Source organism: Mus musculus, chromosome 6 (assembly GCF_000001635.26).
Source record: "Mus musculus strain C57BL/6J chromosome 6, GRCm38.p6 C57BL/6J".
Lineage (NCBI taxonomy): Eukaryota > Metazoa > Chordata > Mammalia > Rodentia > Muridae > Mus > Mus musculus.
Genome location: NC_000072.6, coordinates 54665723 through 54737328, shown reverse-complemented (window position 1 = coordinate 54737328; position 71606 = coordinate 54665723). Strand labels below are relative to the sequence as shown.

Below are 71606 nucleotides of genomic sequence, written 5' to 3'. Positions count from 1 at the left end.
GTCTTTAGTGCCCATGATGGTTTGTTAATGGAACCCAGGAGAAGCAGTAGTCCAGGGGACAAAGGTGACAAAGGCTGCCTTATTCCCAGGCCAGCCTAGCAGCTCTTCTTTCTCCTACTGGGAAAAGAGCCATAGACAGGTTTCTAGGAACTGCACTGGCAACCTGAGGGCCACCTGGAAGGCAGCACTAATCGGGTTGGGCAGCCCTTAATAGGAGGAAGACCCACCCCACCCCCATCCTGCTCCCTGCTTCTTTCATCTTCTTCTAAGAAACTGGTTCCTAAGAGTGGAATAATATAATTCCCATTAATGAGTCCTTATCAGTAGTTCAGTAGTTAGGGAATGGTAGGAGATAGACTGTGGCCATACTAATGATTCTATTAATGAGTCTATTCTGCCTCTTTCCCATCTGTTGCCTACATTCAAAAAAGATATTTCTGTTATTATTAAAGGATACACACACACACATACATACACACACACACACACACACACACATCCTTACCCTCACAAGTGAGCAAACAGGATTTGTTTTATTGACAGTAATGCTCAAATACTTACAATCTTGATATAGTTCTATCTAATATATATACATTTTGAATATATTTTCATCCATTTATAGAAATGAAAATAAATGTTCAAAAATCCCCAAATTATAATCTTTCACATTTTCACATGTATATTTTTCTTCTAAGAATTCAAAACTTACCTTTAAAGGTCAATATATGCTATAATCCATGTTTGTGGAATGTTCGAGTGAAAATTATACAAATGAAATTATTTTAGAAAAAAAAAAACTCTAGCATTTCATGTCCATCTAATTGCTAAGTCAAGAAACGTGGCATCGTTATGTTAAGAGTTGCAGGAAAATGTTTTGAGTTAGCATTGCAGAAGTTTCCCAGTTGTCACTTGCATCTATGTAAATTCCGTGTCAATCTGTGACCACCCCAGACCCAACACCAGGAACTGAAACGCGAAGGAGAAGTGAAGCCTCCTCCTCCTCCTCCACGGGACCGACACTGTTGTTTGAGGATCTGCATCTCTGCTACTTAAGAAAGATATGACAAAGCTTGTCACTTCCTGTTTTCTGAGTTCTTTTGCTGTTCAGATCTTCCTTCCACCCCGAGAACCGTGCCTGCCTAAGTGAGCAGTGGCTGAAGTCCCAAGCCCCCCTGGTGTCTCCAGGCCATCCCTTTTGTCTCTAGGTATTACAGGACTTTCCCTGGGGAGATGTGCAAAAATCTCTTTTCTGCAGATACAGCACCAACGAAGCAAACAAACAATTCTATCCAGGGCCAGCTAGATGAATCAGTGAGTTTACTGAGGTAACCTACAGGGACATGGAGAGCTAAGCAGCTGGACCAAAAACCCTCCCTAAGCATGGGAGCCAGTTCAATAGAGCTACATTATGGGAGTCTCATCTCAGTTAACCTTCTATCTCCTACATAATTTAACAGCCCACCCAACAAGGTCCTTAGCAGCTGGAGCAGGATCATGTGCAGCTGGAGGCTGGAAAGCAAGAATGGCTAAAATCTCAGTGAGGGTCTGATGATGCCCCCTTCTCGGAGGGGATGTTATGGAACCAATCTTATAAGGGTTTCATGTGCATGACAGCAATGGCCATGCCAGTCCAGGAGACAGAGTTCTATCACATTAGGACATACAGCATGTCCATATATAGAAATCTAGAGCTCAAAGACATAAGGGGTGCTGGTCACAATAGTAGCTGCCTAGTATCTTGGGCCAGATCCTGAGAAATGGAAGGACCGTGTTCTTTAACATATTCTGTAAGTGGCAGATAGTGCCGATATTTGGTTTTGCACATGACATGGTCTCCATTGCAATTGCTCAACTCTGCTGTAGTGCAGCAACCAAAGGCACTTCCCAAGTCAGTCAGTGCATGCTCTGTGGTGCAATAGAACTGCATTTACCTGTGCAGCTGGATCTGATCCAATTAGCTCTTGGTTGCTATAACTAACAATGGCTCTGGGTAGAGCCTCTCCTTCCCATGCAGACAGTAGCTGGGGCTGCAATCCTTCTAGAGCAAGGTATCTGAAAATGAATGAAACCATTGCGTTCACTGGAGCAACTTTATCCAGTGTTCTGTGGCTGTGATGGGCCCACTGCTCTTCATGACTATGTAAGGATGGGCAACCCTTACTGAATCTCCTCATTCATAGTCCGGCCAGCTTGCTCTGCCACATCCTATAGATGATCGTTGAGAAGCAAAGGACATGGTGATGATGACAACCATCCTTTGCAGATCGCATCACTGTTTTCCATTCAACCCCCAAGAGAATCTGTGAACTGGGCGTCATCGAGCCATTTGTACACTCAGGAATGGGGAGGACAAAGGGTGTAGTAGCTTGCCGAAGAGTTCCCGATTGGTAGCTGGTGGAACCACAGCGCAGAACCAGGTCTTTGGATTCCAGTGAAGGACTGATTTAACTTCAGCCATGTTCATGTCTGAGTTCAACGTTAAGTAATGTAAAACCAGTGCTTTTTAATGTTGGGCACCTGCCCATCTGTACCATCATTTTACATCACTTAAACATACCATAGGCAGCAGACATTCTCTCATCACATGCATGGCTCATTTAAGTTATTACCGAACAAGCACCATTTATTCTAATCTCTCAGGTTGTGCCAAAAGAACAAAACACATGGCATCTTTATTAGTTTCTCCTTACCTGAGCTTTTACACCAGTCTGTGGATGGGGGAGCTCACTGCACAGATATGGCTTCTCTCAGCTGCACAGGCTAAGTCCCCTCTGAGAGAACCTTCCAGAAGCTCTTCTGTACATGTTGGGGTTCAGTGATCACTTTTGATGCTGGGTAATTTTTTGTTTTGTTGGTTTGCCAAATGGCAGAAATTTTGCAAATTTCAAATCCAAGTTCAATTCTTTTCATTTAATAAAATTTACAGTCAATCAAATAGCTCTTGAAACCAGACTGTGTGGCTTCTACAGCTAGTTATTTCATATTCTGCTTGTTCATATGCAAAAGAAGTAAGAGTAGTGTCCATTGTGTATTCAAAATTAGACTCCCTCTGATGTACTCAATCCTACCAGCTCTGGACATTTGATTCTATCACCATGTTGGCTCCCTTGCACACAGACTTAGCTGTTTTAATATCATAAAACTATGAAGTCTAACATAGCAGCCACAGACCACACATGGATGGTTCTTTAAAATTAAATTAATTAACTTTGAATGTCACTTCCTATAGCCAAACTAGAAGTCCTCAATAGTTACACACAGTACCTAGCTTTACTGTGGCAGGCTCTGTTAGTGCTCTGTGTTCCACTGGACGGCACTGCATAATGCATTGGGAAACTGATTCTGACAAGCGTCATAATCTGGTACAAATCCACGAGAGCATTGCTATTTTAAACCACGCTTACTAACAAGAAGCCTATGACCAATACAGTCAACAACGACCAAGAACGTCTTCTGATTGCATGCTATGTGTAGTGTGTGTTATCCCACTGCACTTTTTCTTTAGATTTATTTTTAAGTGTGTGTTGCAGGGCATATTTGCACACCACGTGCATGCAGTACCTAAGGAAGCCAGGAGAAGTTCATTTCCCTGGGATTAGAGTTACAGAAGGTTGTGAGCTGCCCTGTGGGTACTGGGAATCGAACCCAGGTACTCTGGAAGAGTAGCCAGTTCTCTTAACCAATCTCTCTAGCTCCTCATCATGATTTTAATAAGCTCCTGTGAGGCTGGAGGTGTAGCTTTCGGTGACAGAGTGCTTATCATTGCGTGTAAGATCCTGAATTCAACCCGCAGCACCAAAAAAATAGCAACATCAATCATAAGTCCGTATTATTATCAAGACTTCTTCCATAGATCTGGAGGCCAAACCTCACCTAGTACATAGGAGATTTGAAATTTGAAATCAAGGCTTTCTGGGGCCAGATCCAAAGCTATCAAACAATCAGGTACTCCAATTCCCCTCCACTACCACCTCCCATTCTAAAGTGGGCCAGAACAGGCAACCTGGGACAAGGACAAGGCTGTTGTCACAGTGTAGGAGGATCCCTGCCAAGAGGAAGGGCAGAGCTGGACCCGAGGGGCAGCATGGGCTCTGTTGGTGGGGTAATTCAGCCCAGTCTAATTTGTGTCTTCCCTAACAAATGGCTGAGACTTCATAAATAGCATGCTTTTCTGTGGGGAATACCTGAGCGAGAGGAATTGAGGCTGGCCGTGTGAGATTGGTGAGTAAAATTTGGCCTTCACGAAAGAACTGACTGTGTGCAATTATTGTTGTATTATGTACCCCTTTCTTCCTTTTTTTTTTTTTTTTTTGAAAGCACTCTTTCATTCCACACATTCTATGTGCCAGCAATCATGACAGTCTGGGTTTCAAAAATGTTTTCTGAGCCAACTCTGGGGGAAGGGTAGCTGTTACCACTCTCTCAAAGCAAACAGTCCGTGTGTCTTCCCAAATGCTGGGCTTTGGAAGTGTAAAGTTAGCTCGGATCTCAGTGTAAATGTACCTGTGAAAGCATAGCAGGAGTGAGCATCCCGGGGAGAGGGCGTCTAGCTTCCCCTTCATGCGTGCTGCAATCTGTGGGTTTCCCAGCAGTCACAGGTTTGTTGCTAAGGTCTTTCCATTTATCTTCCCTTCTCCCTTTGCCTTTCTTTCACGAGAGTCACAGCTCCTTGAAATAGCTTGCCGGAATCAGTGCGCCTCACTTGAAACAAGTTTGAATGAGAGTTTGGGGCTTGGTAGTTGCTCAGCAGTCCAGCTTCTGCCCAGTATGTGCAAGGCTATCTATCCAGTCAGCCCTCAGCACCACAAAAACCAAAGCAGACATCAGAGATTGAGAGATTTCCCTAAAACGAGTTTTCACAATAAACATGCCGAGTTTAAGATCCAGGGTAAAGAGTTCCTTAGAATCAGGAACAGCTCTACAGTCGTCAGGACCTGATTCTGTTTCCTCCGACCTCTGAAAGCCAAAGTCCTGCACATCGGAGCAGAGAACGCAGGGTCTGCTTACCTCCTGGGACAGGTTTTCTTGAACCTGAATGTGATTCAGCCTGGTCATTAGATCATCCATTACACATTCACCTGGCCTCCCAGGCACGCTGGGTAATTAACAATAATGAGTAAGAATACTGGATTAGACCGATTAAAACACCTCCATCAGTTAGTCGCATGTCTGCAAGTTACCAATGATCAAATCCAACCAAAATCCTATCCAGTGTCAAGGAAAAAACAAACAAACAAACAAACAACCCAGACAACCAAACGACCCCACCAAACACCATCTGTTGACAGGCTTTTGCTATCATGGTGTCAGAATCTGGTTGGACCGGATGAGTCAGAATGAAAATGCATCAGGTCAACAGACAGAGTGAATAACACAGGATTATAAGACTAAGATTTGGAGCCAAAGGTCTTGGCACAGAAAATAAGCCTGGCTGGAGTTGGAACTCAAGAGCTTTTGACTTTGGCAGACCATTACTTGATGTAATAGAGTTTAGTATACTGTGAGCTTTGAGGGGGCATAGACAGTGTCTGCTTTTACTCCGCTTACATCTCTGACATCAAATAGCTAACAGTAGGCAGTTAGCATGTATTTTGTAAGGTAATAAGCAAATACATGAGTGATGTTTGCCTACTTGAACTTTTCTGCCCTTTGTGCCAGGATGCAGTCTCTGGGTGAACTTCCTTCAGGGCAACTGGAGACACCATGAAGACTGTGTGCTGTTTGGGCGACTCCCTGCTTTGGCTCTCCTATCCCCAGCAATCCTCAGCTGTCTCCTTTATGCTCAGAGCCAGTTCATTTCATAAACTTATTTGTATTGTCTTGGTGATTGAAAAGTGTGTACCTGTCTCATGTGCTCTCTTCTTATCGGTTTAACAGCATGACTAAGAATGGGGACATTGAAATATATATTCATATAAAAGGTACTTAAATGGGGTTTACCATGTAATGGGAAAGACAATAACCTAACTGGACATCATATACTACCAGAAAAGATCCCCAACACAAGAAATGAGTTACCTCTTTTTCAGTTATTCAACAAAGGGGTACCACAGCACCTCCCAAACATTACAGATTATCGCCAATGCTATCGCTGACCCTTCAGAACTTGATGGTAAGGCCCCTTTGCCATAGATACCACATGCTTATGCTATAAAACATGGAGAAATCAAGATTCAACTGGAAGTTGTACTTCCACTGAGTAGCATTCATAGAGCTGGATAGAACTATATGTTGCCAGAGTGCATCACCGAAATAGAGAGGCATCTTCTTACATTAGATAGTAATTATCATAGAGCTCCCCCAACTAGATAATGTGCAGAAAGTGAGAGACTTTGAACCACTCCACATCCTTTGGGAAGTGTGCTAGGCTAGGTACCCTTTATCATACAGATGTGATTAGTAAGTCCTTAGACGGTATTAGTTTATAACTTTTTGATGAAAATGTAAACAAGTTGTATGTCTTGTCCAAGGCCACATAACTCTGAGGCTGAGGCTGAGATTTGTGCTCCTGTCCTGGGAATGGCTGCTGGCCATCCTGAGTAGCTGATGCACAGAAGTCACTCCTGGAATGCTTGACAAACTCTGCAAGGATGTCTGATCATCATCTGAGACCAGCAAGTATCAGGCAGACAGATGTCTCGTGTTCTACGGCTAGCACCAACATGGTCATGAGTAATTAAAAAACCCTCCCATAGGACGGTAGGAACCAGAGGGGTTGAGAACATCATAGAAACACAACCCTCAGAGTCAACTAAGCAGACCTCATGGGCCCCACAGAGATGGAAGCGACAAACATGGACTCCGTATGGGTCTGAGGTAGGTCCTCTGCATATACCTTATGATTGTGTGGTCTGGGGTCCTTGTGCGACACCCAGCAGTGGGAGTGGGGGTGTCTCTGACTCTTCTGCCTGTGACTGGGACCCTTTTCCTCCTACTGGGTCCTCTCATTTAGCCTTGATATGAGGATTTGTGCTTAGTCCTACTGTGTCTTGATAGGCCATGTTTGGCTGGCATCCCTGGGAGGCCTGCTCTCTTTTTGGAGGGGAACAGAGGAGAAGTGGATCTGGGAAAGGGGGCTAGCAGGAGACAGATGGACACACGACCACTGGGAGGAGTAGAGGGATGGGAAACTGCCGTCAGGATGTAATATGAGAGAGAAGATTAAAAGTTAAGCTAAAAAAACAATAGAGCTGGACGGTAGTGGCGCACGCCTTTGATCCCAGCATTTGGTAGGCAGAGGCAGGTGGATTTCTGAGTTCAAGGCCAGTCTGGTCTACAGAGTGAGTTCCAGGACAGCCAGAGCTATACAGAGAAACCCTGTCTCAAAAAAAAAAAAAAAAAAAAAAAAAAAAAAAAAAAAAAAATCCCTCCCTACCCTAAATCTGGAGTCCACAGGGACTTTCCCTTGCTTGCTCAATCAAGATGGGGCAGTCTCAATATGCTGAATGTGTAGGGATAAAGAGCTGAGAGTTCAAGAAGTTGAGCACACCCCTGTAACGGTGCCAACTTTGTAACCAGATTTATGCTATGGTCTCAGGCAAATCAAATTTAACCCTTCAAGATGCAGCCAAATGCCCAGCTAAATGGTCAGACTTGTCACTTATCAGACAAGGTGGACTTTGAAACTGAGTTAGGTAGCACTGTGAGATCTTTCACCTCCTGGGAAAATTACACCAGATAACTATTGCAGTCATTAGCCACAGTAGTACTGATTCACTTATTAACCCATTTAACAATTGCCTGTTAAGTGCTTACTACCTGCCAGGCCTTGTATGGGGTCTGGAGGAGGTGAAGCTGGACACCACAGACATAGCCAGCCGTCACAGAGCTCTCCATATACTGGGGGTGGTGAGGTGTAGGTGTTTACTATGGGCATGGTGCTAAGAGCTCCCCTGGAAATAAATCACTTAATTTTTGCAACTGTCTTGCAAAGTACAGAAGTCATTTCCACATTACAGAGGAGGAAAGAGTTCAGGAAGTGGCGGCTTCGGGCCAAAGTAAAGGCCACTACCAAAATGTATCTCTCTGACTTTGATGCTATGCTCTTAGTTCTTATAGATGCTTGGCGTCTATGTGACTGTATATCTGTGTGGATGCCTGTCAGGGCTTGGAGGGGGGATCTGCTCTCTAATGAGTGTTCCATAAATATCTTATTAGCTCTCGAGTCAAGTACAGAATGTACCAGATGAAGATTTAACTAAACAGAAGTGACCGTCTGAGGAATGAGACGGTGGGCAACCTGGGATGCAGGCATTAGAGCCTGAGACTTCCTGCGAGCTGATTAGGAGCCCCCGGGCAGGTAGCCATCCCCGTCAGAAGCAGTCAAGAGTAGAGGAATAGTAGCCACGACTAACAGGAGATTATTATTTTCTAGTCATCACTGAAGGGGAACTTTCTTTAGTCTGGTCTTGGTTTGTATCCATCCAAGCAACTAGGAAGGTGACTCACAGAGAATGCTGGTGGGGTGGATGCTGGCTGTTTCCTGGTCCTCAGATACACCTCCTTCCCTGAGTGGCAGTTAGCGGGACTGTGTCCGGCGTCTTAGTTAGAGGGTTGGGTTCAAAGGTGCCATCAGCTACCTTTATAAATAGTGCCGCCACATTCTTCAGTCTCACTTCCACTACTGGGTTTTGGATAGCTCTGTTTTGGAAACTATGCTGATTTTTTTGTCTTGCTATCTTTTCTTGATTTTCTTTTTTTCCCCTAAAGAAAGATTACTAAACATCCCTGAATAAAAACATTTTTTACTAAATGTTTTACTAAATGTTATGTGAGGCAAACAATCCTATTGTTACCATTTGGGGTAGGCCAGAGCAGGACACAATTAGTAAGGGTCCAAGCACTAAGCCTGGCTTCCTGTGGTGGGCTTCCTGTGGTGGGCTAATTCCAATAGCCTGAGGCACCTCCTCCAGGTATTCAAGTCTTTGCAGAGCTTTCCCTTGAATGTGGTGAGTATGGCCATATGCTTCCACCCCACCATTGCAGTAAAGGAGGTGGAGTCACTCCTGGATTTGTTACAAGAGCTTCTAGCCTCTATTTCACCTGTGGGTTCTCAGCTGCAGGCTCTGCTCATAAGCACTGGGGAAGCTGGAAGAAAACACACAGCTTGGAGCATAATGGAACTCCATACAACCCAAGTGTGATGGTTTGTATATTCTTGGGCCAGGGAGTGGCACCATTTGGAGGTGTGGCCTTCTTTGAATAGGTGTATCACTGTGGGTGTGGGCTTAATACTCTCACCCTAGGTGCCTGGAAGTCAGTCTTCTACTGGCAGCCCTTGGATGAAGATGTAGAACTCGCAGCTCTGCCTGTGCCATGCCTGCCTGGATACTGCCATGCTCCCACCTTGATGATAATGGACTGAACCTCTGAACCTGTAAGCCAGCCCCAAGTAAATGTTGTTTTTATAAGACTTGCCTTGGTCATGGTATCTGTTCACAGCAGTAAAACCCTAACTAAGACACCAAGAGCCCATAAGAGACAGAGTTCCTCCTCAACAGCCACTGAGTAATTTGGAAACTGCTCCTTGCCCAGCTGACCCTCACTTCAGACGCTGGCTTGACTGATCCCCTGAGGAAGCTTCAAGAAAAACCTGATGCAGAGGATCCAGACACCCCCAGGTTCCTGACATGAGGTCACAAGTGTGTGCTGTAGGTTGTTGAATTCATGGTGATTTGCCACACACCACATAGGATATAAGGTGCGGCTCTTCTGACGTCCTTTGCTTTCTTAATCTCTGGAGAAACCAGAGGTGATAATGAGAGCAATACCACCTACAGCAACATAAATGCGATGTTGACATCTCTAACAGAGGAAGGGGCCTGGGCTCTGCAGATGCAGAAGTAGAAAGAGCTTAAGTCAGGGTCGGTGATTACTCAAGCTGGAGTGCTTCTCTGCAGCATGGAACATAGACCCGAGTGAGCCTACTAAAGGAAGGGGAGTGAGGAGCTCTAAAGACCATTATCAGACCTCTGCGGTCAGGTGCTGGATTAGACCTGACCCCTGAATGTGAGGAGCCACGAGAACAGAGAACAGACTCTGGTCCCACAGAGAAAAGAAGCAAAGACTCCTTCTGCATGACCCTCCAGCTAGCAGAGGCAGAAACTGCATCCCAATGATAATCCAGGTGGTACTGATGATAGACAAAAAAAACCCAAGACTAGTAACCCCAGCCACAGGACAAGCTTGGAGCTTTTGCATCGCTGTGGTGAGGCATTCTGACGAGTTAGTCCTGGAAAAGAGATCCACTGTGTCTTAGAGTGGCCATTATTCAAGACTGAGCTACTCTGGGACCTGACAACAAGCCACCACAGGTCAGCTGCCTTCCCCAGTCTCTGAGGGGAAGGTGGCGGTCACTGATTGGTAACGGGCTTGGCAGGGACACATCACAAAACTCAGGTAGTAGGAGGCTTCGGCTGTGCTGTGCATGGCTGTTGGTCCCTGGTACACTTTGGCAAGGAGCAGGATATTGATGGAGTACGAAAGCCCTAGCCCAGAGGTCAAGAGGCATCTTCCTCTGCCCTGCACTTTCCTACTTGGAGAACAGAGAACTCTAAACTGAGGACAAGTGTGTTTTCCCTATGGTCTCTTCCCTCCAGGCATTTACTATCCAGCAGGATCAGAAAGCACTGAGAAAGTCCTGCAGTAACACATCACGGTGCTCCACCTACCTCCTCCACGCCCAACACAGTTGCAGGGACATCCTTTAGTCTGGACCTTAGCTGATCTAAGCTATACACTCTGGGGAGGGAGAGAGAACCTGTCCAGCCCTCAGGCTGAAAAGATCAAACAGTCCAATTAGCTTCAGGTACATAAGAACCAAAGTCCCCAAAGAGATGACACCGCTGCTGGCCAAGTAACCCTTGACCGCTCTGAGCTCGGCACTAGTTTGAACAAAACAAAACAAAACAGGAGTCTCACTTTAACCCAACTTCAAGGGATTCCCAGCTTCCAACTGGCAGACTCCAAAATGGCGGGATCAGAAGGCAGTCACCCCAACACTTTGCTCTCACTGTCTCTCTTTCTTTTGTCCTTGTGGGCTGTGTGTTTTGTGTGCATGTTCGTAAGCGCACCACATGTGTGCTTGGTGCCTGTGGAGGGCAGAAGAGGGAGTCAGATCTCCTGTAATTGGAGTTACAGAAGGTCCTGTGGGTGTGGGAAAGGGAATGCAGAGCCTCTGTAGAGCAACAAGAGCTCTTAATCACTGAGCCAGATTTCCAGTCCCCTTAATAAATTTTTAACCTCTCAGCTTACTTTAAACATTATTTTTTACCACTTTCTTTTCTATCGTCATTCATGGTATCCTGAATATATTGACTTTAATTTATCTAAAGTTGATTTCTATATCTGGCTTGGTTTTTTGTTGTTGTTGCTGTTGTTACTTCAGTTTCTTCCCCCTTCTCCATGTGGAGTGAAGAATAAGGTCTCCAAATAACAGCAGAAGAGACATCCATCCAAACACTGCACAGTGTACACTCTTCACATCAGCCCATGGAACCTTCTCTAAGACGGAACATGTTTTAGCATATTCCACAAGTCTTAACAATTACAAGAGAATACTATAACTTTAATTTTTTTCAAGCCTTATTTTTAATGATGGTTTTTAACTGCTTTAACCTTCCCTGTAGCCCACCTCTCACAAGAGGTAGTGGAAAAGAAAGGCTACAGAGGTGGGGGAAGTGGACCTGTTCAGAAAGGTTCTTTGGAGCAACTCTAGTCTGTGTTGTCTGGAATTAGCAGTTCAGTTCATAGGTTAGCAGGCCGTGTGGTAGCTGGATCCACTTGCAAACACCTCAAGCATACACCAGCTGTCCAGTTCCGTACAGCTGGGATAGCACACACAGAGCAGCAGTGGCGGTACTACCTAGCAGAGAGAGCCAGGCCCCAGCCTCAGCTCGAGTCAGCAGGAGGCACCCAGAGGGACTCCAGGAGAAGTTCTTGACTGTGCCTCTCTCATGGAAGCAAAGATCACCAAAACTGTGAAACCAAAGCGTTGCACAGCTAGCTCTAAAAGCAAGCATAGCTCAGCCCCCATCACTGTCTGTTGAGTGCTATGTATATACTGCAAACATCACATGTCCTCCACGGGTCTCACCTCATCCCGTGTGTCTGTCTCAGCTGACATCACTCTGCCAATCAGCCTGAGTCTGAGGAATCGTCAAGAAACTGCAGCACACCACCAGAAGTTTTTGGTGCAATTTCTCTCTGTGGACTCCTGACAAATGCAGCTCAACTGTGCGATGTAAGCTGAACCAATACATGTGTGTCATTAGCAAAGAATCCTCCATCACATGTCCTTTCACATGCTTGCTTTAGCAGAACATCCTCTCTCCTGTGTCTGCTTCAGCAAAATGTTCCTTCATGAGTCTGCCTTGGTCTTTCACGTGTGTCCACCTCAGCTAAATGTTCCTTCACATGTTTGCCCCAACAAAACACCATCTAAAGAAAGCCTTTCCAAAGAAGCCTTAAGTTTCCACTTCAGAATACAGCACATTTTGTCTTATCAGATCACAGTGTGATCAAACTAGAGCTGAATAGCAGAAACAAGAGAAACAATACAAATATATAAAAATTGAAAACTGAATTTAAAATGATATTATTATTATTATTATTACCCTGGAGGTTCTCTAGAACTCCCTCTATAGACCAACTTGTCCTTGAACTCAGAGATGTGCCTGCCTCTGCCTCTTGAGTGCTGGAATTCAAGATGTGTACCACCACTACCTGGCTTACTATTTTATTTATTATTACTCTGTGTGTGTGTGTGTGTGTGTGTGTGTGTGTGTGTGTGTGTGTGTGCAAATGCCATGGGATAGATGCAGAAGTCAAGGAACAACTTTTCGGAGTTGCTTCTCTCCTTCTACCTTTACAAGGATTCCTGGGATTGAAGTTAGGTCATCCGGCTTGCACAGCAAGCACCTTTGTTCTCTGAGCCACCTTGCCCAGACCCATCCCCCGAGCTGCCAAGTGCATTTTTGGGCGGCCATTGTATAGTTGAATAAACCCAGAAAGGGGTTTTGAAGTCTTTGGAACCAAAGAAATCATCAGTGTGAGTGTTATAGCTCTGAGGGGGAAGGCTTCCCCTGTGGAAGTGTCACAGCTCTGAGGGGGAAGGCTTCCCCTGTGGAAGTGTCACAGCTCTGAGGGGGAAGGCTTCCCCTGTGGAAGTGTCACAGCTCTGAGGGGGAAGGCTTCCCCTGTGGAAGTGTCACAGCTCTGAGGGGGAAGGCTTCCCCTGTGGAAGTGTCACAGCTCTGGAGGTGTGGGGAGCTTCCCCAGTGGAGGTGTCACGGCTCTGAGGGGAACGGCTTCCCCTGTACAAGTGTTATAGCTTTGAGGGAAAGATTTCCCTTATGAAGTGTTACAGCTCTGAAGGGAGAGTTATCCTGGCAGTCGGGATCCAAGGAATACCACAAAGTCACACTGCACAACCAACCAAGAGGGTGGCTGCATTTGTTCAGGTAAGGAGCAGGGGGAACCTGAGCAGAAGGCAGGCTTAAATAGGGTGTCTTGGAGGAAGAGTTTTCCAGGCTGGGGATATCCAAGATGGAAATTGGTGGGATTTTGAGCTCAGGGATTGGTGAAGTTTTGAGCTCAGGGATTGGTGGGGTTTTGAGCTCAGGGATTGGTGGGGGTTTGAGCTCAGGGATTGGTAAGGTTTGGGGCTCAGAGATTGATGGGGTTTCGGGCTCTGGGATTGGTGAGTTTTGGTGGACTTGGGTCTAACACGTTATCAGAGCCTTTGGGATGCAGGATGGTCAGTTCCAGAGGAAAGCTTATGGCTATAGCTGCTGCCCTAAGAGTCAGAGTAATCTAAGTAAATGTTAGTGATTCCCATCACATCCTTGGGAAAACAAGGGCAAGTCAAGCTGAAAGCATTGGACTCAATGGTCAAGACCGGGACATAGGTGAGTAAAACAGACACTAAGAGAACAGAACGAGGGTTCCAACTCCCTGTTCTGACCTCTATAGGCACTGCACACAGGGCATGCACATACATGCAGGCAAAGCACCATACATTCTTTTAAAAGTTAGTCGTAAAAAAGTTCAGCTGCACCCAGCAGCATATTTGACGGAAAAGCAGGGAGCAAGGCCGAGAATAAGATGAGGGAGCTTTAACGAGATATCAGTAGATGGGGCAATCAGCTTGAATCTCAAACTTGTTTAGGGTTAGTTCATACAGACACCCAGCCGCTGAAAGAGCACTGGAACCTAGGCCTTGGGTGTCCACTATACTTATCTCTGCGCTTCACCCACTTTTATGAGGCATCTTTGTCCTGAAGTCCAGCCTTGTCTTCTACTGGGATTCTCCAACCCCCACCACGTGTTCAGGCTTCAGACTCCCAAGCCCTATTCAGCACCTGTGGGCTGTAAGTTTGTGTGAGACATCAGGTGGGCACTGGAAATGTCGCATGCCCTGTCTGCACTGGACTTCTTTCTGACTCTGCTCGAGCTGCAGCCTCCCCATGCCCAGTGTCATGCTGACAGCCTCTTAGGACCTGAGAAGATAGATGACCATATAGAAATGAAATGCAAACCCACAGATTTATGAATCTGGGGTAGAGAGTGAAATGTGAACCCTCTGCCTCTTGCTATTCTCCTGCTCCATAGTGGGCACCGTTGGATGTGCACTCTGCTGGATTTCTACTCTATCCTGCCTAAGGAAAACAAAAATGTGTGCTGTTCTGATACCGCCCTGCAAGGACTGTGTCCTGCTCATTCTCTCCGGCTGGCCATGGATAGCAGCATTGCAGCTGCATTAGAACCTGGAGGTCTCTCTGCACCCACTGACCCCCTACTTGCCAACCATCTTACTATGCACAAACAGACAGCTTCTCTCCCGTCTGTACTTCCCTTTCCTTTGTTTATTGCAGCCTTCTTACATGCACATACATCACGCTGGGCATGTTCCTCCCTACGCTCTGACTCCCCCCCTTTTCTTGCCCCACTGTTTTCCTCCCTCATTCTTTTCTTTTTTTGCCCGTTGTATTTTAGTTCTTTTCTTCCTTTACTTTAGGGCCCTATAAGCAAAACAGCAACAACCACTCATATCATATCATATCATATCATATCATATCATATCATATCATATGTGCAGCTATTTCATTAGGATGTCTTCTGTGAAATGGGATGGTGAGGTCAAAGGGCTTGAACTTAGGATCTGACAGAGACTCACAAACAGCCCTTCAGTGTAGCCGAACCATTCCTACCAGTTCTATGTGACAGGACCTCTGTGCTACCACTTGACAGCCTCAATCTCAAATTTGAAAGAATAAGATATTGATGTTTCCTGGTGGCCAGAGAGCCTGAACACATTTTCACATATTGGAAATTTGTATTTTCTGTGCAATGGTTGCCTCTCCGGATCTTTTTTTTTTTTTTTTCTATTGGGTTAGCATTGTGTAATAGTTTTCTCCTGGATTGAAACATTCCATCCTTCAGGGACACTCCTTAAGTAGGAAGGTAAACATTTCAAGATAGCTTCAGGAAGTCCCTGAAGCTGACCAGATGCAGTGGGCCTCTCCTTGCCAGAGCAATCAAAGCTCAGAGCTCACCTCAGATGGAAGGAAGCTGAACTGTAAGGGACACACTCAGCCAAACGGAGCTACAAAGAAGACTCTGAAGCCAGACCAGCTGCTTGGAAGCAGCAGAAGCCAGCTGGCCTGACTGGAAGAGGTTTCGATCAACTAAGTCACCTGGAAAGGACGCACTCCAACCTATGCGAGCTGGGTAGGTTCCAAGCTTTGTGAGATGTAGTGGTGCTGCGATGGAACCTTGGTGACACAGCTATCTTTGAATCATTTCTGCTCTTATAACTAATCCCTCATCCATATTCCTGGACATAACCCCAACAGAACTCACTGGTTCATCAGGTTGGACTTTGTGGCATCTGTACTTTGTTCAGTCCCGGGTTCCCTGCCTGGGGTGAGCAGATGTGTTTGTTGTGTCTCCCCAGGAAAAGTTTTGTCACACAGCAGTTAGTTATTGTAAATTACTTGTGAGAAATCTGAGGCCTAGGGACATTGAGTGGCTTGGTACCCTACAACTCACTACAGGACTTTATCCTTGGTTCTGTGCATCTTCAGAGTGTACACCCACCTGGTTGATGAGCTGCTCTGCCATCTCATGCATGGTTAGGGTTGATTAATGGACAGAAACCTACAGGCTGTGGAATGAAACCAGGTTCACAACCCTAACAGAGGCACAGTCCTGCTGCTTTGCCTGAACTATCCAGCTGTATGATGTCGCTCCCCGGAGTGCTCCTGGCCAGGGCCTAGCAGTCTAGGGTTGGCTAGACATGTGGGAAAGAAGGACCAGCCCATTAGGCCACATGATCAATATGGCCACTATTGCAGCCATGTGCTGGCCCTTACTCCCCATTCTTCCACCTTTAGCAATCGCATTGGCCCTAAATGTATAGAAGTCAGAGCTAAGTATGTTCTAGCTTGTGACCATTTCCCACAGAGACAACTACAGCCTTTGTTGTTCATTTTCCCTAATTCAAACGCAGACCGCTCTCAGGAAGCAACACTCAAAAGGGACACGCTGGTGTCGGCTGCTCTCAGCTCATTTGACACTGTGCCAAGGCCACTTCCATTGTTTGTGACAGACAGTGCCCTCTCTGCCAGAGACTCCAATCTTACCCTTTGGCATCTGTTAGGAACTCAACAGAGTGAGTTCTCTTCATCATAGACCAGTATCCATGGCTGCACTCTCAGCCAAGTCGAAGATCTTGTTGACTGACGAGAAAATGAATTTGATTCTCTTTATCACTCTAGGCTCAAAACCCATCTTGGACATTTGTTCCAGGCATGTCTTTATAGAGGTCGACTCTGACTGCAGGCTGGTGTCTAGAAACAGAGTGAGGTCCTGGTTAGAACCTGCTCCTGCGTGCAGTGGGGGAAATGGTCTGAGCTCCTTGACATCTTTTCTCCAATCCAAACCCCTGTTCCCATCTTGGAAGTAGCTTGGAAAGGCCATTCAGTCCTCTGTAGTGTCTGTGTGGTTAAGTGTACAGTTGGAGGTGACCATGCCTGGGAAGTCAGTCACCGGGACAGAGCAGGCCTGCAAGTTAGCAAGGGGAGGTGTCTGTGAGCTGCAAAGGGAGGGAGGAGGCTAGATGCTGCAAAGGACTAATCATTAGGATTAAGTAAACACAGAGAAGGCAAACAGCATTGAGGAGCACATGGTCCTGCAGAGAGAGGATTCCAAGGCCAGTGGTGCCAACAGAGCTGGGGGTGGCCCCGTGAGCTCTTCCGGAATCCATCCAAAACACCCCTTGATACTCGTGAAGTCGTGGGACCTGATGGCAGATGGCACGGCTCTCTCGGGGACTCTGGGAAAAGGGAGTATTTGGAAAGAGGGCTGAGGACTCCTGGTTCCTGTGAATCTGAGGACAGGTGACTGAGGCTGGACATGATCATAGAGACACAGGCAACTTTGTTTAAGTGGCTGTACCTCCCTGCCCCTCACTACTGCCTGGAAGGCACAAAGGCCGCCGGCCTCAAGGGAAGCTTCTAAGTTCTCTCAGAGTGTACACGAGTTGGCAGCCTGGCGCTTCGCTGTTGCAAGCTGCTCCAGACAGCAGGTGGCTTTGTGCCTGCTTGGCTTCTCCTGGGGAGGCGGGGGCGGGGGGGGTGGGGGGGGGGAGCAGGAGCAGGGCCACAGCAGGCGCTCTTGCCCACCAGCCAGGAGGAGTGGAAGGATACACAGCTTTTGGATGCTCCTGCCTGCTTAGCTTCTGTCCTGGATGATCACACAGAGGCTGGGGTTGTTTGACTTCTAGTGCTTGCTTCTTGTGAAATGAGCAGGAGCAAAGCAGGCTCCACATATCCCCGGGGAGAGAGAAAGCATTGAAATGCATTCATTCACTCATTCATTAATTCATCCCACAAAGGTTTCTTTTTTTTTTTTTTTTTTTTTTTTAAATTTTTTTTTTTAAAGATTTATTTATTGATTATATGTAAGTACACTGTAGCTGTCTTCAGACACTCCAGAAGAGGGAGTCAGATCTCCTTACAGATGGTTGTGAGCCACCATGTGGTTGCTGGGATTTGAACTCCGGACCTTCGGAAGAGCAGTCGGGTGCTCTTACCTGCTGAGCCATCTCACCAGCCCCCCACAAAGGTTTCTTAAAAGCCAGTACTGTGCTAAGCCCTGCGATAACAGGATAGTAGGACAAAATGCTTGCTTCCTGCAGCGCATGCTCCGGCGGGGCAGATAGACCACACGCAGATGAGAGCTGAATGCCTTGTGACTCACTTGGATGTTGCAGTGCGCTTCTGAATGCTGCTCCAGTTGGTTTGTGCAGTGATCCTACTGACACTGTGTGAAGCTCAGGGAGCCGTCTGATCTAATCATAGGCTCTCTGTCCCTTGCGATACTTTCGTTTCCTGTTGCCAACGAAATGTGGTCTTATTGTTCCCCCTATCTCAGAAAAGCAGAATCCTGTGATCAGAGGCCAGGCTTTAGAGTTAGGCAAACCTGGCTTCTGTCAGTTCTACCATGGTGTAGGCTAGCTTAGAGGGGTGCCTTTTACACCTCAAACCTGAAAGTGTCAGTGAAGACAATTATGGTATCTTTATAAGGATTTTCTCTTTGTGAAACAAGAAATGTTAGAGTTAGGAGGGCATTTTAGCCAGACCTGGACCCAGTGGTCTCTTGATGAACTTGGCTCCTTGCTGATGTAGTGAGTAGCCTTGTGAATCTAGAGAGTGGCCTGGTTTCTTGAAGTATGGTCTGTGGACCATAAGCATGCTGACCACTTAGAGTATGTGGAAATGTGCAGGACCCTGAGTGATTTCTCAAAACCTAGATGACCTAAATATTTTCCAAGTGGGTCTGAAGAGCCTTAATGCTTGTGACTTGCTGGTGGTTCATAGTATTGATTAGTGGCCCAAGCTTTTGTTGGTCAGAGTTAAATCATCTTGTAACATCCAACTCTGTTGACCCTCAGCATCTGCAGTGAAAAATTTCCTGTATTGAGGGTTATACTGTGTTCCCTGGGACCTTAGCCTACCTCTGCCCTGGTTAAGGCTTCCACTCAGCACCTTGAGGTCCGTGCTGGTTGGTTTTTGTCAACTTGACACAAATGTAGATATCTGGGAAGAGAGAATCTTAATTGAGAAAAGGCCTCCATAAGATTGGCTTGTAGGTAAGTCTGTGGAATATCCTTTTGATTAATGATAGATTTAGGAGGGCCTAACTCACAGTGGGTGGTACCACTCCTGGGCAGGTGACTCTAGGTGCTACAAGAAAGCAGGCTGAGAAAGCCAGTAAATGGCACGCTTCCTTGACCTCTGCATCACCTCCTGCCTCCAGGATCCTACCCTGAGTTCCTGCCCTGACTTCCTTGGATGATGAAGTACAAGCTCTAAGATGAAATAAACCCTTTTCTCCATGAGTTGCTTTTAACCATGCTGTCTTATTGCAACAATAGAAAAGCTAATTAAGCCAGGGTCCAAACATATAACCAACCACAGTTCAGATAGACTGCAGCATCCATTTATCCCATTTCTGGGTATAGAGCATGATGGATTTATTTTTGTGATGCATGGAATTAAACCCTATGGCCTTTGAGCATTCCAGGAAGCTGGATCAGGAGATAGACTGGCTGGGAGCCTGTTTACAGAGGGGGCCGGGCAGGCACACTAGGCTTACATACTGGGTTCATGGTCCCAGTGACATGGCTGGAGAAGAGGGTGATTTTGCATATCATATAGCAATGTCTGGCTAACTCATGTCCTTTTATGTGAGGCTGGAAGCAAGATTATCTGAAAAAAGCTGTCATTAGGATGTCTCCTTCCCTGATACTGACACTCTGGTCACTGCCTCACGTTACCTGCCTCGAGCAAAGATCCCGTCAATACTTGTGTCCTTCTGTGGACACAGGTGACTCAGATGCCGTCTAGGGTCTTGCATCACTAGTAGAGATGGAGGGGGCTAGGTGCCCCCAAAGAAGAGCCCTAAAACTTGTACGATTTAGTGCCTGAGAATATTTGGGAAGCACTTGAATCAGGAATCTCCAAGAAGTCAAGAATCAGAGAGATAGGATCCTGTGTCTGGCTCTGACTCACTCTCCCTACCAGGCTTGGTCTAGGATTGAGTTGGGAAAGGGTAGCATCAGTCAGTGTGCAGATATTGGAAGACAGAGACACCGACCCCAGAGAAAGATTCCCTAGTCCCTACCTCCTGATGTTGCTGCTCTAAATTACAGCCATCTGAGATGCCCAATAAGAGGCTGTGTGTGCAGAAGATCCATGGGAATGCTGTTATTGTGACAATGGAGCCTAGATCAGGGCTACAGTATGTCCTAGTAGCTTCTTTGTCCAACCTGCTAGCCACGGTCTTCCCCAGCAGTGTCAGGAACCTACCCTCCAGGAAAGTGAGCCACATTTCTGATGAGCATTTATTTGCCTTCATCAAAAGTTCTCTTTTTAATATTTCTTTGTTTTATTCTACATGTCTGACTGGTTATTTTGCCCACATGTGTACCTATGCACCTATGCATGCATGTTACCCACAGAGGCCAGAAGAGGATGTTGAATTCCCTGGAACTATGGATTTCTGTGAGGCACGAAATTGATGCTGGAACTGAATCTGGGACCTTTGCAAGAGGAACAAGTGCTCTGAACCACTGAGCTATCTCTAACCATTTCTAATTTTTAATCTCTCTCTCTCTCTCTTTCCCTCTCTGTCTGTCTGTCTGTCTCTGTCTCTGTCTCTGTCTCTGTCTCTGTCTCTGTCTCTGTCTCTCTCTCTCTCTCTCTCTCTCTCTCTCTGTGTGTGTGTGTGTGTGTGTGTGTGTGGTGGTCTACTTGTGGAATCCAATGTTAAACTCAGTTCCTCAGACTTTGTAGCAAGTACCTTTATTCTCTGAACACCTCTCTAGCCTGCTTTTGCCAAAAATTTTTATCTGCAGTTGCCCACTCCAGCCTCCAAATCGAGCTTTTCAAGAGAATGTGGTCAATTTGTTTTGTCCTTCCAGAGTTTCAGAGCATAGGGTTAGGGCAAGATTTAACCATACCCTGGGGGATATTTTTTGCTGTGCTAAGCAAAGGGTTGCAAAAATTCTGAAGAGTCCAACTTCGCAGATAGATGGGTGAGGTGGGCTTGTTGGCAGTTAGCTAGGTGGTGGTTCAGCTTGCTTCTAGATAACAGATTTAAAAAGAAGTCTGTGGGGTGTGGGGTGTGCAGACAGGCTTCCAACCTACCTACCAGAGAAAACATCACCAGTTTGGTTTTCAAAATCGAGTCATGTATTTTCTCTTTTGGCCCTTCTTATAATCAATTACAGGAAGTATTTAAGAGGTTAGCAATGTCGTCTTTGAAGAAGGGGGAAGTAAGAAATCAGGTTTAGCTCTGCCACCAAGAGACCCACCCCTCCATACAGAACTGGTTTAAACTGGGGGTGAAGGAGAGCAGGAAGTGGGGGTGGTAGGTGGAGAGAGGTTGCAGCTTAGGAGAAAGAAAGCAAAACTGATTGCAGCTGTCAGGGGAGCTGTGGTGAACTCTGTTTACAAATGCCCAGAAGTTAAAGCTGCAAAGGCCACTGAGAGCCATCCTCCCCCCAACCCCATCCCCACTGAGAACACCTGGTCCCAGGGGCTTCACCATCTTCCCCACTATTAGATTGCTTGGCTTGCCACTCTGGTGCTAACACAACGAAGACATGAGGTAGTTGGAATACAACAGCATTCATTCTTTCCCTCTTACACATTTCCATTGCAGAGTACAGGGAAGGGCTAGTAATGTGGGTGTCCTGGGAGCCTCAAACTGCAAAAAATCCTGCCATGTGCCATCCAGCTGACAGGCAGCATGGTGAAGAATTTTCTTTCTCTTCTTATCCCCCTCCCCATCTACTCCTGCTTCTGCTGCTTCTTCTCCTTCTCCTTTTCCCTACCCCCTCTCTCCAGCATCTCACTACTTCAGTCCAGGCTGGTTTTATGTTCTTTAAATAACCTAGGCTAGCCTCTCAGCCCTCCTGATTCAACAAGCAGCATGCGGGGATTTCAGGCACATGCTCAGGTGTTTCTTGTCTTTTTACTTTTTTAAAGCTAACATAAAGAACAGGTTCATTTTAGCATCTCACAAACAGATGTTAGCATCTCACAAACAGATGTTAGCATACTCTGCTCTTACTCCTCCTTTGCCCTTTCTTGTTGGTCCTCTCCCTCCCAAGTCTCCCCTCTCCCCCATCTTTCTTCCATTAAGATCTCATCTTTCCCATAAATCCCCTTTCTACTTCTCTCTCTCTCTCTTCCTCTCTCTTCCTCTCTCTCTCTCTCTCTCTCTCTCTCTCTCTCTCTCTCTCTCTCTCTCACACACACACACACACACACACACACACACACACACCTAAATTCTGCATATAAAAGAAAAGATGGTTTTGCTCTGTCTGAGTCTAGTTTATTTTGTTTGCTTATCTCCACATGTTTTCTAGACCCCTTCATCTGTTGATGGATGTTTAGGCTTGTTAGCTATTGTTGATACCGCAGTAAGAAACATTTGTAGTCTGTTGACTTAGAGTCCCAAGAGCATGTATGTGGTCTTCTATGCTTTAGTACTCTAGGAACCTCCGCACTGACTTCCACAGTAACAGCATCATTTTATATGCCTACCATCAGTGAACACAGGCTGCTCTTTCCCACATTCCACCAGTCTTGGCTGCCCTTGGACTTGGTATCAGTCATTGTGACTGGGGTCAGATTTGCATTTTCCTGCTGGCTAAAGGTGGTAAACACTTTCTTTATACATTTACTGGTCATTTGGGTTTCTCGTTTTGAGAATTGTCTTATTCTTTGAGATTTGTGTATTTAATTTTAAAAAATTATTTATTTTGGTTTGGAGGGTTATATTATAATTACACAATTTCTCACTTCCCTCTCTCCCCCAACACTCCTGTAAAGTCCTCCTTGCTTTCTTTCAAACCCAGAGCTCTCTCATTTCATTAATTGTTGTTGCATATATATATACACACACATATATACATGTATATTTTTAAATACACAAACACACTCTGCTTAGTCTGTATAATGTTACTTGCGTGTATATTTTCAGGGCTTGCCATTTGATATCAACTAAACAATTCGTGTGCTTTTCCCTGGGGAGGACTGCTTCTCCTGTTTTTAGCATTCCGTAATTGTTTGTAGGTCCTTGTGTAGGGTTGAAGGACACTTACTTATTTTTTTCAGCTCTTTATGTGCTGTAAATGTGATTCCTCTGTCTGATGTATCATGAGCAAAGGCTTTTCTCCCATATCATCGTCTCTCTCTTTATTTTGCTGATTACTTCTTGAGACTCTACTGCACAGGAACTTTTTAACTTCATGTAATCCTATCTGTCAGTTTGGGAGATTTTTTTTCCTGGGCTATTTGAATACATTTCAGAAAATGCTTGCCTGTGCCTATATCTTGAAACGTTCTCTTTGATTTCTTCTCCCAGTTTCAAACATCTCTCTGGTCTTACATTAAGACTGAACTGGTCTTGCACTGGTTGAGAGCTAGGCATCCAGTGGCAGTCTTCCTGCTGTGCCCTCCGTTTGCTCAGCACAATAGTGTTGAAGAGGCTGTCCTTCCTCCAGTGCATGTTTTGGGTATCTTGATGGGAAACTAGGTGCTTGGTTTAATGTATGTCTTGTGATTTGTTTCTGAATCACCTATTCTACCCACAAGTGTGTGTTCTTGTCCCAGGTCTAGATTTAGTCTCTGTTTTGTGTTATTTTCAGAATCCTCTATTTTATTCTATTAGCCTACTCTGCCTATGTCAGGCATGCTACTGTGGTGCCTATGGCTCTGTAGTATAATTTGAGATCAAGTATTTTATGCTTCTAGCATTGCCACTTCTGCTTAGGATTGCTTCAGCTATTTGGGGTCTTTTGTGCTACCGTATGAATTTGGACTGTCTTTCCTACTTTTGTGAAGAATGCAATTGGAGTTTTGGTGGGTCTTGTGTGAAATATAGATTTCTTTTAGAACTATAATCATGTTTACAGTAATTCTGCCAATTCAAGTATGAAAGATCTTTACATCTTCTAGTTTCTTCAATTATTTCTTCAGTGTCTTAAAACTTTCATTGTAAGGGTCTTGTAGGTTGTTAGTTAGTTTTATTCCCAGGTACTTTTAAGACACTGTGAATGGGATTCCCACCCCCACCCCCCTGACTCCTTGCTTCCATTATTGGTTATATAGAAAAGCTACTTTAAAAATTACTTTGTTTGTTTGTTTCTTTGTGTGTGTGTATGTGCATATGTGTGTGTGTGTGAATGTGCATGCCACAGAATAGGACAATTAATAGAAATTGTCTCTCTCCTTGCACCATCTCATCCCAAGGGTTGAACGCTGGCTTAGTGGCCAGTGCTAACTCCCTGAGCTCTTGTGCTCCCCCACTGCTGGTTTTTCTATCTTTGTTTTGTACTGTTCTGTTACTTTCCCCACAACATGTGTTTGGTATACGAGCTTTCTGGTGAGTCCTCTTAAGTATAGGCTCATGTCATCTGCACATGGGACACATTGGGTTTCACTTTCCTGTTTCCATCCCTTCCATTTCTTCTTCTTGTCTCCGTGCTCTAGGTATGGCTTTGAGAATGATATTGACTGTGAGCCGAGAGAGCCGCACACTTGTCTAATTTCAGAGGGAACCCTTCTTGGTTTTTTCCCATTTCATGTGATGTCAGCTTAAGCTTTGTCTGAGAACTTTTATTAAGACCCCTTCCTTATGTCTCTAGTTCCTGATCAGGATCATGTTCAATTTTGTCAAAAGCCTCTCTGCAGCTATTGAGTTGATCATGTGACTATGTCCTTATGTCTATTTATTGGCTTGTCAATGCTGAACCCTGACATGCTTCAGATGAAGCCAACCTGCTCATGATATAATCCTTTTAATGGTACACAGGAACAATTGGACAGAAGAGTCATTACTTTCCCTACTACCTTACTGAAGAAATTCTTACATCTGTGTTCACCAGGGAAATTTTCATGTGATGTATCCTTATCCTGTTTTGGGAAAAGAGTGTTTCCCACTTCACAGAATTAGTTGCTAGTGCTCTTTCTCTTGTTGCTTTGTAGAGCATTGGTGTTAACTCTTCCTTAAAGGTTTGGTAGAATTCACAAGTAGCTCTGTCTAGTCCTGGGTAGACTTTTCATTTCTGCTATATCCTTGTTTGTATGGAGCTGTTTAAGTTGTTTATCTGTTTACTTACTTTTAATAGGCTATACAGCCTAGGATTTAACCCATTTCTTAACGAGTTTAAAGATAGAAGTTTAACAAATATTCCCTAATGATTCTCTACATTTCACTGGAATTGATTGTAACTTCCCCTTTGCATCCCGAATTTTATTCATTTGGGTTGTCTTTTTCTTTTGGTTAGTTTACCTATGAACTTTGTATCTTATTTGCCTTTCCAAAGAAGTACCTTTTTGATCCACTGTTTCTATTTAGTATCAATTTCATTGATTTTTTTTTTCCTCTGCTCATCACCACTTCCCAATGCCTGTTGCTTTTAGGTTTAGCTTGTTTTCACCTCTTCTCCCATCTTTCTTCCATTGAGATCTCATCTTTCCCATAAGTCCCCTTTCTACTTTTATCACACACACACACACACATACACATACACACACACACACACACACACACACACACACACACACACACACACACACACCATCTCCCTCTCCCTCTCCCTCCCCTCCCCTCCCCATTCCCCTCCCTCTCTTATGCACTCTCTTTAAGGTCTTGAAGGACAGAGCAAAGCTATTCACTTGAAATGTGTGGTCTTTTTAATGTAAGTTCTTACAGCCATAAATTTCCCACTTGGAACTGCATCCTCTATACCCCAAAGGTTCTTAGCACGCTGTGCTTTTATTTTCAATAGGTTCTAGGTATTTTTAAATCTCTCCCCTGATTTCTTCACACATCTATTTATTCAAAAGTCTATTGTTTAGTTTCCAAATATTTGTGTAGTTTCTGTAATTTCTCCTGCTGTTGCTTTTCTTCCATTACAATTTTTGTAAGATATAAGAATTAATTTTGATGCCTTTGTCTTTGTTTAGCTTTGTGACGTATAATGCAACTCATTGTAGAGAATTCTCTCCAGGCTGCTGGGAAGAATGTGTGCTCTGTAGCAGTCTGATGGAACATTTGATATCTGGCCAGTGCATTTGATCCATCATTTAGCTTATCTTTGAAATGGTTTCCAGTTTAGATGATCTACCTAAAGATAGAAACAGGGTATGGACGTTATTATTGTACCAGGACCTATCTGTTCCTTCTGCCTATTAGTGTTTTATAAAATTGAGAGCTACAACATTCAGTGTACATACATTTATAATTGGTATAAATTTATTAATATGTAGTACCTTTCTTTATCTGAGTAATTTTTATTTAAAGTTGAATCTGTAACTTCAGCTCATTTCAGCTTCCATGTTCTTGACAGATGAACTACCATGCTTTGTGGGCATCTTTGCCAGTGAGGTGTGTTTCTTGATGACTACACAGTTGATTCTAGTTTTGTTTTTTGTTTTGTTTTGTTTTGTTTTGTTTTGTTGTTTTACAAAAGCAGCCAGTGCTTCTCCATTAATGAGTGAAGCAATTTACAGCCAAGACTATTACTGAGAAATATTTACTAATTCTTACCACCTTGTTTTTCCTAGTTGATTGGATTGTTGGTTTTCAACATCTTTCTTCCCAGCTAGTAACAGGGATTTGCTGGTTTCTTCCTATCTTAGTTAGGGTTACTATTTCTTGATAAAATACCGTGAGAAATGCAACTTGGAGGGAGAAAATGGTTTAATTTACTCACAGCTCCAGGTAGCAGTTCATTATTAAAAGCAGTGAGGGCAGGAACTCAAGCAGGGCAGGAACCTGGAGGCAAGAGTTGATGCAGAGGCCAACGAGGGATGCTGCTTACTGAGTTACTCCTCATGGCTTTGTCAGCCTGCTTTCTTATAGAACCCAGGATCACCAGCCCTGGTATTGTACCACCCACAATGGGCTGGGCCTTGCCACATCAATCACTAATTAAGAAGATGCCATACAGCCTTGTCTACAACCCAATATTAAGGAGGCATTTTCTTAATTGACGTTCCCTCCTCTCACATGAGTTTACAAGCGTCAAGTTGATATATAACTATCCAGCACACTTCCCACGCTACCTTTGTTCATCTTTGCTCATTTCACGGCTGATATCTCCTTTTCTCTTTCTCTATGCATAGTAGTATTTCTTTAAGTATCATCTGCATTGTTGAGTTGCCGATCATGAACTACCTTAGTTTGTTCTTGTCTTCAAATGCCCTTATTTCTACATCAATTTTAAAAGATAACTTTGCTGGTTGGGGGTTACTTACTTTCATGGTTTGAAATAGACCACACTTTCCTGTCTTTTAGGGTTGTTGATAAGAAATCTGTGTTTTCTTGGAATGTTTGCCTTTGTGGGTGTGTCAACAGTTCCCTTTTATCCTTTAATCGTGTTTCTTTGCTTTCCCTTTTTTATATCCCAATGATGCGTTGTGGAGAGCTTCTACTTTCATCATGTCAAGTTGGGATTACGTATGCCTCCTGTCTGGATGTCCTTTTCCTTCCCTAGACTTGGGGGATTTTCTGCTTTTATTTCCTTTAATGGGTATGTATTCCTTCAGTTTTTAACCTTAGCCCCTCTTTCTAGTCCATGGGTTCTAGGGCTGGTCTCCTGAGAGTGTTCCCGAGTTCTCAGATGATGTGTTTCATTGACTATGTGCATCAACCTTGATAATTATTTTTCCTTTTTTGTTGAGTCTATTGGTAAAACTCTTCACTCTACTTTTTGTTTAGTTCACTGAGTTTCTCATTTTCGAATTTGCATTTGCTTTGTTTTCTTAAATCTCTACTTCTTGCTTGGATTTTCTTTCACGTTGCTTTTTCACCCATTTTACTGACTTTCTCATTGAGTTTGCTCCCTTTGTGTCCTGGATATAATTCATATGCTCGTTTGTAATCTCATGGAGTCACTGATTTTTCTTCTAAAGTTTTGAGATTATCACCTTCCATTTTAGCTATTTCAGTATATTTGAAATCCATAGTCAAGACATTTAGAGCTGTGGTACTTTGTCTTTTGTGCTTGTTGTATTTCTCTTGTGTATGTGCTAGAGTGGATAGTCTTCCAGTTTTATTTTGGGGAAACTGTATTGTGAGGGCTGCTCTGAGGACTCAACCTCCAATGCCACTTACCAAAGAGAAAACATGCTTCTAGGATGGCCAAAAATACCCATATAATATATAGAAATGCACTTGCAATGAGATGGATTGGCTGGTAGACATGTTCTCTGCGCAAGCCTGATAACCAGAGAGTGGTCACAAACCCCACAAAAATGCAATGGCTTGCACTGTAAACTCAGCGCTCCCACACTGAGATGGGAGCTAGAGACTGGATCTAGTGGTTTGAATGAAAATGGCCCCCACTTGTCTATAGGGAGTGGCACTATTAGCAGGAGTGGCCTTGTTTGTGTAGATGTAGATTTGTTGGAGGAAGTGAGTCACTAGGGGGTGGGTTTTGAGGTCTCAGAAACTAAACCCAGACTCTGTGGTATACTGTGTCTTCATGCTGCCTGCCTATTGAGATACAAAACCCTCAGCTCCTTCTCCAGCACCATGTCTGCCTGCATGCCACCATGATTCCTGCCACGACGATAATGGACTGAATCTCTGAACTATAAGACAGCCCCAATTAAAAGTCATGGTGCCTCTTCACAGCAGTAAAAACCCTAAGTCACAGGAGAATCACCTAGAAGTGTGGGGGCCAGCTAGCCTGGAGTATGCCGTGTAGCAGGAATAAGAGACCTTGTGTTAGGAAGGTGGAAGGAAAACAGATTCCTGAAAGTTGCCCTTCTGATATTCACACATGTGTACTTGCACCGAAGTTAAAGAGGAAGGCTACTGGGATGGGGTGTCTAGGAAGGGATGGGGAAGAGCTAGAAGTGGCTTCTCTGTGTCCTAAAATCTTGGAGACAACCAGTTGTATGCATGGGGGGGGGGGGGGTTGTCACTTTTGAACTCATCTTTCCTATGGTTTGTGCTGGTGTGGAGACAGGATGCCCACCGGAGCTATCTTTACTTGAAGAGCTTCCCTTCTTTGAATATCAGGGCCACTGTTAACTGAGCAAATTTTCTCACTCTGAAGATTTCCCAGATCATGCTCAGCTGGGAGTGTCTCCTATGTGTATTCTGAGTGCAGTAAGTAACCACAATGCTGAGATCTGTACAGGCAGAGGCCAGGTCTTCATGCTTTCACAATCTCTTAAATAATAATCAACCAGCTGGGGATGAACTATATCTATATCATCTATATCTACATCTACATCTATATAGTTTCTTTGACTTAGGGTTTCACTAAGTTGTCCAAGTTGGTTCTGAACTCATTACTTATTACAGAGCCCAGTGTGGCCTGGACTGTGATCCTCCTGCCTCAGCCTCCTAAGCAGTCAGGTTTTAAAGGCATGTCCTGTAAACCATTCCTAGCACATGCTTCTGTTTTTAGGATCTGTTATAATCCCTGTCAAGTGTCTCCTTAACCTTTCTGAGTAGAGGAAGCCAAGATGTAAAAGACCAAATTTCTGTGGGAATTAAGAGTCAGACTCAGAAAAGAAACCTTTCTTTGCAACTTTGTGGTACAGTTCGCTCAGAAAACCTGGCCCGCTTTATGGTGCTTAGAATGTTCCTGTCACCATGGCGCTTTATTAGGCACACCTTCTCAGTTCCACTCTCTCTGTGCCACCGTTTCAGGAGCCAGACAAGCATTGCTGGGGGCTTGGCACATTCTCCATCGTCATTTACCAGGAATCCCCAGGCCCTATTAGAAAGATAAGCAGAGCCCCAACCATCTTTCTGGGCATCTGTAGAAATGAACCTTGCATGCAGCCAGCTCAAAGGTGAAAAGAATGTGGTTTGAAATGGGGTCCTTCCCACTGCCGATGCACAAGGCTTAAAATGACAAATGTGCATTCCTGTCACTGGGGAAGCAAGGTGCCAGGTCTTGCTGGACTACACCTGGCTAAGTCTGGGCACACTGTGAAGGCTGACAAGTGAGTGTTGAACTCCACGGAACCTGACCCAGGTTGGAGGGCAGCCTTGTCTCCCTGCTTCTGTACTTTGGCTGAGGGGTTGGATCTCTGCTGCACAAATGTTCAGGGGAGTTGGAGGGAAGGCTCTCCATCAGGAAGAAAGGCAATAAGCACCTGCATGTCCCAGTGAAGGGCCATGAGGAGGACAGAGGGAAGGCAAGCAGGCTGTTTCCTTAGCCTTGACCAGGCCTAAGCATTCTCTTCAAAGCCCTTTCTTCTAGCTGCTTGCTAGTCTGTGCCAGGGCCTGAAGATTGGAAACTTTATTTTCATGTTGTCCAGCAGCAGACCTAATCTCTGGTCAAGGGCAGGGCAAGGATGAAACATTGTCAACATTCCATCCGGTGCTCAGGCCCTGCAGAGCTGATGAAAAGGACACTGTCCCATTCCCACCCCCTCATCCAGTCATGCTTAGAATGAAGGCAGAACCCACCTTACTGGGGAGAGTGGAGTAGTGGGCAGAGCTTCAGAGCTTCAGAGCCTCAGGGCCAGGTGGCCTGGATCTGAAAGTCAGTCCTTATGCACTTAGATCTGTGTGATGTTGTGAAAATTGCTTAATTGCTCGATGCCTCTGTTTCGTCATCTTGAAAAAGACAGTAGACAGACAGACAGACAGACAGACAGACACACACACACACACACACATCCCTACCCAAAAACTATTGAGAAAAGGAACGAAATTAAAAGAAACTTAGGATGTAACAATCCCAGCATTGGGCAAGCTGTGGAGACTTAAGTGTCCAAGGCCTTTGGCTACAAGGCTAGCTGAAAGCCAGGCTGAGCTATGTGAGACCCTGTATTTTTTTTTTTAAACAGAAACAAAAATGGTTTAGTGTGTAATAGGCGCATACAGCTAGAGTCTACTCACTTAGCACTGTTTAATTCATGAGAACAAGGACTGGAAAGTCACCAGGCTATTCTGGAACTAGGAACTACACCATGCAGTCTACACTCATTAGGATCAAAAAGCCATTGTCTTGAAATCTAATCAGTCAAGTCAAGTTACTAAGCTACAAAGTGTTAAAATGTTTTACTGGGGAGTCTGGGGAATATTTTCATGTTTCTGTCACTATCCTTTCTCCATGTTTGTGTCCTGGGTGTATTCCAGTCCCTGCCAAAGAGCCATATTCAATGACGTTTGACTGTGGTGTAGGTTATGTTTCCTTGGGAGGCAGGAACAAGGAAAACCTAAACAGACCAGACAACAGAAAAGGGGAGAAAACATTCCTGTGGAAGCTTCCGGGGGACTCCAGACGCCCACTTCCTTTTAGGACTGGAGACATGTCCTGTGAAACCTGAGGCATCCCTGCCTGAAGCTCTGCACCTTATGCTTGGAGTCCTGGTGTCCAGCAGTTTAGTCAGCCACGCCCATCTGATCCTTCCTCATCTGTCTCGCCCGCAGGCTCTACACAACCTGTCTTAGGTTCTCCTCCAAGCCCATGGACAGCGGCAGTGTAGGCACAGTAGCAAATCCCACAGGCTGACCAGCAGCAGAAAGTGTCCTGAGCTGAGTCTGCCCAGTACAAGATGTAAGCCAGCTGTTGTTTCAGCTGTCAATCGGCAGACCGTTTGATACACGGTCGAGGGAGCGCAGAGATAGATCAGAAAGACAGGGCAGAAAATAACTGGAGTCAGAGATTAGCAGGCTGCACTGAAGAATCACATTTTCGTCTCTTGTGCTCTGGGTGCCAACTGCCTTTCTGCCCCACCCTGGCTGGTTGCTCCCTGGGGCTGTACCAGTTAGGAGGGTGTGTGGCCTCTGCTTTAGGAAGTCCTTTGTTTATACTGTGCTGACCTCTAGAGGCTTCCAATTAAAAGACATCCCGGAGGACCCACATCACTTTGGCATCTACATCCACTTTGGGGCTGTTTCCCTAGAAAACAAAATGCTAGGTTCTTTTCACACTTCTTCTTTGGCTGCTAATCATAGCTTGCCCATTTTATTTTTATTTTTATTTTTATTTTTTATTTTTAAAACGGCACTGTTTTCCATTCCAAAAAAGGGGCAAGGTGCTTTAGAGACTCGGAGGGGCTTTGTGCCTCTTAGGGTATCAAAAGGAAAAGTATCAGCTGGTTCCAGGAGCATTTCAACCCTGCTTCCAAGCTACCAGACGGCTAATCCTGACAAACAAAGGAATACTTGGTCGACTAACTCAGCAGGACTCTGGGCTAGATACCCAGCCTTGGAGTCTCCAAATACTGGGGTGTGGGTTGTTTTTCCCTCATGTTGTGAATCCACCCATGTGTGCTCAGCAAGCCCTGAGGATATTGAGGTACCCACCACACCTGGCTGACTTCACAATGGAAACAAGAGTGTTTATTACGCTAGGAACCCCGTCCTACCATCTTTGCTGCAGTTTGAATCCTGTGATTTACTATAAAGAGAAGGGGTATTCGGCAAGGCAGGAGGACACCTCCAAGCGTTTGAGCTAATACACAGCTGTGGATCTTCCCTGGAAAGGGGATCCTGGGAAAGCATGGCCGGCGGGTCACCATCACTGCTTTATGGGACCTTGTGGCACTCCCTCCTCTACAGCAGGGCTGTGCAGGTGTTCTACTGATGCTCCTCCCCCAAGGGAAATCAGAAATGAGGTCCCCACGCTTACTCTTACCCATGAGAAATCAAAAGGATGGTGGGAAGCTGGGGGAGGGGGCGGTGGTGAGTAGCGCCATACAGACTGTCAAGGAGGGACCTGTCTAGGCCAGAACCTTCCTCCTGCCAGATGATTTCAGAGATTAAGGGCGGAGAGAGGAGAGATGAGTAAGGCCGAGCCTGTGTGATCAAGTCATAGAAACAGGAATTTTCTCATGATAAAAATCTGTCTCCATGGCCCTTCTGGAGCCAGTTTTTGACCAGAGGACCTTAGAATGTGCACACACAGCTTTCCTCTGGACTTGGAATCTTCGGTCAAGACCAAGGACCTCCAATGACATTAAACACCACAGCCTCAAGCTGGGGCTGCTAAGCCGTTTTCGAGTTTAGAGACCCCCTCACTGGAAGCGAGAGACTGGATCTTTAAATAAAGAATGAGACTTGGCTGTCAGCTTTCAGGGCTCCTTCTGACATGCCTTTGTCTAGTGAATCAAGGCAGCTGAGAGCAAGGTGCCGAGTGCAGGATAGAGATTGTTAATTGTGGCACAAAGCATTCCTCACTAGGTTTGCAGAAAGAAACTCTCCCATATGAAACCAGTACTAGTTTAAAGGGAGGTGACAAATTGCTAAACACTAGCCAGAGAGCATTTAGTTCCCAAACGCGTGAATTACCAATCTTCAATCCCACCTTTGATGTAACGGCTCCCTCCCGCCCCAGTGCCCTGGCTTTTCCTTTATAAATCACACACAGTGTTCTGTAACCCGAATCTGTGAAAAGAGTAAAGACGACAAATAGCACCAGGGCTGGAAGGCTCTTTAATAGCAAGCGTATGGTAATTACATCCTTGGATGTGGTCCTTGCTCTCATGGGAGGGAGGAGGAAGCAGATGGGACAAGGTGCAGAGAGAATTTACACAGTTCCCTCTGAAGCATCTAACAAAGGACACAGTTTTTGGCAACCCATTTCACAGTTTGTCATTTACAAGAGAGCTCTCTGAAAGGAAATACAGACTCAAAGAAAGCACACACATCACACAGGAAAAACTCACTGTCTAAAAATAAAAATAAAAAACAGAAACAAACAACAAAGTCCCTTGCTTTTGTTCCTTCTGATTTGCTTCTCTGGAGAAATCTCACTTGTACACAAATAAGCACTGGTCTGAAAGCTGGGTTCGGATTTGCCCAGCACTGAATATTTATTTTAGTGCCTTTTAGACAGCTGGCATGTGTATAGAGCGTTGGTCTCTGCCAGTTCAAAAGGTTCTGGTTAAGGTAGAACCTTGAGATACAAAAAGGAAAGCCCAGGGAAAGGTTGTTTATGAAGCGCACACTGTCAGCTTTCCCCCAATACCAGACGACTTGAACACAGTCCTAATCAAACTGGACGTGAATTCCTATGTAGCTTGGGACACACCTTTGACTGCTCGGAACCTCTCAGCCTGCAGTGTGGTGAATGGGGTTTCTAACAGGAAATGCTCCAGGTCATGGCCGTGGACCACAGGCTGCCAGCGTCCCAGCAAGTTTTACAGCTACTCTGTACAAAACCTACTCTGTACGAAACCTAAAAGACCTCAGCTTCTCACATCTCGCTAGCTACCATCAAACCAAAGTGACTTGGTTTGTATGAAGGAGGAGTGTTTCTAATGTAAATACATTTTATGCATCTCTGGAGAGGATGCAAGAAGCCATGCATGGCATCTCCCTCAAGGTTTGTTCCAGAGACAAGAGCCCCCACCTGAGTTTCACTGACACCAGAGCACCAGTGGAGGAGAGAGCAGGTATGGCCCACACTCTGTTGTCACAGCCCCTTGAGCCAGTACTCTTGAAGGCGAGCTCCCCTGGCAAGCGGCTGATTTTATTTTTAAGGGGAGGAATTCCACCAGGTGTGCAGGACACTTGCTGTGCCTCTGGCTTGGCAGGGGGCATCATGAAAGTCACAGAGCCATTACCAGCATCCTCTAAGCAACCAATTCTCTAGAGACAGCCAAGGACACAAGTCGTCCTGTGTCCCAGAAGGTAAGTGTGGGTGGGCTATGTGCTTTGTTTACAACTCGGATGGATGGAGACCTAACTCTTCACTGCACCTGTCCACCTGCTCCCAACACACATTAAGTCTTGCCCATCCCTACGTTCCTCTCACTGGAAAAAAAAACCAGATTTGATTCAACTGTTTCCCAACTGGTGAGTTTTAACATGCAACAACTAAAAGTTCCAGTCTGGGATCACGACACCCTGAACATACGTTTTGTGCTCGGAGAAGAAACCGAAACAATATTCAGAGACATGCATTGTGCTACAGAACAGTTCTGCCTATACTGAGCAGGGGTGGTAGCCCCAGACCCAGTCTGACTTAAGCGCACTGAAAACCTAGTTCAGGCATTAGCATGAAGGACAATTTCCTCACGTAGCAGACAGTTTGTGCTCTGGTCATGGAAACACAGAATGTACCCTGTGCTGCAGAGAGCCCAGGAGTCCCAAGTGGACCCTTCGGTCTGACTGAACCCTAGTGATGCTAGGCACTGCACTGGGCCTCACGCTGCGCCCTGGCTCTGTTCTTCGATGTCTGAAGACTGCTTGGCTCAGTGCCATCACCAGGCAGAGGAAAGTAACCTGACAGATAGGAGGAAAATGTCTCCGTGGATCACTCAGTGATAGGATCCGCCTCTTGAGTGCTGTCAGTGGCTAGTTCAGATTTCAGCTGGTCACATCGGTCAGCATGCCATCAGTCCTTCCCTGTATGTTTGCTCTCACTGTCTCTGTCTGCTACCTACCAAGCCTTCACTGTCACTTTCCTGAGTGATAGGACAAGCAAAGTGTTCACTGCCATTCCCCTCCAGCTAGTCTTCACACTAGTCTCCCCTCTTGGGTTCCCTGCATACCACTTCCAAACCCTTCAGCATAGTGGGGCGAGGAGCGGCTCTGCCTGACACTGACATTCAACCGAGACAAGCCATCTTCTGGGACCTCTGCTTACCCACCTCTCAAAGTGACAGAATCTCATCAGTTGCCTGGGATAGAGCCCACCCCAGGCTCCAGGGATCTGGATATCTGCTGGCCACCATATTCTAAAGTAGCTGCATGGCCAGCATCTTAAAGACACCATCTTTGGCAAAATTACAAAGTATCTCTTTCCCATGTCCCTCCGTGTCCTGGGCTGTTGCTCTTCTGAACACACACTTCCTTTCCTACGCAGCTGCATTAGGATAGTGTTCAAAGCTAGAAGAGTAAATCGCCCTGTTTCATAGAGAAGTCACATGACTTATCAGAGTCCTGCAGTCAAAGGCAAGTGTCTCTCCTAACTCCCAAAGACCCTTCCCCCATGCTATGGCTGCCACTAGAATGCCTGCCTCCGCAGGCTGGGAGGGGTCACATCTGTCTCACTGTGGAACGGGTAGGCTCGGGTGTGCGCACAGGCCCACCCTGGAAGGGACACACACAACAGCAGAGGGAAGGAGGCTGGCAAGGACGATGGATGTGTGGATGCCTCTGGGGTTTGCCGTGGAAATCAACCACATCCAGGGATATTCTCTCTTCCTCACCCCTGGGCAGAAGAGGAGAGTTTTTAGCAGCCCGCTGCACCACTAGGAGGGGGTCTTAGCTCAACTTGTACAAATAGAGAACATTAATGTGATAACACCGAGTATATCTGGTCAAAGTTTAAATACATTTTTGATAAAAATTCATCTTATATTAATGTTCAAACACATGTAAATTTAGATTTGAAGCCTCTGTGTATAAAATTGCAGGTTACCTCAGAATGGAGCAAACTGCTCAGGCATCCTCATTTAGCCATAAAAGCCATATATTTGTGTGACCAACCATATGTAAAAGAAGGTTACCTGCCCTGGACAGTACCTACAAGACAGAGAGCTCACTCTCCCTGCTGTATGCTCACAAAGTGGGGCGATGGGCAGGACTCAAAGGCTGGACCTTGCACCCTGGAAGGAGCACTCAGTGTGACATTGCTAATGGGCTACTTCAAGAGAACTCACTTGGCTTGGTATTAGTAAGTTTCTTCCAGACAATAAAACACACAGGTACAAAAGCACAGATGGAAACCAGTGTGTGACATCACCCAGCAGCTGAAATCTACAATACACCAAGGAGCATGGGACTCTTCGAACTGCCCCTGCATTAAACAGAGAATGCCCATACACGCTGGCCATCCACACAAGCTCCTGTCAGCGCAAGTGGTCGTGGACATCTCCTTCTTCTTCATCATCTCCTTCTTTTTTAAATTTAAAATACCAGCAACATAAGTGGTGTGGGTGTGCGTTTGAAACACGCCCACACTCGATGCACAGAGCAGTCAAGCACTGTCAAGGGACACTTGCACCCTAAGTTATGAGAACCTGAGACACGCGTGGAAGGGTCTCACAGTGGCATCAGAGAATATCTTGCTAAGTACTTACTGGCTAATGATGAGAGCAGTCACGCCTGGGAGTTGTCTGTGTGTCCTGATCATTAACTCACCCTCTTGCAACCCAAGCGATCTCGTAATTAAGATTCTTACTTTCAGGTCCCTTTAAAAATTTCACTGCAAGTAGGTCCCCTAGAGTAATTAATTATAATTTTAAATAAATTAACTCACTGGGAGCCCCTCTTGACATTCTCTAAAGAATAAAAGATTAGGAAAGCAAATGATTTCATTTTATTAATATTTCTATCCTAGTTTCTTTTCCTGTTAGATTTACCTATGGCTTCAAAGCTTAAGGGGCACTTGCTCAGATCCGGGCTGTTCTCACGATTAAGTAAGCTGCCGTCTCGTCATAAAGAGAAAAGGTTACTGTTTCATATGCAGGCTTATAGACAGTGTCAAGAAACCAATCGTTTACATCTTTCACCCCATCTACACTTTCCACTATTAGAATTTAAAAGCGGCTTTGGAAGCAGCATGCTTTAAAAAAACTATCAAACACCCAGGAAGCATCTACACTGACCAGTGGCTGGCGGCTGCGCGCCCGGGGAACCAACGCAGACAGTGGTGAACTCCCTGAAGGAGCCTCAGCCGCCCTCACCCTCTGCGCTTGCTCATGCGCATGCGCATGACTAGATATGAAAACTCATGCTTTCTAAGCGAAGCCTTTCACTTACGGACACTTAAAAGGTACACAAACAGTGCAGGCTGCGTTTCTCCTCCGTCATGCTTTTCCTCAGCAAGGTCACCTGTGAGGACTCAGAACACATCCTTAATACATTCAGAGTTCTCTACATTCCAGTCAGGAAACATTAATCCTCCAACATAAACTCGAGAGGGAACAGGCAGCCACAACACGGACGGACTCTAACTTCAAAGGGGCAAAAGCTACCAAGACATCTCCATAGAGACCCCACCAAGGTGGGGCGGCAATTCCGGTCACTGCCGAGCAAACCTCGTCACAGATATTGTGTGGTCATTTAAAGGGTATTTCATTTTCATTCTGATGCCAGGAGCGGGATGTCCTGTTTTGAAGTGCTAATGCAAAAGGGCTACCCCAGGAGCACCGAACTCTGTCCGGAGGACCGGACCCCATGGGGTGCACAGGGCTTACTCCCCTTCTGCAAGGTGACCTAGGAGTTTACTGCTGACTGACCCCCATTTGCGGGTGGTCCGCCTCTGGCTCCTCCTCCTCCACATCCGCACTGTACTCTTCAAACGCGTCGTCATCTGCGTCTGGAAGCCCCAGCAACTGGAGAGAAGAAATTGGACAAGAAAAGCAGCAGCTGTAAGCATTGCAGGCAGAAGCCCAAAGGCGTCACACACCCAAATTCACCTGCTTAGCACTGCGAGTGCAACCCTGGACTCACCTCCCCCACCTGGGCAGTTACAAATTTAACAGGGAACACACTGAGTCTTCATGGTCTGTTGATTCCACTGGCGACCTTGGGGAGGCACGCCCCCGCAAACCACACATGTGGTAGATGTGCATGCCTCTCCCACGGTGTTGGTGAGTCACACCACAAGCATTGCCTATGTCCCCAAATCAATCCTCTGCTAAATTCCTCCCCCACCCACCCCGCAACACTTGCAGTTATTTATGATAAGTGGCACATAGACATATGATGAGTAGCAAAGGGTTAAATTTTATGGCATGTTAGTAAGATAACATCATACGTAGACTTAAAACTGAATCTTAAAATTACTTAATGATATAAGATGAGTATAAAATGTAAAAATAGTCAATTATGATATAGTTTGTCTCAAAATTCATATGGATGCACATAGAAAAAGAACTGCAATTAAATATATTCAAATGTTGAGTTTTCTTTTAAAATTTTACATTTGGTTTGTGTGTTTGCATGCATGTCACATCATATATGTGGTCACAGGACAATGCACAGGTGTTTGTTTTCTCATTCCATCATGTGATGCCCAGAGGCAGAACTAGGGTCATCAGACTTGGCAGCAGGTGCTACAATCTTGTGTGTGTGTGTGTGTGTGTGTGTGTGTGTGTGTGTGTGATGTAAAGGATTTCTATAAAACTGGGACTGTAAACAACTTCTTTCCATTTCATCTTTAAATATTTTTCCATTTATTTTATATGTATAAATATGTATTTTATGTATATGTATAATATACATAAATGTGTATTTTATGTATATGAATATTTTGCTAGTGTGTATGTGCACTTTGTGCATGCACAGTGCCCACAGAGGTTAGAGAGGGCATCAGATCCCCTGACATTGGAGTTAAGGATGTTGGTGAGTTCTGGGGATCAAACCTGAGTCCCCCGAAGGAGCTCTAAATCATTTCCCCAGCCTCCATTTCATCTATGTTCCACAAGCCTTCTATGATGTTCTATGACTATGATCAGGGAAGCACAACAAATTTAAGGTGAATATATTTCAATTTTGTATACGTGTGCATGTCTGCGTCTTTGGTGTGCTCATGTGAGTACTGGTGCCCTTGGCAGTCAGAGGCAGATCTTGTGGGTGGGGCTAGCGTTACATGCAGTGAGTGCTGGGAATCAAACTCAGGTCCTCTAGAAGAACAAGCACCCCTAGCTGCTAAGCCATCATCTCTCCAGCCCCATGACAACAGTTTTTAGTGACATTGGTCTTCCATTAGACACTGAATAGTACTAATCACTCACAATCAATATGACCCAAAACTTGTGAGCTGGCAGAACACCATGGCCTTCATTGCTCCTGGACTTCTGTACGGGATGATGGAGTCAAGAGTGACCAAGAGACATTCCAACCCTGTTTACTCCTCATGTGGCTTCTCTAAAGCCCTGCCACCCCTCCTCCACTCTCCCTGTGGCTCAAACGGGAGGGGGTGCGGGGGACGGGACAGTAAACCAGATGTCCCAACTAAGACAATGCCTAATTCCTAAGTTCTAGAGCTCTCGGTCCCAGACTCCCAGGAAAGCACGCAGGGCAAAGGCATCTGTGAGGCATTAACCGTCACAAGTAAAGATGGCCACAGCCAAGTGCAGATGCATGCTGCTTCCATAGAGCTCACGGCGGCCAACAGCTCAGAAAGTTACTGCTCACTCGGGAAAGGACAGCGAGAGCTTTTCCAGCCCTGCACACCAATCTCATGCATCTTCGGAAGAAAAGAGAAGCCCCGTTGTCTCACTACTTACTGTCTCCTTCCCATATTCTAATGGGATACAGGACAGAATCTGCTTCCTGGGAGAGAAGATGGCTAGTCACAATGAAAGGAGACAGCTGCTAAGCTGGTGGTCGGCTTTTATTTGGAGAGTTGCTGACACCAGCTCCCACAGTCGAGCGAGGGGAAGTGTCTAACAAAGCGAGGATGCTTTCGCAGCACTAGGAGCCTCAACATCACCTGAGCACCCCAAGAGGAAGACACAAGACCACTCTGTAGAGCGGAATGCCACTAACTACAGAACAGTCAATCCAACATCCATCCAATTTAATCTGAGGTGGCAACTGGCCACTTGGAATGCTGGGTTTTGATAGTTTAGTTAGCCATGACATTCATGGGTAAGAATAGTACAGCTGAGGCATGTTTGTAAATACACATATCTATAATGATTCTTCCTCAGGGGACATGGGTTACTCAACCCCAACCCAAGCCATAAGAAGCTCTCAATCCCCTCTCATGGACTCAGCAATCATTGCTGAAGTAGATCCAGCAGGCTAGTTGACTAACCACACCTCTCCCCTTGCCCCACTTCATACCTTACTCTTTTTTCCTCTTCTTTTTTTATTAGATATTTTCTTTATTTACATTTCAAATGTTATGCCCTTTCCTGGTTTCCCCTCCGAAAACCCCTATCCCCTCCTCTCTCCCCATAGTCCCCATTCTCCCACCCACTCCTGCTTCCTGGCCCTGGCATTCCCCTACACTGGGGCAGAGAACCTTCACTCAACCAAGGGCCTCTCCTCCCATTGATGACCAACTAGGCCATCCTCTGCTACATATGCAACTAGAGCCATGAGTCCCACCATGCATTTTCTTTGATTTGTGGTTTAGTCCCAAGGAGCTCTGGGGGTACTGGTTAGTTCATATTGTTGTTCCTCCAATGGGGCTGCAAACCATTTCAGCTCCTTGGGTACTTTCTCTAGCTACTTCATTGGGGATCCTGTACTCTGTCCAATGGATGGCTGTGAGCATCCACTTCTGTAATTGTCAGGCACTGTCAGAGCCTCTCAGGAGACAGCTATATCAAGCTCCTATCGGCAAGTTCTCATTGGCATCCACAATAGTGTCTGGGTTTGGTGGTTGTATATGGGATGGATCCCCAGGTGGGGCAGTCTCTGGATGACCATTCCTTCAGTCTCTGCTCCAAACTTGTCTCTGTAACTCCTTCCATGGGTTTTTTGTTCCCCCTTCTATGAAGGATCGAAGTAGCCACACTTTGGTCTTCCTTTTTCTTGAGTTTCATGTGTTTTGCAAATAGAAGAATGAGAATCAATCCATTCTTATCTCCTTGTACAAAGCTCAAGTCTAAGTGGATCAAGGAACTCCACATAAAACCAGAGACACTGAAACTTATAGAGGAGAAAGTGGGGAAGAGCCTCGAACATATGGGCACAGGGGGAAAATTCCTGAACAGAACACTAATGGCTTGTGCTGTAAGACCAAAAATTGACAAATGGGACCTCATTAAATTGCAAAGCTTCTGTAAGGGAAAGGACACTGTCAATAAGACAAAATGGCAACCAACAGATTGGAAAAAATCTTTACCAATCCTAAATCCAATAGAGGGCTAATATCCGATATATACAAAGAACTCAAGAAGTTAGACTCCAGAGAACCAAATAACCCTATTAAAAATGGGATAAAGAGCTAAACAAAGAATTCTCAACTGAGGAATACCAAATGGCTGAGAAGCACCTAAAAACATGTTCAACATTCTTAGTCATCAGTGAAATTCAAATAAAAACAACCCTGAGATTCTACCTCACACCAGTCAGAATGGCTAAGATCAAAACTCAGGTGACAGCAGATGCTGGCAAGGATGCGGAGAAAGGGGAACACTCCTCCATTGCTGGTGGGATTGCAAGCTGGTACAACTACTCTGGAAATCAGTTTGGTGGTTCTTCAGAAAATTAGACATAGTACTACCCGGGGACCCAGCTATACTACTCCTGGGCATATACCCAGAAGATGTTCCAACTGGTAAGAAGGACACATGCTCCACTATGTTCATAGCAGCCTTATTCATAATAGCCAGAAGCTGGAAAGAACCCAGATGTCCCTCAACAGAGGAATGGATACAGAAAATGTGGTACATTTACACAATGGAGTACTACGCAGCTATTAAAAACAACGAATTTATGAAATTCTTAGACAAATGGATGTATCGGGAGGATATCATCCTGAGTGAGGTAAGCCAATGACAAAAGAACACACAGGGTATGCACTCACTGATAAGAGGGTATTAGCCCAGAAGCTCGGAATATACACCTTACTCTTCCACATGACTTTCTACACATAGTTCTAGCTCTACGGTGCCAGCCTCAGGAAGCATCCCTGGGGCAGGAAGCATCCTCCCACTCTGTGGACCTGATCAGCCCTGGCATTTGCAGAATGGGAAAGAGAAGAAGCTACTTACAGTGCTCTGGATTTCTAAGGCTCCTCCCCACAGGTTCTGCAAATGGATCAAGAAGCTGGAAGATGGCACTTGACCTTCAGGCTCTTGACTTTGGCATGTGCCCTTCCATGTACAGCAAGAACTAGGGTCTCGGCTGGAGCTCATAGCAACTCGAGCTCAGAGGAAAGAGCAAGTGTCCACAGTCTGCCCACTGCCCAGCCTTACAGATCTGCGTCTGGTTGGGCTAACGAGCCTCTTGACCTAAAGCACTGTGGGTTCCATCGTCCGAGGAGGAGTTGTCCCCACTGTGCAGCTAGCTTGCCTCTAGCCTCCTCTGCCTTTCCTGCTGTGCTGGCTTTGGGAGATACTGGCTGTGAATGAGCATTCTAGGAATCAGGAGGGAGAACTCCCTGCTAGCCTTTGCATTTGATCCTTGCACTTGTACATAGCGCCCAAGGGAGGCAAATAAGGCTGCTATACTTCAGATTGAATGAAAACTGTGCTGTCAACTTAGCGTGTGCCTAGTGCTATCTCAAGCAGCGTTACATAAGGTTCTCACAACCAGGAGACACTGAGAGACTACCCAGAGTCACTGAGTTAACAGCAGAGCCAGGACTCAACCTCTGCTGACTTGACTGCAGTCTACCCACACCTACCCATCAGGCAGGCTGCTGAGGGTATGCTCGTCAATGCCCAGCCTGGCACCGGGAAGTTTCCATGCTTTCTACTGGACAAGACATGTTTTCAAAATGCATCCCTGGTAGGAAATGTATACAAGTAAGGTTTGCATTATGGCAACCTGTTAGCACATATAGGCTGGCAAACTACCAGAACTAAAGCCCAGAGTTCCAAAAGCATCATACAGATATGTAGCAATCCAGCACGGCTGCCAACGTTCCATACCATGGGTGGTGGAGGATCTAAATCAGAGGTGAGATGACAGACAGCCTGGTAAGGAGCTGAGGCCCTTCCTTATTGTATCTGTGCCCACGTGTTCTTATGTGAGAATGGGAATGGCAAAACCACCGCCGACAGGCCTGATCCGGCTAAACGATCCTTGACAGTCACAACCGGGCAATCCTAGTTTAGTGATTTTTTTTTTCCAGCAGCCTGGGACTCAAACAAGTTTCTGCTCATTGTGTAAAGGAACACACTGGCATTCCAGGCCTGGCTGTCCACAAGCTCCCTTGGAACACAATCACATAAATTGTCCACAATTACATAATTGGCTAGGCCCAGCAGGCTATGTGGGCCTCCACTGGAAAGGAAGAGCTCTCACCAGTTGAGAATTAAAATTCTCTAGGCCTTGGTCTCCTGTGGGACTAATTTCAAGCCCAGTGGACAAAGTTGCAAATTACTTGAGATTGTGGCTGGCATGTGGCACCCTGAAGGGGCACCCTGAAGACATCAGCCACCTTGGGCTGGTGTCTTTGCACTGAGAGTGGAGGTGTATGCGGCCTCTAGAGTCTAGAGCATCCTGGATCAGCTAGAATGTTGGTGAATATAGTATGTCCTTGTGGCTTCAGGCTTCCCTGCATGCTTCTTCCAAGGGAGAAGCAGCATTTCTCACACTTGACCATGTCTCTGGCTCACCAAGAACACTACCTACAGTGCAGACCCTGGCTCACGGAGCCTAAGGGAGGCTCCATCTCTGCATTTCTGTTCTGAGGGGGGCCTAGAAGCCCCACTCTGGGCAGCAAGACTAGTTAAAGTATTTGTGTGTGGGGGTATTGAAACTGTCTGTCCTAAAACTCAAGATGAGTTTCAATCAGTCTTCTCTATATTAGGAGGGAGAAGGAGAGGCAAGATGGAGGCAGGGGTGGACAGGGGAAGAGCGGCAGACACGTTGTGGTAGGGGCATTCGCTGTGGTAGGAGCACTGGCACTGGCCTTCCAAAAATGACAAAGTTTTGTTTTTGCTTGTTTACTTTGTTTTGTTTTGTTTTTTTTCTTTTGGTTTTCTTGAGACACGGTTTCTCGATTTAGTCCTGGCTGTCCTGAAATTTATTCTGTAGACCAGGTTGGCCTCAATGTCAGAGATCTGCCTTCTTCTGCCTCCTGATTGTTGGCATTAAAGGTGTCACCACCACTTGGGTAAAAAATGACAAGGTCTGAGTGTTCATAACATGAGCAGAAAACAAAAGATGAGGAAAGGTTAAATTTCCAATTTTGAATGTCATTCCTGCAAATCTACATGGACAGGAAAAACCATTTTTCTCTTGGGCTTCTGCCCCACTTGGGTGGCTTGGCAGTGGTGGAGTCTCTCACTTCTTCAAGGCTACTGACCAGATGGCAGGGACAAAGGCAAGGGCTTGGCCCCAGCACTGCTCTGGGCCATGAAGATTTTCTTGTGTGGCGTCCTCCCTGCCTTCCCTGCTGCTGGATTGCAGCCTTAAAACACTGGTCTCCTTCACACCAGTGCCCAGAACCAAGAGTGCATTTTTTTCTGGTAGGAACCCCTTTGTTCAGTGTCACAGCATCCTCAGAGATAAGACTGGGCCACACAGAGGAAGGAGCCATGGGAGCCACAGGAACTAAAGCCAACCTGTCCAGACCATGTCCAGACCATGTCCAGGTAACATTAGCCAAAACAGCATTCAACGCTGCCACAGGCACGGGTATGGTACCCAGCCTCCATGAAGGAGAGAGGGGAGAGAGCTTCCTCTCTGAGAGAGCAGCCACCTGAGCCAACACAGGCTCTGCCTTTATCCTGGCTTCACCCTGCTCAGTGGCCGGCGCTCCTCCTAATCAGCTCCCAGGAGACAGAAGCCAAATACGCTGTGCTGTCCTTTACCCTCCAGAACTGGGCTCTGGCAACAGACAAGTAGAACATTTTTGTGGGAAATCTGATGAAGTAGGAGAAAAACAGAAGGAGGAAGGATGGCTCAAAGAGGAGAAAAGGATGACACTTTCTTTCTTCAAAGATCCGATGATCAAGTCTCAGCATGTGTGAAATGAGGCTGTGTGATGTTGATTATTTTGGTGCAGGCAGTGCAGGCGAGACGAAGGGGACACAGTCCATAGACACAGCTCCATCCAGGTGGCACGACCTTGAGGTGAGACTGCTCTTCAGGCTGCGGCTGCCATGGACCAGCTTTTTAGCAAGGTCAAGCCAACAGGGATGACTAGGTCCCTTGGGGGCCATGGAAGGCTACAGAGAGATTTGTCCTTATCGCTGTGGAGAGACTGCACGAGGCAGGTGACTGGCTGATGACCTTGTGAAAACAATTGTGACTAGAAGGGGGCACACTGGCATTTTAAAGCCCCCCTGACACCCGGAACGCAGCTGTCTTAGGGATAGCGCCGTGTAACTCCCAACACCCAGGGGAACACAGCACTGGTTTCCTGGCTCCTAATCTTCCTGACTGGATAAGGTCTTCTCTCAACTAGGGCAGCAGCAGCCACACCCCTGCTCGTGCCTTCTTTCAAAGCTCCACACTTAGTTGAGAGCAGCAGGGACAGGAGGGGTTCAGGGTTCCCCACTGACTTCTCGGTCCTGCAAAACTGAGGTCTAAGCACCAGACCCTAGCTTTTCCTCCCACACGCCCTCCCAGTCTCATCTTCCACTGTGACGCTCCTTCAGCGCACTGCCAAGAAACTCGGGTTTCATCTCTTCCTCGTTTTCTTAGACTCCACTGCAACCCAACAGCGAGGCGAGCTGGGTCGGCTTCCCGGGCATCTCCAGCATCCCAGTCTCCTGTCCCACTTCTGCTATTTTAAGCTGGCCTCACATCTGCCTGGAAGATGGCGCTGCTTCTGTTCTGGTCCTATGCTTCCTGCTGACAGCCGATCGGAGGGAGCACTTCAGTCTGCAAGAGGGCACCTCTGAAGAAAGGACATCATCATGCCCCACCCCCCAACCCCTGCTCTATTTCTTCGGGCTCTCCATAGCTGGCAAACCCAAGTCCTTCCACAGCTATGAGACCCTATGTCTTCCTGAACTCCCCTCTCACTGTGCCCAGGTTCCCAACTCCAAACCCTGTAGCTCTGTGGGTGCTTCCTACATCAGGAACACAGGCAATCAATCTCCTGACCCTAGGCTTTCCTTCAGAGTTGTCTTTGTGCCTGGCACCCCACCCCCCAATCCCCGGCTCTTCCCCATGGTCATGACTCTGAAATCTCTGAAATAGCTTTCTCATTGAAGAGAAACCCACCGAAGTTCTACTTCTCCTAATGATAATGTTCTCACCCTTCCACTGAGAACAGCTAAAGACTTTTCAAGTATTAGACATGGAAATAACCTCTTGAGTACAGCGGGGACTTGGAAGCCAGAGAGGTCAGCCTAACCTGGATGGCAAAGCAGGAGAGTATACTGTACTTACATGTCAAAGCCCGGGGTCCTTTAAGGGAACAACTACAGCAGAGTCTCCACTTTACACAGGAGGCCCTCCAAAGGTCCATGTTCCTGGGACAATGAGCTAAAAGAGACAAGGTCTGAAGCCTTGTTTGTTTGTTTGTCTGTTTTGTTTTTATTTGTTTTTTTAACCCCCTAGAGTGCCTAGGAACTACAAATCCATCAACGAAGGCCACCTCAAGCAGACATGGCTCTCAAGTCGTAGCAGGGCCAACAAGTCCTGTGAAAGGCACTATCATCTGGGTCTCCATTTATTCCTGCCCATGAATTTGCAAACATGCTAACCTGAACTTCGACAACGCCACACACACAAATGAGGGATACCAGAAGTTTGAGCCAGGAGACACAAAAGATGCCAAACAGACTTACTGACCTTGAAATGTTATGCAACCAACCTCCCTGTGTTCAGAGGACTATGAAACAAGCTTGAAATATTTAGTGAGAAGACTGAAAACAGCTTGAGAAATACACAGAAATTCCACAGCACACCGCCGAATACATGCAATAGAATCACAGCGGGCAAAGGAGCAAGCTAGGGCAGGGCATGCTGTGATGCTGGGGATGACGTTGGAAGAGAGAGGGAAGTTAAAAAAAAAAAAACCACCATCAAACTAGGAGCGAGTATTCACTGGACATGTTCATCAGCTAGCATGAAGGCAGACCAACCACCAGCTTGCCACAGAAACACACAGTCCAAAATCCTGAGAGGGGAGGCAAAGCTTTATGCGAGTGTTTCTGAGACCTGAAACAAGAAGGGGCTCCCTTCCTCACAGGCACAAGTGTGGACATCCTATATCTAGATCTCCAGCCATGGCCCCTGGTGAAAACACCTCTATGATAAAAGGCAAAAAGCAAAGCGAAACAGACAAAACCTACGGCTTCCGGCTTCCCGGTGGATTTGGAGTTTACTGGGTGAGAACTAGAGTACCCTGTCTTTCCGTAAAGGCTCTTTGCCTCCACCCTGTCAGTACTTCTAAACTGAGGCTAGAAACTGGCACCTAACAGCCGTGGTGCACCCTGCTTTCTGCCTCCCCACAGTGGCTGCTCTCTTCATACTTCAGGGCCGACAAGCAGACAGGAGAACACTCCTGGGTCTGTCCACTCTCCCGCCCATCCCTGCGATCAGCGTGCAGTGGCGGAGGGGTACGGGGTGGCTTCGGAAGCCGTGCAGCACCTACAGGTCTGAAGGATTTGAAGACTTTTTCCAAGACTTCATGGAGGGTCTTCTTGCCGCAGGAAGAGATGTAATCTTGGGCCAGCTGCAAGAAGGGCAGGCAGTCCTCGCTCTCGCTCCACACGTGCTGTGGCCCATGAGGGCAAGGAGGAAACAAAGAACACGGGTCATCACCCTAGAGTTTTAGAGAGTCCCTCACTGGAAGTCAGCCTCCAGTGAAATCCACCCCCTTGGTCTTCATTGGTTTGCTTGGCAAGGGATCGAGGGATCAGTGTCAAAGCCATAGAACTCCCCGCAAGCTTTTTTGCTCCCAGTCTCACCTGTGAGGCCAACAGGTATTGCCCAGCCCATTCTCTCAGCAGGAGCCTGAGGGTGACTTTAAAGGGGCGGGGGAGGGAATCAGAGCCTTTGCCTTCAAATTCCTTAACTTTGCCTCCAGCTACAGCTGAAGAATTAATTAACCAGTTTGTAATCATGAACTTGGAACAGGGTGTTCCCTCTGCAGATCAGCCCTTGAGTGGGGATGTTGGTAAATTTCTCCAGACTGAAATGAATTCAGGAGAATATGCAAAGTCAGCCCTGAGCCACTTAGGAAGCCTGGCCTTGCTCAGGGACCTCATCTCCCTCCGGACATTAGGAGGGCATCCTACCAGGCATCATAAAAGCACACATGGATATCAGTCTGCATCCAGGTTTGCTGCTGTTACTGGAGCTGGGGGGGACATTTATCTAGGTGAGGAAATCTGTGTTATCACATCTTTTAAATTAGGGGTAAAGATCTAGAATAAGCTAGAGAAACAGACTTGAGGTCCGGATGAAGAAGCCCTAGTTCTGCAGAACCAACAAGCCAGAAACATGGGGCACCCGACAGGTACCACAGGTCTGTCTCAAGGGTTTCAACTGAATGGACAGTTCTGAGGTCTGGGAAGAGGGAGGTGTTTGGTGGATGGAAGGAGGAGACAAGACCTAGTTAGAAAATGGTCCGAGAGGTCCGTGTGGCACCCCCTGCCTGCTTCCATTCTTGTGCATGAGCAGGGCCATCACCCTACAAAGTTCTGCTGGCCACCCCATGAGCACATCTCACCACCTTCCTTCTTACTGTGGGATGTCTAAGAAGGGCTGCACAGATTCCCCACACAGCTGGGGTGAGCAGGTACATGTGTCATCTCCATACTCCCATTGTCCCAGTCACAGTCTTAATGGTGGCTTTCCAACCCGCCCAGCTGCCCTATTCCAGCAGTCTCCTCTAGCGTTCCTCCACCACCTCACAGAGCCACTAGAGAGCTCCTCACACCATTCGCTATCACAGACCCTAACACTGCGGAGCTGCTGAAATGTCACATATACAACTACTTCCTACACAGTACAGACGGCTAACTATACGGAGCGCTCCTCAACTCATTGTCTTGCCTGTTCTCAGTCGACAGAGATGCAGCCAGACAGACCATCAGTATGTTTGGCTAATAAACTTGCACAGCGCTTGCCTCCACACCACATTTGCAACGCCATTCCAGATTCCTTCAAGTTTGAATCCAGGGTAGACATGGGGTGACGACCTAGCAGCACTTAACGTTCTATCTGCCTTCCCTGGGCACCGTGCGAGTGCGGAGTGAAAAGCTAGCGGCGTGTCAGTGTGTGTGCGGTGCTGGCTGGCAGCCTGGGCCTGGTCTGTAAGTAGTGGGCACAGGGAGAGTTTCTGCATCTGCAGCGAGATGGTGGCAAGCTGGGCTTCCCACCTGCCACAGACAGGAGTCACAGGATGAGTAAACCTGAAACCCAGGGTGACTTTGCTGTGACTGCTCTCCTAGGCCACTTGGGTTGAAATCAATTCATGAGCAGGTAGATCTAAAATAAATAGATACGTAAGCAAAATCTTATAGACTTCTCTTTTTAAAAGTGCATTTGGGCTTTAAATTACACAGTAAGCAGAAGTGTCTCATTTAGGCAAAAACAGAATGGCAGCGCCCGACGCCTGGCGGTGGAGAGCATCGGTGGGGAGCACCGGTGGGGAGCACTGGTTAGGCGTTTCTCAGCTTCCTTAGCCTCAGGAAGACAGCTCCTGACTTCCCATCTCCTGACTCCACTTCTGGAGCTATTTATTGCTATCTGTTGGAGAATTTAGACTTGAACCCCAGGAAAGGTCTTCTGCCTAAAGAGCCTTCATCGACTAGTACAGCAGTTCCCAGAGTCCCAGCCTTACAGGTTTTGTGGACTTAAGAGAAAAAAAAAATCTGTAAAGATGGCTGAGAGGTTAAAAACACTTGCTTCTCTTGGTGTGATTCCCTGGCCCCTACACTATAGCGCAGGACTGTGTGTGACTCTGGTTCCAGGGTAGTCGGCACCTCTGTAGGCACCAGGCACATACGCAGTGCACATACATACATGCAGACAAAAGACTCATACACACAAAGCAATAGATAAATCAGAAAAAAAAACAAAAAACAAATCAAAACCCTTAACTGGAATCACTGTCTGCAAGGTACCATGAAGAAATAGGGGCTTGGGTCACGACAACTTGAAAAGACACCATCCACAGACTGCTAATCATCTTATTTCTACTGTCTTTACAAACATAAAGTATTTAACTTTATTTAAAATACTTCTTTCCAAAACTAAAGGTATCTAGCACTGTTAGAATACAAGGCAGGATGACTTGAGATGTAACCATGAAGTGTGTGTGTGTGTGCGCGAGCGTGAACATGCGTGCATGTGTGTGTGTGTGATAAAAGAAAGATGATAAAAGGAAAGAGTCGTAAAACCAGGTTGAGTGGCTGAAGTCCCAACGTCCTGGGCCATAAGGTACAGCCACTGTAACCGCAGCCAGGAAAATACTCCAAGCACATATAATCAAACACCCACATTAGCCAGGAAAACACTACAGCAGGAACTGGAGAAACTATCTGCAGCCACAGAAATAGATTAGATGGGAGTGTCAGACCGAAGCATGCTGGCTGCCCTGGGTACGGAGGACGCTTGGAGCTGGGGTGAGTTTGGAGCTGGGGTGAGCGCAGGCCTCCTATGATAACAGGAGATGCCGGGAGCAGGAAGTGCAGCCGAGCTGGGGTTCTTAACTGTTGACTGTCACCTGGATGCTTGTTACAATGCAGACTTCCAGGCTCATCCCACATTTTTCACTGAGAACTCAAGCAGTTCCACTACTGACCACAGCCCTGAGCTTCAATGACTCATTTGGCCTTCGCTGTCCCCACCCTGAATGACCTGCCACTCTTACAGCAAATGCCCCATGGGGGCACTGTGACTATAGGCCTTCTGTACCTCTTTCTGTTACAGCAGGTCTGAGCTCATCCACCTAAGACAGCACAAGCAAGTCGCGGGCAGGGCAGGGCAGGGCAAGGCAGGGAGTGTGTTCCACTTTCTATATAGAGATGACAAGACCTGGTCATCAAAGCGTGGCGTTAGATCACTAGGCTAACTCAATCCCTCTGAGCTCTTCTTGTCCTGGGGGCATGCTGCTAGACCTACAGCTATAAGCTGGTGAGACCAAGAGGGGTTCAGAGCACAGATTATTCCCCGGACAAAATAAAACAAACCCCACTTACTTCCTATTCCCACTGTATTAAACGCTCTCAGTATTCTAACCCAGTTAAGGCATACAGGGTTAGGTGCAGGGTGTGTGTAAATATGTCATTTCATATACTAGCTCTGAGTAGCCTCAGATTTTGGCATCTAAAAAAGTCCGCAAACCAATATCGCCATGGGCCATCTTAGCTGAAGTGTGGAGTTTCTGCTAGTGCTCTATTTTTAATTGGTGTCTCTTAATCTAAAATCCACGTAGCAGACAGAACACAGAAACCACAAACCACTTTGTGGCGCCCAACACACTTGCACACCCAGTGAGAAGAGCACAGTCAGCCATAACTAAGGCAGCCTGCCCATCGTTTTAAGCATTCTGTCAGGGAGGAAACTGGTGCTCTAAAGGTTAAGTACCTTGCTTGTGGCTACACAGGCAGCAGAAGGCAGAGAACACCCCACAGGGGTTTTGCTTGCATGCCCTCAACTGCCTCTGTGCATGCTGCCTAAGGGGGCCTTGGCTCAGCCAAGTCACAGACAGCAGTTATATTTAGAGGGGGTCTGAAAATCACAGGCGTCTGCCTGCAGACTGCCTGTCAATTAGCAGATAAGTGACTGCTGGTTCCCAATCATCTGGGCTCATAACACCCCAACGTTACCCTCTTCACGATTAGCTAACTATACAAGTGGCTTTGTTCTTCCTTGAAATAACTTCTATGAAGTTGTTTCACTTCTATGAAGTGATTCCACTTCGCGCTTGGCTCCTCATACAGCGCTCACAGTAGTAATGGGTTATAGCATGATTATCTCACTCTGGATGGGGCAATCAAAAGTAGTAGGTAAAGAGACGCCTTTCCTCTCCTTCTCACCATCGCAAGACCACAGTGCAGCCCCACCTAAATACATCACAGACACGCTCACAAATGGGAACCGTGTAAACATACGTGCGACACGAGTCCCTCCGTGAGCACGGTTTCTTTAATAATATGGCTACTGCTATGTGTTTGGATCAGAGGGGATGAAACTACACAAAATTGTGCATCTAAACATGCTTCTGATGGGTTGTCTGTCCCTGCAACCAGCAATCTCTATTCTAGGTGATGTGTAGGCACTCTTCAATTCAAGGGAGGAGGGCAGCCAGTGCTCCAACTGGACACAAACCAGCGTATTTGGGAGTGTACAGGAGCATATGAGCATGTGTACCTGTACACACACACAGAGTTCTGTTCCCTGGTACCTGAATGGCTGCCCACAATCCCCTTCTCAGGGCCGATAGCCCTCAAGACCTTCTGAGTTGGCAGAAGAGAGAACTGCCAGCTGGTTGCCCAGTTCCTGCCCCCCTTCTCCTGGGTGGCACAGCCCTTCCTTGCGAAGCCACAATTCCCAACATGGTGGACAGTTTGGAAAGGGGCTACATTGGCAGGTAGCCTTCGAGGCAGGGAGACACCCAGGAGTTGCCCAGGGGAGTGGCATTCAAAGGCATCTTTGTTCTTGAGCCTCTGAAGCTACTGTGAGCCAATTTTCAGTGAGGCGACAGAGATCTGGGCTATCAGAGTCTCTTACACATCAAGCCTCAGTTTTCTCGCCTCTAAAATGAGTACAACATCTACCTCATAGAATTCTTGCGAGGCCCAGTAAGAAGGCATCTTTCAAGGTTGAGCAGATGGCTCGGTGGGTCAAGTGCTTGCTGTATACAAGCATGAAGACCTGAATTCAGATCTCCAGCACCAGAAGACAAGATCCTGGGGTCTTGCCTGGGTACAGGAAGAGACAAGCCATGTGAGGGATCACCCCTAAGTGCCCTCACAGGCACGGAGGAACAGGGCCCTGCATATGCTTGCCTCACGATGCTGGCGGAACTCTGATGATCTGGACACCGAGTGGGGAAGAGAGAGAGAGTTAGGAGGTTTTTAGAATTGGGGCTGGAATCTGTCTTGCAGACGGCAGTGACATTTACAGCGATTACACTAACACAGGCTCCCAGATATGAGCACCACAAGCCAGGGGTACTCCCAAGCAGCCCTGCTTGGCATCCAGTGACAACAGGCTGCCACTTGAAGTCAGGTAACAGGAGGACATAGTTGTTTAAGCCTGGAAGAGAGTGATGTCCCCAAGAACACAGACAGAAGTGTGCACCTGGGGATGGCCGAACAGAATAGGGGCTAAGTACTGCTATATTCCTTTAGAGCCAACTACCTGTGCTTAGAGGCACAGTGCCATCCGTCAGATAGATACCTCTGACCAAGGAGAGACCAAGCCTTCATCAGTGTTTGTAACTATTTAAACAATCTTAAAGTTTGTAAACTGAAAGATGCTATATAATAGTCTTACTGTTAACAAAATTTCCAAATAGCAGAGATGCTACTTAATTCAAATTCCTTCAATGCTTAACAGATTTTACACACACTACACAAGTGTTCTAACTAAGCTACATTCTTAGTTCCAGGTAAGAGTTTATACAAAGATAGGGGGGAACACTAGGTCTCTGAACTTTAAATTTGCAGGACACTTGCTGTGCATCAAACTGCTAGGTCTACTTCAAAGATTGCCAGAGAACTGGTATTAGGAAGCTAATTTTGTGGGTAGGCAACTCAAGGGAAGACAAGTGAACAGAACCTAAATCTAGCTGCCACCCAAAACCAGGATCATATTTTATTGGGCAGATGTGCACCTGTCCTGTCCGGGTCTCAGGGATCCTAGGTTGAACTTCCCATGGATGGATGAGGTGTACGGACCCAGCGGGGTGGGGGGATATGTCCAGCTTTGTCATTTCACCTGATGAGCCAAGCGGTCGATGCACCATGCACCACCCCATCTTCCTCTGCTGCAGCAGCGCCTCCAGCCTCAGGCCATCGACCACACGATTACCCTCATCCCCAGCTGCCTCCATCTTACATTTGGGGACTATTATTTACAGTGCTTACAAACACTCCACGAAGCGCCATCCCTGCCCTGCCTACACACCTCCCATCACAACCGCGTGCTCTCAGTATCTCCTTCCTAAACTGTCAGCACCAGAATACCTAGTGGGAGGGATGCTGGCCAAAGGTATGGTCGCTGTAGTTCCTGGTTCTGGTCCCTCTGGACCTGGGTGTGTGGGGTTTTCCTCTGGAAAAGCCGAAAGGCCTCGGCGAGGACACAGTAGCCTCATGGCAGGCTAGAACCCGAATGGGCTACAAACACTTGCTGGCAGCTCATTGAGGAGCTAGGGAAGCAGGAGACCCGGGATAGGCGTGCCCCCGCGAACGCGCGCGTGTGCACGCGCGTGCATTTTTAAGCTCCAGGGCGTAATTCCGCAAAGAGGGTCCAAAAGATCTATCACTGCGGGTGTGGACAGAGGCTTTGTGTCCGTTTGAGAGACTCGCAGGCTGGAGAGGGGGCCCTGTTGGGAGGAGCGGCTGCAGAGTTGTGTCTGAGACCCCGAGGGGGACTGACACCTCTCGGGGACCCGACCTCGGATCCTGCCGCAGGGACTATGAGCCCCGCCCGGTGGGTGCCCCATAGAGGCTCCCATGGGATGCTCTTAGCCACGCGCCCGGTGCGCGATGGTCCGGTAGGTTGCCACACCTCCGCTCCCTGGCACCCTGGCACCCTGCCACCGCTATCCGCCCCACCCGGCCCCCCTGGAGGAGCTTGGGCAAAGCGGAGCGCGCCCGTCCCGTGCACTCACAAAGCTGTCGCCGCAGCCGTTGTCCGGACACAGTACGTAGAAGGAGACGCCCGGGTCGGCGTAGAAGTCCATCCTGCGCTCCGTCTCCTCGGCGGCGATGAGCTCAAAGGGCGTGCTGGAACACCACTTCTCCGCGACATCTGCCAGCTGCTGGAAGTCCATGGCGGCGCCGCCCGCGCCTCCTCCGGGGCTCACGGCTCCCGGGTCTGTTTACACCGCCCGCTCCGCCTCCGCCCCGCCCCCACCCCCACCGCCCGCCTTGAAAGGAACCCAAGCACCCCGGGGCCCCGCCAGTCCGGGGCCGCCCCGGCTCGTGACGTCACGAACTCTGGCCAATCCCCGGAGCCCTACTCGGCGCCGCCCGGAGCCCGGTGACGTCAGGGTGGGCGGGGCGCCCGTCTCTGCAGGTGGCGGCGGGGTGGGGCGGGGCTGGCTCCGGACCCCTGGTTTGGAGCCAGTTTGGAAGGCTTTCTCTGGAATCCGCTATAAACGCGAGGGACGCACCCAGAAGTACAGATTGCTTGGTCCTTGCCAGGGCTGATTGTAGAGGTGCTGCGAGCACCCGGGGAAACAGCTTTGCTTTCTACAGAAGCCAAAATTCGGTCCTCCCAGGAACCCAGAGTGTGTTTTCTAGACTGATTTGGAAGGAAGTGTACACGCACATCAAGCTGCGTGCTTCTTACAAATACCTTCACTGATTTGGCTTGAATTTATATTATATGACTTAAAATGGCCAACTGTTGTTTTGTTTGTTGGGTTTGAGGTTTTGTTTTGTATTTTGAGTTGCTGGAAAATTGAACCCAGAGTCGTGCTTTTCAGGCATGTTACCACCGAGCCACACCCCAACCCTGCTTGGAAAGCAAGGAGCCTGCCCGTTGACTACACCTGTTGAATGCTCTGGCTGCTGCGTGCCCAGCAGACACACTGGTTTACAGGGAGTAGAAGAGTCCTCGTCTGAACACTTGGCTTCCGGAAGGGACACATTAAATAGCATTCATTCTATAAACATTTATTCGTGGTTATTTTTAAACTGCGCCTTCTGAACCAGGAGCCTTGCTAGCTGGGGTGTAAACATGAATGAGCTGGGGTCTAAACGCCTCAGTAAGCTGGCAGTCTAGCCAAGGGGAGCCCAGCTAGTGCACCTGTTATTACAGGCAGAAGACGTTATTCCACAGTCATCTGTTTTGATCATTTCTGTGGCAGAATTTCCTTACGTTTATTTGCTTGTCTTTGCATTTGTCTTTAGACTGTGGGAGTGATTCTTCCTCTACTCCCTGACTTCTGAGGCTAAGAGAACCCACTTGACAGTGTGACTGGGATATGTCCTGGGAACCCCAGTTTCCACATCTGTGAAAATGGGTATATATTCATGACCTTATAGTTAGGGTTTGAGAAAGTGTGTGTGTGTGTGTGTGTGTGTGTGTGTGTGTGTGTGTGTGTGTGTGAAAGGAATAGAAATCCAGTGGGTTTTTCTACAATTTACTCATTTTTATCTGTATGAGTGTTTTTGCATAAATGTATTGGTGTGTACCATGTATGTGTCTGGTGTCCAGAGACCAGAAGAGGGTATTGGATAGCCTGGGACTGGAGTTACAGGCCTTTGTGAGCCACCATGTGTGTATCATCAAATCTAGGTTCTTAGGGAGAACAGCTAGATGCCTTAACTAATGAGCCATCTCTCTAGCCCTGGGTTTTTTAAATGTAGGAAATTTGATTATATGCCTAGGCTTATAGCAGTACTCATTGGTGTCCGATGTGTGAAGCAGTATTGATTAGCTTGACATTCTGTTAAACCAAGCATGAATGTTAAATTTTGGATGGCTGCTGATTTGACATGGCATTTATGTAATATGTGTAGAAATGTGCACAAGCTCGAGACTGTCTAACACCCAGAATGGATGCTGAAATTCAGTGGTGCATTAATTACACTCATCTCTCATGATCTACATTTTGACTGAAATAATGGAACAAGAGAGAGGGGTTATCTTTGTTATACAGGAGCAGAGTCTGGAGGAGGGCCAGCCAGAACACATCTGGCGAGGGGTTGATCACGAGGCTCCTCTGTGAGGGCCTTCATATAGCTTGACAGATAAGTTGAGGCAAACTCCTCTCTGCTGCCTCACTAGAGACACACATTAGAACAGAGGCTGCGTAACAAAGGACCAGGAAACTTGGTGGGATAAACTTCGGGCACAGTTTTGTAGGCTTAGAGTCTTAAAACTTACACTTAATAAGCATTGTCAACCACTTCAACACCCCTTCTAGCCCACTGTCTGAAGGGAGGGGAGAAAAGATGGTACATAGACAAGGGGATGTGGACCTGTTTAGAAGCAGTTCTTTGAGGGTGATTCCAGTCTCCGTTTGTCAGGATGCCAGCAGTCCTGTTCTGTAGAGTCAGGATAGCAATCAGGAATCAGCAGCGGCGGCATGATCCAGCAGAAGCAGCCAGGTCTCCGAGACAGTGGGAGCGACTAGGAGCAGCAGCGACCCCAAGAGAAGTTCTCTGCTGTGCTTCTCTCAAGGAAGTGAAAATCCACAGACTAGAGGTCAGCTAAGCATTGCAAGGCTAGCTATGCAAGCACACTGCCACTGTCCCTTGAGTCCCCTTTATATTCTCTCCAAACATCACAGTGTCCTCCAATAGGTCTTTCCTCAGCAAAACACCATGTGAGTCTGCATCAGATGACACAACCAGAAATTTGCACTTCAAAACTTTCTGGTTTTGTTTGTGGATTGTGTGTGTGTGTGTGTGTGTGTGTGTGTGTGTGTTGTTTTGTTGGTTTGGGTTTTTTTGGGGGGGGTGCGGGGGAGTGATGTTGGGGATGGAGGAACCCAGGTCCTCTCACACATCAGGCAAGCAATTTCCCCCTGTGCTGCAGACCCAGCCTAAGGTTACTGTCGTCTTTTAAAATCGTGATACTTACAGAAGTGCAAGGCAGAGCACCAGAACTGTGCTTGACTCCTCAGTGACACCTGTACTTCTGTGACTGAATCAGGAACGCAAAATGGTCGGACGGCCACCGGGCAGGAGTGAAAGGCGGCCACCGGGCAGGAGTGAAAGGCACTTAGCTGGGTGCAGGGTTTACTTACACTAAGATTGGCTCTCTGTAAAGCAGTTCAACCACAAACTCTAGAATCCCAACACCCAGAAAGGGAGGCTCGCTCTCAGCTCACATGGAGCTCTCCATAGACCGTCTCAAGAAACCTTTTGTGTTTCTTTTTTTTTTTTTTTTTTTCCGGTGCCCTGTGCTGGTCTCCTTGGAAGAAAGAACCTCAATTAAGAAATGTCTTCATCAGATTGACCCACGGGCAAGTCTGTAGGATGTTTTCTTGATTGTTGACTGATGTAGGAGGACAGTCCGCCATGGGGAGGTGCCACTCCTAGGCAAGGGGTCCTGGGAAATATAAAAAAGATAGCTGGCCTTGATCCCAAGAGCAAGCCAGTAAGCAGACGCCAAGGTTTCAGCTTCAGATCCTGACTCCAGGCACTGCCTAGGCTCCCTACTATGATGACTGTGAGTAGTAGTATATGTAACTCAAATATGTAATATGTAACTCAAAATGTAACTCTTCCCTCTCCAGGGTTTTTTTTTTTTTTTTTTTTGCCAGTTTTTTTCTTTTAAAACCAAATCACAGCAATATAAAGCAAACCAATACAGACTCTTTTTCCTTTTGTGATCATAATAATTTCAAAGAAAGATTGTTTATCATCATCATCACCACAGGGTTGGGGGTTGGAGCGAGGGTCTTATGCAGGCAAGGCAAGTACTCTACCCCTGCGCTATAACCCAGCCTTAAAACAAGTTTAGTCTAGTCCTGTAAAATCCAGTATAAAATTAAGTTCTTTCTAGAGGGTGGGTTTTCTTTTTTAGATTTATTTATTTATTTTATGTGAGATACACTGCCGCTATCTTCAGACACACCAGAAGTGGGCATTGAATCCCTGTTACAGATGGTTGTGAGCCACCATGTGGTTGCTGGGAATAGAACTCAGGACTTCTGGAAGAGCAGTCAGTGCTCTTAACCGCTTTGCCATCTCTCCAGCCCACCTCTAGAAGTTTTCATAAGAAATCTGATAGATTATAAAAAGATTTGTAATCCTGTTGCTAAGAAACCTTTACAATCACATTCATCCATGTATCTCTAAAAGTGGATGAATTTATTTCCTTTTAAATTCTCCCCAAATTCTTGTTTCCTAGAAGTAACATTTCTCCCCCTAAAGCTGGGATCCTACAAGGCAGATATCAGACAATCTCTCTAAGCTGTCTTCATGAGTACTGGTGAATGAAGTAAATCATGTTTTCTTTAGCTTTAAAGTCCAGCTAGACATGGTAGCAATGAGTATAATTTTAATATGTTGGAAACTGAGGCAAGAAGAGTGGTAGTTTGAGGCAAGCCTGGGCTACACAGTTCAGGCTAGCCTGAACTACATATGGCAACCCTATTTCAAAAACTGCAACAACAACAACAACAAAACAAAACCAACCAACCAAACAAACAAACAAAAAAACCCAGTGGATGGCCAAATCTAATGAAAGAAGTATTATCCTCTGGTATGAACTGAATATGAGTTGTTTCTTGTGTGAATTGAACATGGATTATCTCTGGTGTGAACTGGACATGGATTGTCTCTGGTGTGAACTGAATATGAGTTGTTTCTTGTGTGAACTGAACATGGATTGTGTCTGGTGTGAACTGGACATGGATTGTCTCTGGTGTGAACTGAATATGAGTTGTTTCTTGTGTGAAATGAACATGGATTGTCTCTGGTGTGAACTAAACATGGATTGTCTCTGGTGTGAACTGAATATGAGTTGTTTCTTGTGTGAACTGAACATGGATTGTCTCTGGTGTGAACTGAACATGGATTGTCTCTGGTGTGAACTGAATATGAGTTGTTTCTTGTGTGAATTGAACACGGATTGTCTCTGGTGTGAACTGAACATGGATTGTCTCTGGTGTGAACTGAACATGGATTGTCTCCCACAGGCACATATTTGGAATGCTTGATTCCCAGATGGTGATGCTGTTTGAGGAGAGCTTGTGGAGGTAGCTGCTAGGTGGAGGAAGCTGGTCCTTAAGAATATATTATCCCTTGCTACTTCCTGCTTCCTGGTTGGCCATGAGGTCAACATCTTTTCTCTTCCCTGTTTTTATTCCCATTTTGTTCTACAGAGTTACATGGGGGCGGGAGGCAAGCAATGATGACTATGCTTTCCAAAGAGCAAGACCAAATAAATCTTTCCTCCCTCCAGACACCATGCCTTCCTCACTGTCTTAGTTACTTTATTATGATGATGATAAGATCCAATGTCAAACAACTTGCAGAAGAACCCTTTTAATTGAGGTCTCATGGTTCTAAGAGGTGGGAGTCCATGACCATGACCCTGACAGGCAGGCATGGCACTGGAGCAGTAACTGAGACCTTACATCCAATCCTCAAGCAGGAGACAGAGAAGGAGAGGGAGCTGGGAGTGGCCATTGGCTTTCGAAACCTCAAAGACCACCTCTAGTGACACATCTTCTCCCGCACGGTCACACTTCCTAATCTTCCTGGAACAGTTTCACCAACCAGGGGGCCAAGCATTTAAACATATGAACCTATAGGGGCTGTTCTCATTCGAACGACCACACTTCCCATGATGTAGTACCTTCCTCAAATCAACTTCTTTAAGTTGTTTCTAGCGGGGCGTTTTGTCACATTAATGAGAAAAGTTGAAACCAAAATAGCCCATAGTAGAACCTTCAGACCAACATTGACTAAAACAAGAATTATCTCTAAATGATGACTTAAAATTGTTATGATTTAATTTATAATTAGTAATCCTTAAATGGGAAGGTCGAGAGAGAGTGCCAAAGTCTAACGACTCAACAGGAAAATGTGTTTGCTTATTCCAAACAATATTCCAAATGAAGACACTGAAGCCACGCCTGAAAAAAGATAGAAATAGAGATGTGGGCGCTGAGCACAGTGGTCACCATTATGTTCAAGGAATTCTGGATTACAAGGAGGATTGTGGGGCATACTCTGTCATGAGCATGGCGTGGAGATGCTAAGGAGCAAGCCCTTGCCTCTTTATGAAGCTTCATGGGTAACTGTGTCACACATGCCCACTGGAAGATCCCTGTCTAGGAAGAACCAGTCAAGGGAAAGACAAGGGAGGAGCCAGACAGAAGGAGCCCATAACACAGGCAGATCAGGCAGCATGGCCAATATTCAGTGCTCATAGAAAACCATGTCAGCTGGGGTGGTGGTGATGCCATCCTACTTTTAATCCAAGCACTTGCGAGGCAGGGACAGGTGGGTTCTCAAGTTCAAGGCCAGCCTGATCTACAGAAAGAGTTCCAAGACAGGCAGGGCTACACAGGGAAACTCTTGTATCAAAGAACAAAAGGGAGAGAGAGAGAGAGAGAGAGAGAGAGAGGGAGGGGGGAAGGGGAGGGAGAGGGGGAGGGGGAGGGGCAGAGGGAAGGGAGAGGGGAAGGGGGAGAAAGAAAGAAGGAAAGAAACAAAGAAAAGGATGAAAGGAAAAGAAAAAGAAAAAAAGGAAAAAAAGGAGAAAAGAAAGAGAAAAGAAAGGAAGACCACGTTAGAAGAGTCTTGATCAGCATTTTCCTAGAAGATTAGACCAAACTATAAACAGTCGAGGCACTTCAGGTGTCCAGGGCTTCCTTCTGATGCTTGCTACAATACTTCATCCACACATGTTTGCCTGCAGTTGGTCAGGCATCGCTTTGGATTTGGTGATCTTTCTTCTGCAACTCTTACACTATCATCAAAGAAATCAGGACCTTTCCATGATTGTGGGGGAGCAGGGCATGACGAGGGGCTCACTAGAATCATCACTGTGATGGGTTTTCCTAACACTTCAAGGGGTAGCATAATAGATTTTGGGGTGCGTGTGCTTTACTATAATGAGGCAGATTTTTAAAAATAGTATTAAAGAAGAGCCCAAGGCAATATTGGTGATACTGCCCAGCCCACTGCTCTTATCCAGAAAAGTGTTTTTTCAAAAAAGAAGAAGAAGAGATGACTGAAACAGGGAATTCTGCTTTCGCTGGAGACTCTGTTGTGTCATGTGACTTTTTTTTTTTCTTTTTTTGGGAAACTGCCTTATGAGAGGATATTTTTCTGAAGCAGACACAGGAGAAGATTTTGTTGAGGACAGACACATGATGTTTTGCTGGAAGCTGCCTGGTGAAAGGCATGTGATGTTTAGCCAGAGCAAACACATAATGTTTGGAAAGAGTGTAAGTATAACCCAACAGACAATGGATGGTGCTCTGGCACGGGTTAGCCTTGCAGCTCTTTGCTGGTCATCGCTGGGCTTCACTGATGACACCGTTGCATTGATTCACCTTGCTTTCTTCACCGATCTTCACTTGTCATGACTTCATGGAGAGAAATGCACCAAAGAACTTCTGGTGGTGTTCCGGCAGCTTCTTGCTGTTTCGGCCGACTCCGCTGACTCCAGCCGATCAGCGGAGCCTCCTGGTTTCTTCCGGTTTGAGCTTCTGCTCTGCTGCCGACTTGTGTTTGGGGTTTACTAGTGGACTGGACTGCTGAAAACAAACGATTGGAATTGCCCAAAAGAACTATTTCTAAACAGGTCCAGCCCCCGTTACCTGCTAACCTTTCATTCCCCTACCTCCGGTGGGTGGTGGGCTAGAAGGGAGGTTGAAGCATTAACAGATCATACTTAAAGTAGGTTTTGAAAAATCTAAGCCTACAGATGGCTACGAGGTTAAGAGAACTGGCTACTCCTCCAGAGGTCCCGAGTTCAATTCTAAGCAACCACATGGTGGCTTGTAACCATCTATAATGAGATCTGGTGCCCTCTTCTGGTGTGCAGGAATATGCACAGGCAGACCACTGCATACATAATATATAATTAAATAAACAAACAAATAAATAAATAAATATCTCTAGAACAAACACACAGATATTTCAGTGGTTGAAGCACTGGCTGCTCTTCCAGGGAATCCAGCTTTAATTCTCAGCACACACATAGTGGCTCACAACCACCTGTCACTTGGGTTTTAGAATCTTCCTCTAAGGTTAAGAAAAGCCACTAAGGCCAGGCATGTGTCAGGGAGATTCTATAAGGAGTCCAGGAGAGGCCATTTCATGACACTATAAAAGTCAACTCTGGCTGGGTGGTGATGGTGCACGCCTTTAATCCCAGCACTTCGGAGGCAGAGGCAGGAGGATTTCTGAGTTCGAGGCCAGCCTAGTCTACAAAGTGAGTTCCAGGACAGTCAGGGCTACACAAAGAAACCCTGTCTCGAAAAACAAAAACAAAAACAAAACAACAACAACCTGATTTGGAGATCCCAAGATGTTAAAGAGGCCAGAGCTGAGGCACACCTGCCAAGGGGAGCTGCACGCAGGACATGGAACCAGCCCAAAGAGAGACGTGTGTCGTAGTCAGCAAAGCTGGAAGAGGAGAGTGATCGGAGCCCTGACATCTGACATAGAGCTACACCAGACACAGAGCTACGAGCTTTGGGTTTTCCATGTTGGGTCTTGGTCTCGCTTTGGTCTAGTCTTTGCTCAGGACTCTCTCTTTCCTCCCTTTTGGAATGATAAATATATACTCTGTGTGATTGTATGTTTTAAGTATGCAATTTAACTTTTGCTTTTACAATAGAGTTAGTATTAAAAGATTGTCTTAAATCTCAGGAGAGACTTTGACTTTGGAATTGTGGTGGGACTGTGAAAGACTATGGGGGACTTTTGAAGTTGGACTAAATACAGTCCAAGTCATTTGAATGAGAATGGCCTGACCGGCTTATACAGTCCTGTCACCCTTGGTCGCCATTGTGGGAGGGGTGTGTCACTGGAGGAGGGCTCTGAGGCTTCAGAAGCTCACAGGGGTCCCAGGGAATGGTATATCCCACCCCTACCTCCTGCTTGTGGATTGTAGGTAAGCTCTCAGCTGCTGCTCCAGCGCTTTGCCTGCCTGTCTGCAGTCATGCTTACTGTCGTGATAACTCACCAACTTAGGCTTTGAAACAGCAAGTCCTCCGTACATTCTTTCTTCTCTTAAGAGAGAGAGAGAGAGCAGGCTGGGGGCAAGCCCTTTCCGCATCACCCCTTCTGGCCTCTGCTTCCAGGTTTCTACCTGAGTTTTTGGCTGGACTTTTCTGAGAGTTGTGAGATGAAATAAACACTTTCCTCCCTAAGTTAGTTTTGGTCACAACACTTGATCACAGCCATGGAAACCCTAACTAAGACAGATTGCATTCAGTATTGTAAGTAGCTCTGAGTCAATTTAAAGTATACAAGAGACTGTGCGCAAATCAAATATGAGCACTATGCCATCCTCTTTAAAGAACTTGAGCGACCACAGATATCTGTATTGGTAGAGACACCCAAAAGCAAGTCTCACAGACATCCGGGGTGGTTACATTAGGAAGGCAGTTAGAGTAGCCTAAACACAGAACACGGGGTTACTAAGACAGCTTAGTGGACGAAGGCACCTGAGAGAGCTCGAGAACCTACATTCAATCCTTACAGCTCACACAGTGGAAGGAGAGAACCTAATCCTGAAAGTTGTCTTCTGACTTCCACATGCTTGCTGTGGCACGCCCACTCCCCACCACACACACACACACACACACACACACACACACACACACATACAAATATGATAATGATGATGGTGATGATGATGATGATGATGATGAAGAATACGGTGGGTGAGAACTCAGGAGTTAATCCCAACCACAGGCATGGCTGAACCTAGGTACCTAAGTAAAGGTCTTGAGTACCTGTTTCCTTCTGTCCCCCTGTTTTCTTCCTCGGCACTGGCCTGCTACTCAGCAACCTACCTCCTTATTCTGTGGCACAACCCCAAGCAACTATAGCTTACATGCTTCGCATCCCAAAGGTGAGAGACTCACATCCCGTCCTTCTCTCCAAGGCTCTGATGGTTCTCCCACAAGGCCTTGCATAGTTCTCCAGCTACATCTCCTGTCTGAGAGCACAGCCCAGACTGTGCAGTCCCCTACATGCTCAGCCTGGACCTGCTGCCCACCCCACCCCTGAGCTGCTGGCACTGGACCTACCACATTCCTGGGTCAGCAGGCAGCACTTCAGCTGACCCGACATGGCTGCTTCTCTGTGGGGGGAGTCTTCGTACTGAGCCTTACAGAGGGCCGGCATTTGGCCCTCAGGTTCCATGTTAGCTCTGCTATTGCCTAGCAGTGACCTTGGGTGGTTATGGCTTCCTTCGGTACTAACACTTCAAAAAAGAGAACAAACGGGTGACAGAACTCCTAGTCTAAATTCCCATTATTATATTTAATTAAGTCAGAAAAAAATGGGGATTATTTTCCCTTCCAGGGATCAGAAACAACTGGAAGCAGGCTTTGGTTGTCTCAGTCGAAGGTCTTCTGGTTGCTGAAACTTATTCAATGTAGCGTGGAGAAGATTTGTGTGTATGGGGGGGGGGTTGCATAAAAATCCTCAGTACCTCACAGACTCCAAGGCCAGTCAAGGTCTCATGAGAGCCCAAACCCAGTAAGTGGAAACCCACTAGGAGCTTTTGTCCCCTCCCCTCCCCTCCCTTCCCCTCCCCTCCCCTCCCCTTCCCTCCTCTCCCCTCCCCCTCTCATCCCCCATTCCCTGACATTGCCCCCATCTCCCCCTCTCAATAGAATTACCTTTACATTTGACTCCTTCACATCAGCACTTTCTTCTCTCTAATGGCCACTGTTTCTCCTTTTCCAGACATATGGGTGAAAATGGTTTTCTATATGGCAGCTTATACTCACCAACATCCACTTCACCACAGCTCACAGGCCATCCACCATGCCTGTATCCCAGCTCTCTGGGGACAGGCATCAATGGAGCTGAGAGGGGGTTGCCACTATCACAACCATGTCTTCCGTATGAAGATGGGGCATTCTCAGTGAGCGGGAGCACAACTGAGCATGCATTCCATATGGCACCTATTTCAACAACTCAGATAAGTACACAGGGGGTGGGGATGCACTCAGCAGTGAAGAACACCCTCAATTCTTCCAGAGGACTTGGGTTTGATTTCCAGCACCCACATCAGACAGCCCACAGCCTCCTGGACCTCTAGTCCAGTGGATCTGGTGCCATCTTCTGCACGCTGCAGGCACTCCCATACACATGGCACCAATATGCACAGACACACAGATAAATAAAGAGAAATCTTAAAAATTACACATGAGTTCATGACAGCCCCATAAAGAAGAGATTTAAAATGTGAGACTCAGGATTTTGTTGTTGTTGTTGTTATTTTTTTTTAAAGATTCATTTATTTATTATATGCAAGTACACTGTAGCTGTCCTCAGACACTCCAGAAGAGGGAGTCAGATCTCGTTACGGATGGTTGTGAGCCACCATGTGGTTGCTGGGATTTGAACTCTTGACCTTTGGAAGAGCAGTCGGGTGCTCTTACCCACTGAGCCATCTCACCAGCCCCACTGTTGTTATTTTTCAAGACAGGGTTTCTCTGTGTAGCCCTGGCTACCCTGGAACTCACTATGTAGATCAGGCTGGCCTTAAACTCAGAGATTCACCAGTCTCTGCCTCTCAAGCGTTGGGATTAAAGGTGTGCGCCACCACAGCCGGGCTAGACTCAGGATTTTAAAATAGCAACAAAAACCCTTGGAAGAGTGTGTATTCAGAGGATATAGAATCGCAACATAAGTCATAGTAAGCCTTTTAAAGAAACAAATTTGGGAAAATATCACAGCCCAGAGCCCAACACTCACGGTGTGTCGGGGTCTTGCATGACCTGTGTATTCTTGGCAGTGAGGATACTGAGAGATCCAAATATAGGGATGATGACATTTCTTTCCCAAAGCGACTTAGAGTAGCCAGATGGACCAGTCCCTGCAGCAGTTCATAAGCTAGGCTGCCGTGATTCTGCCGCTTAGAAGGAAGGTCATTGGGTGGAAGCCCAGGCAGAATCAGGAGATTCACCCTCATCATCTTGTGTTTTGGGGTCATTGCTCTTCTGTTTCTCTCTGCAGACAGCTTTTATAACTGAGCTGCCTCCCAGGGACTCATCATAAATGGAGAGCATGGAACTCCAAGAAAGATGCACTAAGACACCCACAGGCTGGACTAGCCACACATCTCCTGGACACCAGTGGTCTTCCTTCAGGAGAACAGGGCTGACTGGGAACTGCGGTGTGCAGCAACCTTCAGCACAGGTTGAAAGGCTGCAGCACGCACATCACCAGCTTGGGGATCATGCTCTCTACCGAACCCGCTGCTTTCCCACCTCCCCGAGGGAAGATTGTCTCATCCAGGGCTGGTCTGCACATACACAGAGCGAGCTAAGCATGTGGCTTGCTCCTGAGGTCCACCTGGCTCAGCCATTCTCCAAAGTTCCTAGTGACTGTCTTTGCTAGCTAGATGTAAGGAATTCTAACTGGCTTGAAACAGGTCTAGACCTGTATAGGGAAGATATGCACACCATTCCCTGCAGGGTAGATCCATACTGATGAGGTCAGAACCTCTGGGAGCAGCAGTTTGGGATCTGAGACACTGCTTCTTTATTGATTTCAAAATTGAAACAGCATCTGCTCTGAGATGTGCGTCTGAAAAGAGAGGCAATGATTAAGCCATGAACGAGAGCAGTCAATTCATTGTCCAGGCAAGAAGCCTCTATAAACCATAAACTGTTCATCCTGTCGGTGCAGTCCCTCTGGAGTCTGTTTCTGACCAGGGTCAGAAACACAGAAGTGGATATTTTCCTGATACACACTGTGAGTGACTACCCCTTGGGACCAGCTTCCCAGGGAAGGAAATGGAAACACATCTTGGTCCACAGAGAGGTACATTGACAGTGGGGAGAGGTTACGTGTTATCCTGGGTAACCTTGCCACTCTAGGCTTCAGAGTCTAATCACAGGATGTAGCTTTGGCTCTACCCCTAGGTCTGTGTTTCATTTTCTTATGGGTAAAACAGACACATAACACACACACACACACACACACACACACACACACACACACTCCAAGGTTAGCATTGGTAAAGAACAAACTGGAAATCATATACTCAAAGGTTTAGATGGCGTGAAAAATACCATTGAGGTACATTTCCAAGAATGAGATGCTGAAGATGTTCAGGGGTAGAAATTTGGACATAAAAGTTTTATCTTAAGAATTTTCATGAATTCAATAAAAACCTTAAAAACATACTTTAAAATTTTTTGGTTTGTTTTGTTTTTTTCGAGACAGGGTTTCTCTGTATAGCCATGGCTGTCCTAGAACTCACTTTGTAGACAAGGCTGGCCTCGAACTCAGAAATCTGCCTGCCTCTGCCTCCCGAGTGCTGGGATTAAAGGCGTGCGCCACCATGCCCAGCATACTTTAAATTTTTTAAAAATCTTTTTCAAAAAATTAAGGTAGATTCTAACCATTTACCCTCTTCCCTTTCCTCCCACCAGTTGCTACCATACTCAACCCCCTAAACCAATTCATAGTCATCGTCTCTTTTTCTGTAGTTGTGATATGTGTGTATGTATGCATTACATTATATTATTAGTTGTGTAATATATATGCATTAATATATAATACAATCTGCTAGGTCCACTTATTGTTGCTTGCATGTTGTGATGGTTTGTATATGCTTGGCCCAGGAGTGGCACTATTAAAAAGTATGGCCTTGTTGGAGTAGTGCCGCAGACCCTCTTGGTCCCTTGTCTGCGTGGAATGGGTCTCTGGTCACAGGTAGGCAAGGAGTTGGCAGGAATTGACAGACAGACTCGTCACAAGGGAGTGTGGATCTGAATGTTATTTGTCAAATTTTTATACAGAAGAAAATAGGGAAGTTGGTGGTTACTGGATTCTTACACAAAACAGAGGAATGCAAACACGGAAGAACTGACAGGAACCAACTGGGATAAAATTCAATGTTAACAACTGGGATCAAAAACAGCTGCATCTAAGGTCCACTTAATCTTAGAAGCAGGGGCAAGGGCTTCGTGCCCTTGCCATAGTTCCTACTCTAGTCTATTGTATAGTCCACCTTCCCCCTAGGCCATTGTAAATACTTGTGTATGGGTGTAACTCAGCTATCTGTTGTTCTAAGTATCTACCCTGGTTCCTCTTTAGGTCACAAACTTCCTTCATCCTAGTTAATGGTAAATTCCTGTGTAGGGCAGTGACCTAGCTATCCATGCCCAAGGTCGGGTCAAGGACTTCGAATCAAGGACTGCCTAGAATCTAACTTAGCTATATGTCAAAATATCAATCCTTAAGAGCACTTGTATGACACCATTGCATACACTAGCAAGATTTTGCTGAAAGGACCCAGATATAGCTCTCTCTTGTGAGACTATGCCGGGACCTAGCAAACACAGAAGTGGATGATCACAGTCAGCTATTGGATGGGTCACACGGCCCCCAATGGAGGAGCTAGAGAAATTACCCAAGGAGCTAAAGGGAACTGCAACCCTATAGGTGGAACAACAATATGAACTAACCAGTACCCCGGAGCTCTTGTCTCTAGCTGCAAATGTATCAAAAGATGGCCTAGTAGGCCATCACTGCAAAGAGAGGGCCATTGGACTTGCAAACTTTATATGCCCCAGTACAGGGGAACGCCAGGGCCAAAAAGTGGGAGTGGTGGGTAGGGGATTGGGGGGGTGGGTATGGGGGACCTTTGGGATAGCATTGAAAATGTAAACGAGAAAAATACCTAATTAAAAAAAAAAGAAAAAAAAAGAGCACTTGTAATAAAGCAATATTAAGGGAAAGCACACAGATTCGTTTACCAACTAAAGCAAGGACATTGGAGCATTCTTTATACAGGATGCCACGATTCCAGGAGACTAAGTTTCCGTGAACTTTTCTCCTCGGGACAGCACCCAGGTTTTCGGGGTCTGTTGCACTTGTCACTACTGGAGTGGATGTAGCAGAGTAGGTGTTTCACTGTGAGTGTGGACTTTTAAGACCCTACTCCTAGCTGCCTGGAAACTAATATTCTACTAGCAGCCTTCAGATGAAGATGTAGAACTCTCAGCTCCTCGTGCACCATGCCTGCCTGGATGCTGCCATGTTCCTGCCTTGATGATAATGGGCTGATCCTCTGAACCTCTAAGCCAGTCCTAATTAAATGTTGTCTTTATAAGAGTTGCCTTGGTCATAGTGTCTGTTCAAAGCAGTAAAACCCTAATTAAGATACATGTATATGATTTCTGAGCTTACAGCTTGATATTGGATAACCAATTAAGGAGGTCATCTCTTGGGAAGGTTAATGCATTCTCATTCTCTCTCTCTCTCTCTCTCTCTCTCTCTCTCTCTCTCTCTCTCTCTCTCTCTCTCTCCATCCTGTAGTCTTTGTCTAGGGGTGGAGCCCCAATGAGGCTTCCCTCTTCTACATCGATATGTCTGCTGGTGCTGTCCTTGGTTGGTCTAGTTTAGGCAGCCACACTGTTGAGGTACCATGAGCAAAACTTCTCTGGTGTTTCTAGGAGACATCATCTTACAGAAGATGCCCTGGTCCTCTGCTTCTTACGATCTTTCCTCCACTCTTTTTCCAAGTTCCCTGAGCCCTAGGTGCAGTTGTTCTGTTGTAGATTTACCATCTGAGGGTGGGCACCCCAGGATCAGCTGTTCTTTGCATTTTGACCAGTTGTGGTTTTCTGTAATGGTTTCAGTCTCCTGCAAAGATAAGCTTCTTTGATGAGAACAAGAGCAAGATTCATCTGTGGGTATAAAGATGAGTATTTAGGATGCAGTTAAGAACTAGGCTAGTTTAGCAAAGCAGCAGAAGAAAGGTCTCTTCTAAAATCCATGGCTTCACTAGCCTCCTGGAGTTAGCTAGGTTTCCAGTACTAAGCATGTTTTCCCTCCTGTTGAGCAGGCCTTAAGTCCAATTAGACAGTTGTTGGTAGCTGCCATGGTATTAGTGCCACTATTGCACCCTTAGGGATATCTGGTTATGGTTGTGGTTTACAGGCACACCTTTAAATCTCATTCATCCACTCACACACTAGAGAAAGAGAACTGTTGGTGATCATAAGGATATCCTTAGGCTTGTCTTAGTAATTATAGCATAGTGAAACACACACACATAGTGTGGTTTGATGAATGTCACGTGACAATCATCACTCTCTTCTACGGCATTTTCATTAGCTTAAGTGAAATATCCATCTCATTAGCCATATCCCACTCTACTCTCTTCACTCCTGGAAAGCACCAATCTGCTTCCAGTC

General features: G+C 46.4%; 1 protein-coding gene and 1 long non-coding RNA gene across 4 annotated transcripts; both read right to left on the bottom strand.

The window, feature by feature from the left end:
• Positions 1-33473: 33473 nt before the first annotated feature.
• Mturn (maturin, neural progenitor differentiation regulator homolog (Xenopus)) lies at positions 33474-55705 on the bottom strand. 3 transcript variants are annotated; one of them, NM_001289741.1, is made up of 5 exons: positions 55398-55705; positions 48201-48323; positions 38254-38349; positions 37775-37846; positions 33474-36221 (listed from the first exon to the last, which is right to left on the bottom strand). In NM_001289741.1, exons 1-4 carry the CDS (start codon positions 55557-55559, stop codon positions 37781-37783), a joined length of 447 nt encoding a protein of 148 aa, NP_001276670.1. In that variant the 5' UTR covers positions 55560-55705; the 3' UTR covers positions 33474-36221; positions 37775-37780. The 3 variants fall into 3 exon arrangements, with proteins under 3 accessions (NP_001276670.1, NP_001276669.1, XP_011239749.1); XM_011241447.2 differs by lacking the exon at positions 33474-36221 and having other exon boundaries at positions 37691-37846; NM_001289740.1 differs by having other exon boundaries at positions 33474-38349.
• Positions 39090-48194, bottom strand: LOC115490354. Its single transcript, XR_003956309.1, has 2 exons — positions 46991-48194; positions 39090-46477 (listed from the first exon to the last, which is right to left on the bottom strand). It is a non-coding gene; the product is annotated as an uncharacterized LOC115490354 (long non-coding RNA).
• Positions 55706-71606: the final 15901 nt, after the last annotated feature.

Coding starts and splice junctions, on each gene's coding strand:
- Mturn (NM_001289741.1), bottom strand. CDS start 55,559: ATGGACTTCCAGCAGCTGGCAGATGTCGCGGAGAAGTGGTGTTCCAGC. Junction 48,324..55,397: donor ACGGCTGCGGCGACAGCTTT/GTGAGTGCACGG, acceptor CATGGGCCACAG/CACGTGTGGAGCGAGAGCGA. Junction 37,847..38,253: donor CGGACCACCCGCAAATGGGG/GTCAGTCAGCAG, acceptor GAGTCCTCACAG/GTGACCTTGCTGAGGAAAAG.